At 46.7% G+C, this 68,582-nt stretch overlaps 5 protein-coding genes across 15 annotated transcripts; all 5 read right to left on the bottom strand.

Moving 5' to 3' along the window:
• Positions 1 to 336: 336 nt before the first annotated feature.
• WDR13 (WD repeat domain 13) lies at positions 337 to 7,133 on the bottom strand. 4 transcript variants are annotated; one of them, XM_019714307.3, is made up of 10 exons: positions 6,993 to 7,133; positions 6,585 to 6,664; positions 5,707 to 5,913; positions 4,979 to 5,088; positions 4,725 to 4,855; positions 3,698 to 4,005; positions 2,722 to 2,902; positions 2,482 to 2,623; positions 1,039 to 1,157; positions 337 to 609 (listed from the first exon to the last, which is right to left on the bottom strand). In XM_019714307.3, the coding sequence occupies exons 3-10, from the start codon at positions 5,710 to 5,712 to the stop codon at positions 425 to 427; spliced, it is 1,182 nt and encodes a 393-aa protein (XP_019569866.1). In that variant the 5' UTR covers positions 5,713 to 5,913; positions 6,585 to 6,664; positions 6,993 to 7,133; the 3' UTR covers positions 337 to 424. The 4 variants fall into 4 exon arrangements, with proteins under 4 accessions (XP_019569866.1, XP_019569863.1, XP_074180351.1 ...); XM_019714304.3 differs by having other exon boundaries at positions 5,707 to 5,947; positions 6,585 to 6,775; positions 6,993 to 7,130; XM_074324250.2 differs by having other exon boundaries at positions 6,585 to 6,775; positions 6,993 to 7,130.
• A 9,536-nt stretch (positions 7,134 to 16,669) lies between these two features.
• Positions 16,670 to 20,234, bottom strand: RBM3 (RNA binding motif protein 3). 4 transcript variants are annotated; one of them, XM_019714292.3, is made up of 7 exons: positions 20,092 to 20,234; positions 19,401 to 19,521; positions 19,028 to 19,134; positions 18,286 to 18,391; positions 18,098 to 18,191; positions 17,574 to 17,659; positions 16,670 to 17,256 (listed from the first exon to the last, which is right to left on the bottom strand). In XM_019714292.3, the coding sequence occupies exons 2-6, from the start codon at positions 19,501 to 19,503 to the stop codon at positions 17,599 to 17,601; spliced, it is 471 nt and encodes a 156-aa protein (XP_019569851.3). In that variant the 5' UTR covers positions 19,504 to 19,521; positions 20,092 to 20,234; the 3' UTR covers positions 16,670 to 17,256; positions 17,574 to 17,598. The 4 variants fall into 4 exon arrangements, with proteins under 4 accessions (XP_019569851.3, XP_019569853.3, XP_019569852.3 ...); XM_019714294.3 differs by having other exon boundaries at positions 17,574 to 17,656; positions 20,092 to 20,221; XM_019714293.3 differs by having other exon boundaries at positions 17,041 to 17,256; positions 17,578 to 17,659; positions 20,092 to 20,221.
• Positions 20,235 to 28,496: 8,262 nt separating this feature from the next.
• On the bottom strand, positions 28,497 to 39,547 carry TBC1D25 (TBC1 domain family member 25). Its single transcript, XM_019714290.2, has 6 exons — positions 39,261 to 39,547; positions 37,600 to 37,709; positions 36,494 to 36,648; positions 30,691 to 30,818; positions 30,364 to 30,552; positions 28,497 to 30,089 (listed from the first exon to the last, which is right to left on the bottom strand). The coding sequence occupies exons 1-6, from the start codon at positions 39,378 to 39,380 to the stop codon at positions 28,728 to 28,730; spliced, it is 2,064 nt and encodes a 687-aa protein (XP_019569849.1). The 5' UTR covers positions 39,381 to 39,547; the 3' UTR covers positions 28,497 to 28,727.
• Positions 39,548 to 42,221: 2,674 nt separating this feature from the next.
• On the bottom strand, positions 42,222 to 47,377 carry EBP (EBP cholestenol delta-isomerase). 2 transcript variants are annotated; one of them, XM_019714321.3, is made up of 5 exons: positions 46,423 to 47,377; positions 45,193 to 45,554; positions 43,575 to 43,611; positions 43,316 to 43,446; positions 42,222 to 42,691 (listed from the first exon to the last, which is right to left on the bottom strand). In XM_019714321.3, the coding sequence occupies exons 2-5, from the start codon at positions 45,491 to 45,493 to the stop codon at positions 42,468 to 42,470; spliced, it is 693 nt and encodes a 230-aa protein (XP_019569880.1). In that variant the 5' UTR covers positions 45,494 to 45,554; positions 46,423 to 47,377; the 3' UTR covers positions 42,222 to 42,467. The 2 variants fall into 2 exon arrangements, with proteins under 2 accessions (XP_019569880.1, XP_019569877.1); XM_019714318.3 differs by having other exon boundaries at positions 45,193 to 45,511.
• A 141-nt stretch (positions 47,378 to 47,518) lies between these two features.
• Positions 47,519 to 57,539, bottom strand: PORCN (porcupine O-acyltransferase). Of its 4 annotated transcripts, XM_088794736.1 has the most exons (15): positions 57,380 to 57,537; positions 56,565 to 56,725; positions 55,224 to 55,416; positions 54,962 to 55,005; positions 54,392 to 54,573; positions 54,181 to 54,311; positions 54,048 to 54,065; positions 52,767 to 52,781; positions 52,543 to 52,668; positions 52,296 to 52,396; positions 50,968 to 51,044; positions 50,817 to 50,880; positions 50,621 to 50,706; positions 49,511 to 49,621; positions 47,519 to 47,951 (listed from the first exon to the last, which is right to left on the bottom strand). In XM_088794736.1, the coding sequence occupies exons 2-15, from the start codon at positions 56,698 to 56,700 to the stop codon at positions 47,850 to 47,852; spliced, it is 1,386 nt and encodes a 461-aa protein (XP_088650862.1). In that variant the 5' UTR covers positions 56,701 to 56,725; positions 57,380 to 57,537; the 3' UTR covers positions 47,519 to 47,849. The 4 variants fall into 4 exon arrangements, with proteins under 4 accessions (XP_088650862.1, XP_088650865.1, XP_088650863.1 ...); XM_088794739.1 differs by lacking the exon at positions 56,565 to 56,725 and having other exon boundaries at positions 57,380 to 57,539; XM_088794737.1 differs by lacking the exon at positions 54,048 to 54,065 and having other exon boundaries at positions 57,380 to 57,538.
• Between the last annotated feature and the right edge of the window lie 11,043 nt (positions 57,540 to 68,582).

Genomic DNA, 68,582 nt, shown 5'->3' with positions numbered 1-68,582 from the left:
TGTCAGGAACATCTTAGCTGACCTATTGACCTGCTTCCCACTAGAATATGAGTCCCATAAACGCAGGGATTTCTGTCAGTTTAGGTTACAGCTGTACTCCCAGAGCCTAGAAGAGGTCCTGGCACAGAGTAGGTCCTCAGTAATGTCTGTCCAACGCAGGACTCTAAAACACTTAAAAGTGGTGCCTATGACATGGCAGACATTCAGAAAATGGTTATTGAGTGAGTGCATAAATCAATGCGTGCATGCATGCATCAGTATGTGAACCCCATCCCATTTGGGTCCTAGAGCTGCCTTCTCCCCCATCCCGCCCCCAGCAGCCGTGGGATCCAGCCATCAACACAACCACAGGAACTTTATTTACAAACACAAGGCTGGAGCGCGGGCCAGTTGGGAAGGTGGCCATGGCAGGGCTGGGGGGCTCCTACTTCTGCTCCCGCCTCCAGACGATGACCATGCCACTGGCGTCACTGGAAGCCAGAAGGCTCTCATCACAGTTGAAGCTGACGTCCAGCACAGGGGCGCTGTGGCCCTGCAGCTTGTTGACAGCAGCCTTGGCTGCCCGCTCCACGTCAAAGAAGTGCACGCACATGTCCTCACTGCCTGTCACTGCCCAAGTGAGAGAGAGAGGGGCCATCAGGAAGTGTCACAGGAGGCGGCAGTGGGGTGCCCCGGGTGTGAATTATCTGAGGTGACTCAGGTGTTGAGGGATTTATGTTCAAGGTGTGAGGTCCCAGTGTGCCTTGCGGGGGCCTGGAGGGACCATCCCTAGATGGGAAGTCACCCAGGTGTTTTGGTTCTGTGTCCAGAGTGTGAGGTCTCTGAGCTTTTTTGGGGGGAGGGTCTGTGTCTCATGTTGTAAGGCTTCCGCACTGGTTGGGGCTCAGTGTGTAAAGTGAGGGTCTGTCAGGGCACTGAGAGATCGCAAGGCCCAAGAAGTCAGGGCATCAAGGTGTCATGGCACCTGAGTGAGATCAGCACCAGCCCTGGGGCCCGCCCTCCCTGGAGGCTTGGACACCCCAACCCTATGGGACTCACCCACACAGGCCCCCTGGCGGAAGGACATGAGCGGGCAGAAGATGCTGCGCACCGGATGCGAACTCTGCTCAATGGGGAAGCTTCTCTTCAGCTGCAGGGTCCCCTCATTGTCCACCACCCTGAGGGGAGGATGAGAGGGGTCAGGGCGCAGCCTCAGCCCCGGACGGGGATGAACAGGTGCGTGAGTCGATGTCCCCACCCCTGCACCTGAGTTCTTTTCAAGGTTCATGAAATCCGGTTTTGCGACGACTGCATAAACCTGTAAAGCCTGGGCTGGGGTGGGGGTGGGGTTAGTGACAGTTCAGACACTGTGTTTGTTGATATGAAATGGGGAGCCTCTGCAGTGTAATTCACTAGTTTCACTTCCTAAGGGTTTCTGAGAGATCCTGGCATTCAGATGGGCGCAAAGAGAGGAAATGGCTGACCAAGCCACGGCACCCCTGTGCTGTGGGTAGCACACAGCCATTCAAAGGAATGAAGCAAAGCTGCTGCAGGTGACCTGCAGCATGTCCACAGGTATCATCTGGTGAGAAAAGTGAGATGTGGAAAAGGGTGTAGGAGGAGCCCACTTCTGTAAGACAATGACCCTCCCTCAGAAATGTGTGGGTGTGTGTGCGCGCCGAGGACTATGGGAGAGGGAACAAAGTATGGAACGGCACATACAAAGTTGTTAATATGCTTGACTGTGGCAGGGGGAAGCCAAGGTGGCAGGAGCAAGGAGAGAAGGGAGAGAATTGGGGAAACTGTCAGAAAACTTAGGAGTACACTTAAATTAAGAATTGTAAGTGTGTGTGTACATTTTTTCAAAGGAGAAGAAATATAAAATAGTAAAATGGCAAGCATCCTGTTGGGCAATCATTTTAAGGCTTGGCTGGCCATCACTTGGGGAACTTCTCAATATACCAATGCCCAGCCTGCCTTAGAGCTTCTGAAATCCATGGCCTGGAGTGCAGCCTGACCGTGACTTCTGAAGCCTTTCAGATCATTCCAGCATGTGGCCCAGGCTGAGAACTGCATTTGGGCAACATGACATTATGTGAGTGGGGACAGTAAACTCCCTACCTCAAAGAAAAAGAAAAGGGGGCAGGAAAACAGGCCACTGCTCTAAGGGGGTCCTAGTCTATCTTATGCCTCAGTTTGCTGATCTGTAAAATGTACACAATAACATTACCCACCTTACGGGTTGTTATGAGGAGTAAATGAGGTGATACGTATGAGGTCCTTTCAACAGGGACCGGTCCCAGCAACTGCTACCTAAGTGCTAACTACTGCTATTACTATTACTGCTACTATTGAGGTCATCATTATACGATGATGATGATGATGATGAGACCAGATCTCCCTATTCACTGGTTAACCTGATGGAGGAGACAGGGCTCCCACCCCAGTCTGATGGAGCCGGCAGGCCCTCCATCTGCAGGTGGCTGGACAGGGGAGACCCACCTGTAGAGCAGCAGCTTGTTGAGGCAAGCATTGATGAGCAGTGAGGGGTCCCGGGCCTCACGGCTGACCCAGGAGCGGGCGGAGATGCTGGTCACAGGGCTACCCTCATGTACCACCAGACGCTTGGCTTTGGTCAGCTTCCCTATGACAATGGAGCGAGGTGGCAGAAGGAACGGTGAGGGCTACACGTCAAGAGGGCGAGAGTGTGAGTACCCAGGTGCAGACCTGGGGCCTGCCTACCTGTGGCCATGTCGAAGAGGAAGGAGAAAACACTGCCATGGTCGTCGCCGGCCCAGAGCAGCCGGCCGGGGGCATCGAAAGACAGGGCGAGGACACGGCCTGTCAGCTTGCTGGAGCCGCCCTTCACTTTCTTGCCCGTGGAGATGTTCACGACATGCACGTTGTGCTTGGCATTCCCCACCTGTAGGCAACAGCCGCACACCGTCATCCTGCTCCCAGCCAGTCACCCCTGGAGTCTGACCACACTGGGCTGCCGCTGACGGGACCTGCTGCTCCCTACTGGAGTCTAATCACAGTGGGGCCATGGGAGGTAGACTAGGGGCGACCCAGGCTTATAATCCTCCCAAACCAGCCCCTCTTACAATCTGACCAGAGTAGACAGCTGCTCTGGGCACTAAAGGGGTTGCAGATGCATAGTGCTTCCCCTTGGCCACGCCCCGTGGTGGGCAAAGCTTCGGCTTGTCCCAGGCCCATGAGAACAGCTCGTCTGCTCTCTGACTGGTCTCTCCTGGAGCCCTGACTATACTGGGGCTGCTGCTGCTGCAACTATCCCAGAGCAGAGGCCCACCTGGCCAGTTCCCCCTACTTCCTGCTCAGGGCCAGGCCAGACTTTGCATTTCCTTCCCTCACTGCACCCCACCCTCTGACTCTTTATCCTTGGGTCAGACCACAGTAGAACTGCCACTGAGACCAGACGAGGTTTCCAACTAGTAATCCTGCTTCCCAACCAACAGCCACTGCAGTTGACAAATGGTAGGACTACTGCTGATGGGACCGAAGGGGCGCCGGACCTGTCACCCTACCCCCTGACCAGTCCCCCCTGGAGTCTTCTATGAGGCCATCCCAGACCAAGCACTGTGTTACCCCATTCTGACTCATTTCCCTCTGAGTCTGACCACGGAGGACTGTGGCAATGGACTAGAGGCCCCCCCCATGCTGATGCCCCAGGGCAGCCCTCCTGGCCTTGGAGCCTGACCACAGTGAGGTTGTTGTTGACGGGCTGGAAGGTGCAGCAGAGCAATTCAGAGCCATCGGGGTCAGGGATCTCCCGGATGCAGCGGCCGTCCTCAGAGGCCCAGATGCGCATGGTAGCATCAAGTGAGGTGGATACAAGGATGTCATTGGAGAGGGACCAGGCGAAGTCGGAGACACCACGGGTATGGCCCCGCAGCACACGCAGCACGGAGGGCGGGGCAGGCACCAGCTGGCACAGTGAGATGCTGCCATCGAGTGAGCAACAGGCCAGGCGGTGCCGGTCGTCATTGGCGAAGCGCACCCTTGGGACTGCAATGCCAAGAGTCACTTGTGGGAGTCAGCACACCTACCAGGTGCTTCCGTTTATAACAAGTTCTGACATGTGAGCTGGGGGTTGGGACCCACTGCACCAGGCACAGTGGCCTCAGCAAAGGGCTTTCCTTGACTGAGAAAGGGAGCTGGAACCCCAGAAAGCCCTCTGCCAAAAGCTCCCTGTATTGTTTTTTTTTAAGGAGGACACAGCTCACAGTGGCCAATGCGGGGATCGAACCGGCAACTTTGGTGTTATCAGCACCACGCTCTAACCAACTGAGCTAACCAGCCGCCCCACAAAGCTCCCTATATCTTAGCAAGTACTTTATAGATTGCAAAAGACTTCTGCAATGTGAAAAGGCCCCTACATCTCAGCAAGCACTTTACAATTACCAAGGTCTGGGCAATTTACAAAAGTTACTCTATCCTTTGCGAGGGAATTTCTCTGCAGCAAAGGCTTTCAATTCATCCAAGTGAGTGACAACCCCAGAAGTCTTTTAAAGGGCTCTTTTAAGCTGCTGAGACCCTTTGTGGTAAAAAAGTACCTGACATTATGCAGACCACTTTGCAGAGGGCTTTTAGGCTTGTGAAAGGTTTTATGGATGTCAATTCCTCCAGAGGTGGGCTGGACACTGCATTCCAGAAATGGTCGCACTGGGTGGCTGTCACAGTTTGGGCAAATGCATAGTGATGGGACCTGCCATCTACTGGCTCACCTGCCTCATCCACGTGCTGGTCAAAAACATGGTACATGCCCGCAAAGGCATAGTTCTCGCTCAGCGATGTGTCCCCAGCCATGGCTCGACTTGCTTCTGCCGCTGACGTGGGTACCACACTGCCGGGGGGCCTGGGCCCCAAGAGGAGTGGGGGGTGAGAGGAGGTAGGTACTAGTGTTTGGCCTGCCATTGCCCCGTAGCATGGCTCCTCTCCTCCTCACAAACCCCCAGCCCTCAGCTGCCCCTGGTACTACCTGTCCTCATAGACGGCGCGGTTCATCTGTGCCTGCAGCTGGTAGGAGCCTCGGCTGACGGAACGTCGGTGTCCACGGGCCCCCAGGGCCCGAGGATCATCCTCAAAGTCCTGCAAACAGAAATGGTCAGGGGTGGGAACATCGTGAAAACAGCCCTCAACCACCTGTGAGGTCTGGAGCCTTCAAAATATACCCAGAACCAGATTCCTTCTCACCTAGTCCAGTGCCACCACCATCAGCTGTACTGTGATGGCCTCGGCATTAGTTCTCCTGCTCCTGCCCTTGCCCTGCTCAGTAGATATTCAATAAATGTTCTCTGAACAAAAAATGAACACCCCCCTGAAAACTACTCAGTTCAGTCTCTTGCTTCATTCGTTTCAGCTTAATTTTTCCCTCCTCAGAGGACTTCCCTCATCATTCCCAACAGAAATAGCTTCCCTCTGTCCCCCATACCAATACTGTTTTAGCCCCCTCATCTGCTTTGTTTTTTCATCTTAGCACACCTCACTATAAGCCACGGTAATTTCTGACTTGTTTATCTGGTTTGCTGTTTATTGACCTATTTATCTTGTTTACTGTCTATTGACTTCTCTCATATATTTTTGCCCTCTGCTCATCCTAAGAGCCTGGAACAGAGCCTCGCACATAGCAGGGGCTTGACAAGTCTGTCGAGTGAATATACACGGAGGCAAGCAGTATGCATGGCAGGCGGCGTGGAGGGAACTCACCTCCATGCGGTCAAGGGTAGTGCGGCTGCTGCGGACGATGCTGTTGCTATAGGCACGAGCACTGCCTGGCTCGGAGAGAGGCCCGTAGCGCTGGCCCAACAGCTGCCCACGCAGCCTCAGGTACTGCCGACGCAGTGCTGGGGGGTGCCCAGCCTTGGCATTCTCCCGCAGTAGCTGGCTGCGCCGTCGGATATACTGTGTCCGAAACTGTGGAAACGTTGGTGTGCGATATGCGTTGTACCTGTGATGGCAGCAGGCAGGCGAGCGGCAGGCACAGGACAGAGGGAATCAATCAGCTCAGGGGATAGGGAAGCAGAATGAGGTGTGAGGGGTCAGGATGGCAAGTGATCAGCAGTGGTGATGGGGGGGGTGGTCCCTCTGGTACTGTGATGAGGGTGAATCTACTACAGTAATAACGGCATGGAGATGAGATCAGTGTGGGGACAATGGAGGCAGTCTGTAGCTTTCCTGAAGTTGGTAGGGGTCAGTCTGACATGGTGATGGGGGTTAATGTGGAGCAATGACAGGGTGGTGATGGGGTCAGACTGGAGAAATGATGGTGGTAGGGTAAGTCTGGTGGGCAATGGTAGAGAACAGACATGTCACCAGCCTGAGCTCCACCACCCTCTCTCAAAGGTTCTAGTAACACAGCCTCTTTGCGCATGCCCACATCGGACTGCATTTTCCCAGCATGCTGTTTAAGACCCTCTCCGGCCAGCCCTTTGCGGGTTAGCCCCCAAACCTTGCTACTGCGCATGCCCAACTTCGGCACGCCCACGCAGCAGCATAAGGCAAGTTCTCCGCCCACCCTCACTTAGCACCATTGCGCATGCACCACCGTAACTTCCGCTCCCATGGGCTTCGATCCCACGCCTCACCTCGCGTCTACTGCTAAGACCTGCTGCCACACCGCGGCCATTCCCCGGCCTCCTCTTCCGGCGTGTCCGCCCGCGGGCGCCTGCAGGACAGGGGCCTGGAATGTCAGGGTCTCAAGTGAAGGGGTCTAGTTCCGTCCCTTCTGCCTGGCGATCGTTGCCACAGACACTGAGTCTCTCCACGTCAGAATGTCCTGAAATCCCACCCGGCTGTTAGCATGCTCGTCACCTCAGCCCTGCCCTGGCAGCGCCCAGATGACTCACGGCAGCGATTCACACCTGACTCCGCCCCTCCCTGGTCGCCATAGCAACACCCCTCCCCCAGCCTAGCAATCCTTGGCCTTCCCCACCCATCTTGCCCCCCGCCTTCCCCTCTCGGGTCCAAGATCAGGGTCCGGGATCAGGGACCACCTCCGGGGCTGCCTCCGGCTCTTGAGGCCCCGAGGCGGCCCTGAGACCAGTGTCGCCCTTTCCTTCTGTCTCTCTTCTCCCTTTCTCAGGCTCCAAGCAAGATGGCCGCCTGCCACCAGGAAGCGCTGCCAAGCGCAGAGCAAATGGATAGGAATCTTCTCCAGAGCGTGGAAGAACCACGCAAGCGCACTAAGGGACAGTAGCTTCCCGCACAAGGCTGGAGGCTCCGCCCCTTAAGGTCTATCCACCCCGGTCCCTGACAGCACTTTTTGTATACACAAGAAAAATGTCGAAGGGCCACAGGATAGGGGCGAGTATGCGAATCACTCACTAAAAACCAGAAATACGACTTTCAAAAAAAAAAAAAGATTTTCTTTTAAAAGAGTGATATAAGTTGCTTTTTAGCAGTACAATGTTGGCCAAGCAAGTTTTGAAGTACAGAACAAAACAATCACACATGCAAAGGCCCCTAAGAAAGTTTTCCAATTCTTAGAGTGACTAATGGGCCCCCGGATACCCCCAAGAGAAGAGTACATTCTGTGGGGAGGATGCAGGCGTGTGGGCGGACGGTTTGGGCTTGGTGCTCCCAGAAAGCTTGGTCTGGGAATGAGTCTCTAAAGGCAGAAGACATAATTAGGCACAACAAGTTTTGGGGTTTGGATCCCAGGAGCCTATCTGAATCATCCTTATTTCAACTTCAACGGAAGCTGCTTATCTATTCATCTTAATGTGATCAGGATATACACTTACAAAGCTGAAGTACAAGGTTTAGTAGCTTATTGGATCTTAACATCAACTGACACAATCCTCAAATGTACTTTTCACACTAGTATATAACAAATACTATAATCTGAACAATGTTCTAAAGTCACCTGAAATGAGGAGACACATCCAAAAACGTATTGCTGTTTTTTTTGTGTCCTAGCAAAACTGGAATTGACTTGGCACCTCCCTTGTCTATGTAACTAAGCTATCTGCGTCTTTCCAGGATACTAAATACCCTTCCAGTCCATGATTGCTGAAGAATAAACTATTTCACTGCACAAATGTGTAACCACTAACATTTATTGGACAATATGCTGCACACTGTTCAAGGTGATTTACATGTATTAATCCATTTAATCCTAATAACTGAATGTTGTGGGTACTATTACTATCCCCATTTTAAAGATGATGAAATCTGAAGACCAAGGAGTTCAAGAGTGACATTTTATTGAACTGGTCCCCTATTTGTGACCAGCATTGGGTTTTTTCCCATGTTCATTTTGCCATAAAGGATGCTATGATCAATGTCTTTCCTCTTCACCTGGACCCTCTCTGGACAGAGCCCTGCCCTTTCATCCCACCACTCAGCTTCCAAAGAAATATGGTGGGAAGAAATCACAGGAGAGTCAGAGATGCCAGGGAGACTTACTATCTCATGGCTGGCATTGATTCTTTTGTTGTTGTTTTTATAATATTCATATATTAAAATTTTAAAAATTATTTTTAAACCCTCATTTCTATGAGGCTATAAGATACCAGTTAAAACAACCTAATGACAGGGTTGTTATAAGTATAAATGAATTAATGCATAGCAAGTGTTCACAACACCTGTTGCACGAACATTGGCTATTATTTTGAGAGATAGTATAGTACTTTTTAGAAGGCAGTCTAACTTGGCCACTGCCACAGGCTCTGCCAACTAGGAGCTATGTATTCTTGGGCAAGTCACTTAACCCTTTTATAACTCAGTTTCCTCATCTGAAAATACAGCCACATAGTGTTATTGTGAGGACTAAGTGATTTAATACTTGTAAAGTTTAGCATCTGGAACAGAGAAAATACCCACTAATTTTTTAGTACTATTAGTTGTTTTAAAAACTTTCCCCAATAACAGATTCATCTGCCAGAGGTAGATCTGGTACAGAAATAATGTGAATTAGAATGACCACAGCTGCCTCTTGCATTTGTTATGTGCTCTGCATTTTTTCAATTTTTGTTCTTAAGCATTTACACACCCTCACTGGATTAAAAATGAGTTTTGAACAACAAGCTGATGACAGAAGGCATTTTCAGTTTGTTGAAAGCATGGAGAGAAAGGGGCAGAGTTTATCAGCATGAATGAATAGCAGGTAAGTGGGTGGGGGAAAGGAGGGTCTCAAGCCCGTGGTATCAAGTCATGAGTGACCTTGATTACAATCATGACATCTAGAAAAGTAGCTCAAGCCCATAGCGTCCACAAGTCCCATTCACTCTAACAGGATCAGGGCTATTATACTATCAGAATGATGGTTGAGGGTCCTAGCCAAATGAACAAACAAAAACAGATGTGGACAGAAAAGACAGGTAAGCTAGAGCTGTTTGAAGATGACACATCACAATAGCAACTCAAATGGTGGCAGAAACAGGCAGGGCCATGTCTGTTCTGGATTCCTCCTTCCTTCATGTGCCTCCTGTCTATTTGGCTCCCAGAGTTTAAAAATGCAAAGGCGAGCACTGAACCACACTGGCTGTGTTCGCTTTTCATTACTAGCACAGGCTGAAATGAAACCCGGAGTGGGGCCCCATCTTTAAGGACAAATGATCTGAGGGAAAGCCTGGGTAGCCTGGGGTGACAAGGATATGCTGAAAATCCAGGCGAGAGACAGAAATGGAAGAAGACATGGAGCTCAGGTGTAACTGGACCGCAGACGTTGAGTCCTCATTCACTTATCTCACCCCTGAAGTTTCTTCCTAAATGGGACAAGTGGAGGTTGCGACATAGGTCATAACTTAAATTTTACCATTTCCGATGGGAAAATATTTGCCTCTGAAACCAAAGTTCTCACAATCTTCAAAGTCTTAATGGTGATAATTCTCCATGGTCTGAGTCAGAAACAAGATTCCTGCAGTGGGGAAAGACCTCACAGACCACTTGAGCACCCCCAGCAAGCTGCAACAGCGAGCCAGCCTTCCAACACGTATTGATCAAGCCCACATTAGGCGCCAGGCACTGGGGCAACAGCAGGAACTCAGACAAACGGTCCCGCACTGATGGAGCTGCCATTGTAGCGGGAAAGATAAACGATAAAGATCATTTAGAAACTGGCACCTACTATCATTAAAGTAGTAGTTTGTTTAGCATTGCTGAGCTGTGGGGGAAGGGGGAAGAAGGAGAAACAGATTTAAATTGGAACCTGAACAAAAAGGAGCCAGAGATACAAAGCTCTGGACGCTGAATGACCAGATAATGCCAGTGAGGCTAGGCAGTGATCAATTCCAAGACGGAGAAATCACTTCGCAGGCTAGAACTGGGGCTGCTCTGCCCTTAAGATCTCAATTCTTTGTTACCTAGGGAGGGCTTTAGGGCCAGAAAAGACTGGACCCTGGATTTGGTACCTCAGTCCCAAGCAAGCTAGTTAAATGGGCACAGCCTTTGGTTCTTCCCATTTCTTTTCTGCTAATACGCTAAACTACATCTCACTGCTTTTCAAATGTTAAGCTACCCTTGCTTTCCTGGGATAAGCCCGACCTGGTTTTGGTGACAGCCTGCATTTACTGAGCTCTTACTACATCCATCTTATGTAATAGTCATAACCACCCTTATGAGGTAAGTGCAACATTGAGTTCCACATTGAAGATGAGGAAAGTGAAACCTAAAGGGGTTTACTGCTCATGACCACAGAAGCAGAAAATACTAGAACTAGCATTTGGATCCAGGCAGGAAGAAGAACTGGACTAAGTTTCTTATCCTGGACACCAGAAACCACTTGGTAACCAGCCAGCAGTGTTGACAATAGTGCGCCATCCCTTTCTCTCCTCTCTCTGTGAGTCCCCCTGCAATAAATCCCAAATAAATCTCTGCTTTTGTCTCTCTTCCAAAGCCCTGCACTGGTAGATCCAGACTGAAATCCACAACAGCTCCCAGCTGCTGTGAGAAGCTGGTTTCTTAGGCCTCCTCTCCAACTTCAGTCCTTGTTGCTCTTCCTCGATCAGGGTATGTTCCAGCCACATCAACTTTCTTGCACATCCTTTGAAAATTGCACAAACTTTTCCTGGGATCTGAACACTCTCTCCTGTGCACTCATGTGGTGAATGTGCCAACTCACCCTACAGTACTATTACTAACACCAAGCACACTGGGCCAGGTACTGTTCCAATCATTTACAGGCATAGAAAACCTTTAATCCTCCTAACAACCCTGTGAAGCTGGTACAGTTATTATCCCATGTCACAAACGGGGAGATGGAGGCAAAGAGATGAAATGACAGTAAGTGATGAAGTTGGACTTGCACCCTGGCCACCTGGCTCCAGAATCCTTGCTTTTCACCACTACACTGTTTAACACCAACTGCGAAATTCCTCTGAGCTTCTCCAATACAGATTCATAAGAAATACTTTTCTGTTCTTCACCCTCCTCATTTGATCTGTCAGCAAATCTGTCAGTTTCACCTTCAGAATTTATCCAGAATCTGACCTCTCTTCTCCACATCCACTTCCGCCACTGCCTGGACCAATGCAGTGGTCTCCTCACTGTTTCTGCCCTTGCCCCCTGGTCTGTTCTCACAGCCGCCAGACGGTCCCGTTACAACGCAAGTCAGCTCAAGGCTCTCCTCTGCTCAGACCCCTGCTGTGGCTCCAGCTCTCCCAGGAAAAAAGCCTAAGTCCTCCCCATGGCCAGCGAGGCCCTATAGGACCAGGCTCCTGTCACCATTCTGACCTCACCTCCTGCCCCCCTGCCCCCTGGTTCTCTGCTCTTGCTGCACTGACCTTGCTATTCCTCACACACACCAAGCTAACTCCCACCTCAGGGCCTTTGTACTTGCTTGCTTTTCCTTCTGCCTGTAATTCTCCTTTCCCAGAGGCAAGGTGAACAGATTTGGCCAGTAAAGAAACAGCCCTTGTTAATACAGAATTGTACACCTGAAATCTATGTAATTTTACTAACAATTGTCACCCCAATAAATTAAAAAAAAAGAAAAAAGAAACAGCCCTCATTCGATTCAGGTATTTGCTACTTACATAGACAACAAGAATAGACACAGATGCCAGCTCATGTCCCTCGTGTGCATAACAGTGAAACAAAAAGGGCCAGAGGACTGCAGCGTGTAGGCCACCCTGCTGCAGAGGAGCTAATTCCACACTAAGTTCTGCATCCCTAAGATGGGGAGGGGAGGGACAGAAAGCCTCAGACCTCACCAAAACCTCTTAAGCTGTGTTCCCAGGATCACAGGTACCGTGTTTCCCTGAAAAGTAGCCCTAGTCAGCCCATCAGCTCTAATGTGTCTTTTGGAGCAAAAATTAATGTAAGACCCGGTCTTATTTTACTATAAGACCGGGTCTTACATAATATATAGTAAAATATAAGACCAGATCTTATATTAGTTTTTGCTGCAAGAGACGCATTAGAGCTGATTGGCTGGCTAGGGCTTCTTTCGGGGAAACACGGTAGTTCTGCCAATACTTAGATCAGCTTGCCTATGTGGCCTATGTGGAGACATGCAAGGCAGCCAGTGCCATGGTGGAACCACTCCCCAACACCAGATACCCTCCTCCTCACTTGCTTTCCCTCTATCTGCAGGTTTCCGTTATAGGGTTACCTCCTCCTAGCTGCCTTCCCTGACCATGCTGTGTAAAATAGCACATCCCATCACTTTTCCTTAACGCTTGCCACTTCCTAACATTACATTGTGCGTCAGTTTACTACTTTATTGTCCGTAGACCCCATCAATACATGATTCCTGAGGGAAAGAAGTTTGTCATATATATCCTTTGCTGTGTCCCTATTATTTGGCACACATGACAAATGCCAACATTTCTAACTGCTTCTGACTACCAGACACTGTTCTACGTGTTTCCCGTATCTTGACTCATTGAATAGGCATTATTCCAACATTGCAGGCGAAGAGACAGGTTTTGAGAGATTCTGGCTTTTGGAGGAGGAAGGCAGGACCTTTGGTGCTGGGTAGAGATGGTCCCTTTGTCTGTAGAAGCCAGAGGGTTCCTGAGGGGAGCAGCAGCAGGAAGGAGTTCTAGGGCCATTACCTGGGAAATATGAACTTAAGGAATGTCAGATATCAAGAAATAGAAGCTAGCATTTATAGAGCAGGGTGTCTTGAGGCCCTTGGAGCACAAATGCCCGCAGCTATGGAGAGGGCTTTGGGGTAGAGCAGGCCTGCAGAAAAGATGACAGCCCTCCACCTCCCACGTCAATTGGAGGTCCAACAAACCACACCTCTAACAGTCTTCACCTTTTTATTAGGTGAAACCTCAAACTTACTAGTATTGATAGAATGAACTTTCACGAACCTACCGCCCAAATTCAACAATAAACAAAGCATTCTTCAAACTGCAGGCTTCCTAAGCACTTGAGTGGTTTGGGGCCAGCTGACTTTGTTAACACGTTGCGTACAGATCACGAGGATCTTCACGAGGGATTTAAACCCCGCCATACGCAACGTGTTAAAATACAATAAACTAGGAAACATCAGGGAACTTTGCACATTCCATTCATTAAACCTTTCTTCCACTTACACAGAAATGGGTCGACTGGACCCCAATTAACACTTTGTAAGCGGGCATTTTCCCGCCAAATCGCGTCGTAACGCGGGGCTTTTTTGACATTTTCTCGCCAAAATTAGACTTTCCGTAAAATATTCCTATCTTTCCATCTATTTGATATTTTTCTATGAAACTTTCAGTGTTTTAGTTTAAAAAGAGGTCTCTATTTATTTACTTTGCAAAATTTTTGCCGGTTCCAACTACAGGCGATATGACGAGTTTACTCGTTTCCCGCAAAAAATGTGTTTAAGAAAAATGTACTTCTTACTGTTGGGTAAATCAAGTTTAAAAACCAACTGCAAATTCTGCCCCTGAACAACTACTAAGAACTAGACAGAGTAATGGAAACTTTGAGATGAGTTTTAAAGGAAGTTTAAAATTGAGTTAAAAAATTTGACTTGATAGCATAAAATGTTTATGCAGAACAATGCCACGGTTTATCTAGAAGCCTTAACTTTCTTTGTGCATTTGTTTGTTGAAGACCCTCCCCCAATAGTATCTAGGGAAGTTCTCCATAACCAAACATTCCTCCAATACATTGCATGCACATTCACACTGAGTGGGAAAAAAAATTACAAAAAGCTTCAGGTCAGGCCTTGTCACCAAATTTGAAGAAAACCTGGTTTATCAGATCTTGGTGCACTGTGAGTTGTAAAGGATCATGGCCCTTATGTTAGTCTGAGGGGTGGGAGGTGGAAGAGGAATGCAGCTGGGCAGGGATGTGACATGTTTTGTCTTGATAAACAGTAGTAACACTGGCTACTGATCCTTATCTGATGTTTTACATACCTGAAGTATTCACAGCAACTTACTTTAAAAATCTGTTTGGTTTTCTACACTCCAAAATCTAGAATGGGGGGGGCAAGAATGTGGTGATAGTATCAGGGAACTGCCCTGTTCTATACATGTCACATTCAACACCCTTAACCTGGCCATCAGGTGGGCACTATTATTCCCATTTTATACATGTTGAACCTGAGGCAATTAAGCTAGGAAGCAGGGTCTTAAAAACTGATTTATTTCAGCCCACATGGGGTGGGAGGTACCGGTCTTGGGATTTATCGTGGACCTTGAAGTGAGGGGGGGGGCTGTCTATGGGATGTTTCCATGGTTTTAGTGTAAGTGAGATTCAGGGCTTTAAAATGCAAGTTATTTGCAGGCCAGGGATCTGGCCTTGGGGTGCAGGTTCTCAAGGCACCTTTGAGTGTTTGGGAATTCCTGGTTTCGGTGGGACACATTGAGATCCTGGACAAACTGAATCAATCAGAGGACTAATACACACTTTTGCATGAAAAATTTTATTGATCAGTGGCTTCAGAGCCAGAAAAAACCAACTGCAAGTCCTCTAGGTCCCTTTCCATAGAGAAAATAAACAGCAAGAGACTGGGCCTCCCTGGGCTGGATTACAAGGTACCTCCTGAAACCAGGAGCAGAGCAGGTTAATCAAGTTGTTATCCAGGTCTGAGGCTACTTATGATCTTTACTGATGCCACTTAGGGGGTCATTTGGTTGCAAAAACCTTATGGTTATGGAATTCCATCTCAGGCCCCATTGGGGGTGAGACGGGCATTCCCGAGGAGCAGGGAGCAGAGATGCCCCTTTACTCACAAGGCAGTAATGGTGGTCCCTCCTGCCAGCTCCCCAAAGGCCCAGCACAGACTGCCCCCTCAGACCACGTACCCAACTGGCGGGGGTAGTAGCCACAATGCCTTTATCTGGGCTGAGCTCAGTGGGCCAGGAAGGACCACCTGGATGAGGACAGGTCCTTGGGGCTTGTTCCAACTAGCTGGGAGACATGGGAAACAAGCTGCCAATACTGGTACACAGTACAAGGATCCAGAGCCAGCTCAGGCTACTGTAACAGTACTGGGCGGCTCACATTAATTTCTCACTTCTGGAGGGTGGAAGTCGAAGATCAGGGTACCAGCATGGTTCAGCTCTGGTGAGGGCCCTCTTCCAGACTCCCACCTTCTTGTATCCTCACATGGCATAGAGACCAAAGGAGGAAAGCAAGCTGTGTCCAATCCCACGAGGGCCTCACCCCCTAATACCATTACATTGGGGAGGGTTCTAAAATGCATTTTGAGGGGACATACTCCATCCATTAACACATGCCCCAGGTACGAGGGAGTAAGGCAGTTTAGGATGTCTTGGAACTTGCAATCTGGTAGCACTGGCTCAAGACTAGCCAGGTGGAAGCTGTGGACACAACAGATCAGAAATTCCAAATGGTGGGCTAAAGCCCATGGGACTCCAATGCAGCCACCAAATCCTGGACTAAAAGAACTGAGGAATTCAGACCAGCTAGAGGCACAAAACCAGACAGGCCACTGCCACCAGCTTACCACTGAATCTCTGAAACTGAGGACTTGGCCAACCGTTCTCAATGTCTGTCCATGCCTAAGTGCACTTCACCCTCCACAAGTGTGAAATGCCCAGGAAGCTGAGGCACAGACTAAATGACTCATCCTAAATAGTTGGGAAGCAGCAGAATCGGTTTCACTCTTAGAAGCCTTTTCTCAAAAAAGGATTGACACTCACACTAAAATAGTGTAGTATATCTTTCCCACCCCATCACTGCAGGGGAAAGAACAGGAACCAGTGGGGCAGGGTTTGGCTCCCCCCAGATGCTTACATTCTCAGAACCACCCTGTGAGGATGGCACCCATCTGATGGCTTGGAAAAGCTAAGATTCAAACCCAAGCAGTATAATTCCTAAGCTGACACCCATCAAGACAACGGGGCCAACACACCATATCAGGAAACCCAATTAGAGCCGTTAGGGGATTTCACCTGTAGCCACCCCACCTCAAGGTTTAACATACAGGCATACCTCACTTTATTGCACTTCATAGACATGTTTTATAAATTGAAGGCAAAGACTTTCACCATCAAAAATATGGTGATTTGCTTTTTTGCAAAGACTTACTCTATCACTATTATGGTCTGGAACTGAACCCACAGTACCTGAAGTATACCTGTATACACACACACAAACCAGTCCCAAACTGACCAAACTTTAAACTCAAAGTCTCTATCCTTTTGGCAGTCTATGCCCAACCCCTAACTATTTTTTTCAAGAGTCTCCCTTCCACTCTTACTCTATTTCCAATTTATAAACTAGGTAGAATAAGAAAAAGCATTATCAGTATCGATTGTTTTCAGGTTTCATCTTTTTAATCTGCTCCATGAAGAACATCCTAAACGCTACGAGACACAACAGAATATTTTTTCTTCCAGTATTAAAAAAAATGGACATTCACAAATATTTTTAAGAAACTTCTACATAATCAGTGTGGTGATCCTCAGTAAAAAAACACCGCTAAGTTATCACATTGGTTTCTTGTAGTTACATTTGGAAATTGCTTCTTCCTAACTATGATAAACATTGTATATGGGTTTTTAATGCCCCTAGATACACGTAATTTCTGAAAATAAAAATCAGTCTGGCCATTTTTTTTGCCAGAACCAATCCTGAGAGCCCAAACTAAAAAACTGGTCAAAGGACAAATACCCAAACTCTATAAATGTTCCAGAATTTGTCTTTAAATGGGAGGAAAAAAAAACTTTTAAAAACACACGGAGCTTTCTAAAAGGTCTTTTAACAAGCTACCTTGGGAGCTCAATTCAAAAATAGAAGTCAATATACTAAAACAGATGTTTCAGTGCAGCTCCAAAAATCTTTATAAATACAGCCATTTGGAAGGACGATCCTGGATCAGAAGTTTTATTCCTTGTGTATCTGAGAACAATAAGAATGGGGAGAATTGTGATGTCAGGAAGAACAGGCTGACACGCTCACCTCCTGAAGTAAGGTTACTGAGGGCTTGACAAGGACAGCCCCTCATCTCCTCCATGGCCAGAAAATTACAGGGGAGACACGTTTTCAGACCCCCCCACTACCCGGCCAACCAGCCCTGACCCAGCACCAGAGAGCAAGAGAGGCCAAGGAATGGTGTCAGGTGGGCCAGGTGAGGTATGTGCAGGGCGATGGAAAGGTGAGAGAAATGACAGGGCTGGTGGACAGAGATCTGTTCAGTGGCAATATACAAGCCTCACCTACATTAGGTGCATGCCTCATATCTCAGTTGTCATAATTGTCTCTGTAATTTCCTCCTGAGTAGCGGTCATAACCACCCTGGCTTCTGGGAAAAAGCAAAGTCATGTTACAGAAATGCTATCAGACCCCCCCCCCCCGATATTAAAAACCATATATTTAAGTGTCATATCAAATTTTGTTATTAATTTAAACGTATAATATATTAAGCATATATCATGTAAAAATCACAATTATGTGGTATGTAATTTACACACAGCAAATCAAATCATATTAAATGTTAATAGAATAGACCTAAGAGTACAATAAATACATGTACTGTATACTGCAATTACACGATCTTTCAATTTATTAATGCATTACACATAACTCAAAATACTGTTTCCTACTTTTAGTTTTGTTTAAACTTGTAAAAGCAAACAATAGTAACACCATGGTAAGTAAGATATTTATGAACACCCAAGCAGTCCAACTCTTAAGGAGAAAAGCAGGACTGCCAGGGGATCCCAACACCTTGGATACCCACCTGCCGCCATAGTCTCTGGACCGTCCATATCCATATCCATATCCTCCAGGTCGATTGTCATACCTGCCACTCCCATAGCCCTGGTCCCCACCACCTACAGCAGATAAGAAACATTTCAATTGTCCACATAGGCTGCTAACAGGTGGCTCTCCTTCACACCCTGTGACCAAATTTACCACTGTATTTACCTCTAGAGTAGCTGCGGCCACGCCCATGCGCCCCAAAGGCACCCCCTCTGGTTCCCCGGGCAGATTTGCCTGCGTGGTCCACACGGATCTGGCGACCATCCAGAGACTAGGTGTGGGGAGACACAAAGAGGATGGGTTGGTAGTCACGCAGGGCAGTGGTGAGGGAAGAGTGGGTAGGGCAGGCGGGCAGAAGAGCCCAGAAACTCTTGCTGGGCACCAGGTTCTGGGTGCCATGTTCCAGAACAAGCTCCTTTGACCAGAATGGCCTTATCAGAGCTACAGAATCCCACAAAATGACCTGAATCCACCGTGTTCCCCTGCTACTACTTACATCTTGACTGAACTCAGGTGAGTTCTCCTCCCCACTCCTCTAAGCTGCCCGCCTATTAGGGCTAGATAGACACCTCTCTTGGTTTGAGGCTTCAGAGTCCATCCCAGAAGACTCACGAGGTCCTCTCCGGGCCAGGCCCACAGGTCTGCAGACTCTACTACCTAAGCCCAGGGCAGGTCAACCATCCACGGGTGGCTTCTCGGCCTCATGCAGGACCAGTCGTCGCCTCCCAGGCAGCCCGGCTGTCTGCCGCTGCCCTCCACCCCCTAGAATAGAAGGCAGTCAAGCTCCTGTGAGTGGGCACTGTGGGGTTTGGTGGCCGCGCTGCCTCTAGCATACAGAGGGAAAAACAGAAAGAATGGTGGAAGTGGCAGATGGGGGCAGGGCCCCTATGCAGGTAGAAGGCCTCACCTCTCCATTCATGGCTCTCATGGCATCTGAGGCATGTTCTGGATTGGTGAAGGTGATGAAGCCAAAACCCCGGGATCGCTGAGTCTCCCGGTCCTTGACCACGACCACTGGGGAAGGGAGAGAGAAAACAGGTAAGAGGTAAAGTAACAAGGAGTGTCAAGTACAGAACGAACCCCTTTCACCAATCCTCCCTTGAAAATTATCAGATTCTCCGATGCCTAAACCTATGCACCTCTAGCCTAGGAACAAGGCAAGGAAAGAAGTACGTGAAGGCCTGGGGCCCTGACCTTTCGCTCCGAGTTTGTTGAAATGCAAGAGCTCTGGAACTTCCTCTCACCCACCCCCCCCATGGATGGGTCTGGCCACGTCTCACCCTCAGAAATAGGGCCGAAGCTGCTGAAGTGATCTTCCAGAGCCTGCTCATCAGTGTTGAAATTGAGCCCTCCAACGAAGAGCTTCCCTTCTTCAGAGGACATGGCAGTGAATTGAGAGTCCTGTGGACAGAATATGGAGAAGAATGGGACAAAGAGATCGGATAAGAGAGAAAAGAGGAAGATTACAGAAAATAGACACGAAGAACAAAATAAGGAGTAACTAAGGGAAGACCGAGAAAGCAGGCCGAAAAGATGGAAATCTGCCGGGCCAGCTCAGCGAGGTAGCCATTTGGGGGCCGCCTTAGCGCATGCCCACAACATCCTCTGCCACCACGCCCGTCATTTTGTGCCGACGCGCAGGCCCGAAACACCCTTGCGTTCCCTCTGTGCCCGCAGAACAAGATGGCGGCGGTCACGTGGGAAAAGGGAGGCCGCAAGTCTCGGCCATAGCATGGTCACTCCCGCCGCCAATGCTGCCATCCCCTCCCGGCACTCTTCGCACATGGATATCGCGCGCCAGCCTCCCACCAACCCCAAAATTTGACCTCCGAGCACGGGACCCGCCCGCCCGGAGAAGCCCAAGCCTACGTGTCCGAACCGCTACTCGCCCCACTTGTGCGCCTCGCTCTGGGCCGGCGGGGCGCACACCAGTGAGGCGAGGAGCGGCCGCTCAAGACAAACGCCGCTTACCTGGAATTTAAGTAGAAGGACAGAAGGCACAGCAACCACCAAGGAGCAGAGCAACTGAGAAGGGTGCCGCGCGGGAAGACGCTTAATAAAGCATACGTAGCCTGTATACGTCACTGAACGTCCCCCGCGCGCGCCGGATTGCGTGCGCGCTCATTGGTGGGGAGAAGGGATGGCGGAGCAAAGGGAGCGAAGCGTTCAGCGCGCTTCCGGAAATGGGGGGAGCTTTGTGTGGTCGGTGCGCTCTGACGTCAGAGGGACTATTTTCTGTTCTCTATTTTCTCTTCTTTGCCTCCTCTGGCCCAAGCTGTTTTCATCCCTTATGCGCATGAACCTTTTCGCTCTCACACCACTTTCCGTCCTTGTCCTCACTTCCTTGACGTCATTTCCCCCATTGGTTCCGATGTGTTTCTCGCCATCTCAGTCATGTTCCTGTAGGGTCCGGACGACATAATTACCGCCCTCCGATAATGATAACCTCCTTCACTTTCGAGTCCTCTAACCTCTTATCCCTTTAGGGCCCTATGTTTTATACCCCTCCCCCCGTCCCCGATGTCATCACCCTTCACAGTCCCTAACATCGGGTCTACGTTTTCTCAGGGTCTGTTCCTGACCCCTAGTTTTTTGTTTTACTCTGTGTCGAACACCTAGCCGCCTGTCATGGGACCCTTTTCCCTGGCATTATTCTTTCTCATTTGTGACTTCAGACTTCAGTCTTATCTGACAACCTCCTGAAGAATCCAGCCTTTTGATTTCTCTGTCAGTACACTGCCTGAGGTGCCTTTTACAAAACAGGACGCTCCAATCTTTAGAGGAAGTAAATCCCAATCCACGCAATGATTTTTGCTGTTCCTCAGAGTTGCTAAGCCCTTGATCCACAAAAAGGACTTCCATAATACACAGTGCACTTATCCAAAGCAAGATGTGTCTGAGCCCACTACCCAAATTTGGTCTTGTCCAGCCTTCAGAGTGTCCGAGCTACCTTTGCAATGAATGGATTTAAATGGATTTAACCGACTTCATTTCTGAGCTCCCCATCCAGAACGAATGGCTTAGTTTGCCCTCAGGTACTCTAAATTTCTTATCCAGAGAATGGACTCGTCCAGCCGTCTAAGGGTCCGCCCTCCAAACACAGACTAGCTTTGTTAACTTTCTGAGTATAGTATCGTATGCATAATGAACTTGTCTGGCTTTTGCTGTATTCAGACCTCCTACGTATGCGCAAGATGGACGTGAACAGATTTCACATTGTCCACATACATACTGGTCTTAGATAGCCCTCGGAGAATCTGAATCCCATGCGAAAAAGAGGTAGTTGTTTGCCTCTCCAAGTGTCTGACCTCTGATCTCCACAGTTCGTAACACATCGTCATTGTTGGTCCATGCAAAGCCCCTCATTTTATTTATTCTTTTTTATTCCTGCACCCAACTATAATTCCCTTCCTCCCACAGTTAACTATTTTATTGGGTTTAATGTGTATCTTTTTGTGTGATTTCATATAAAAATCTACATTTTTGCCTATGCTGTTAAAGTAAATGGTAGTGTCGTTCTATTTTTTAGTCCCCCCCCCATCAGCATTGATTTTAAGATTCATCTGTATTGTTACGGGTACATCTCATCTGTCTGTTGCTTCTAATGGTTGCAATAAACTCCAATGTGTACATCCAATGTATTGCTTTACCCCTAGGTGCTCCCAGCAGGGAACACTGGGCTGCCTCCAACACCCCATTTCAATAAATGCCTTGTAAATGCTCCCTTATGGGCCAGTGTGAAAATTTCTATAGGATGTATACTCAGAGAAGAATTGCTGGGTAGGGGATGTACATACTTAATTTCTGTAAGCAGTGCCAGATTGTTATCTGGAATGGGTGGAGCAATGTGCCTACATGCCTGTCTCTGCCAACACTTAGCATTATCCAGCTTGCTAAAAATTTCCAGTCTAACTGGGGAAGTCATATTTCATTAGTTCTTTAATTTGTATTTTAAGTGATTAATGATGATTTTTGAGTACTTTTCATGTGCGTGTTCAATGTTGGGTTTTCTCATGTAAATTGCTTGTACAAATCCGTATTCCTATTAGGCCAATTCCCATATTCCTCTTCTTATTGATTTTCAGGGGCCCCTTACATAGTCTAATTATGAATCCCTTGGATGTTGCAAATTGCAGCTACCCTCTCCCATTCTGACATTTGTGTTATTAACTGTAAGTAATATTCATAGTGTAATAAAGATCCTTAATTTTCATATAATCAGTTTCCCACTTAAAGTCTGTACTTTTAAAGAAATCCCTCTCTATCCCAAGATCAAAAAGGTGTATGTATTCTTCTGTTAACTTTACAGTTTTGATCTCATATTTAGGTCTTTAATCTATTTAAAGTCCATCCTCGTTTGTGGTGTGAGATATGGATCCGGTTTTTTCTCCATATCTTGAGCCAGATGTCCCATCACTACTAAGCAATCCTTTTGCTTTTGTGCATGTGGTATCATTTCTATCACATATTAATTTCCACAAATATAAGGCTTTCTCTGAGCCCTTTTTTCTGTTCCATTGGTCTACTTAGGCCAATATCAGGGTTTTTTCTTTAGTTACTAAGTAAGGCCTTTAGTATGTCTTAATATCTAGTGGGGCAAGTTCCTATCATAACTTCTCTTTGAAGGCTATTTTAGCTATCCATAATCCTTTACTATTCTACATTCAAATGTAAGTTTATTGCAATTCTTAAAAAAGAAACGGAAATTTTGTTGGGATTGCATTAATAGATGTGGGCACAAATACCATCTTAATAATATTACTTGTGGAAGTTTTAATGCATGTTCACAAACTCTTTGGTACTGTGCCCTTCAAGAGTTGGAGTTTAACTCCCTTGCCCTTGATTGTGGGCCAGACTTAGTGATTCACTTGTAATGCACAGAATGAACATGTCACTTCCAAGACTAGGTTATCTGCTCTCTTTCACACAGATTGCTTCCTCTGTGGGATGATAGCTGGTATGTCACCAGCAGCCCTATGAAGGAAATGAGGCCTCCTGTCAATAGCTATGTGAGTGGGCCTTCTTGGAAGTAGAGATAAGCCTTCAAATAACTGCAGCCCCCATCCGCATCCTGACTAAAACCTCATGAGAGACTCTGAACCAGAACCACCCCGCTAAGTCACTTCTGGGATTCTGACCCTTGAAACTGTGTGAGATAGTAAATGTTTATTGTTTTAAGCCAACAAGTTTGGGGGTAATTTTGTTACCAATACATACACATCACCAAAATCTTCCCAGCAAAGAGCACGAAATGTCTTTCCTTTTATTCAGATCATCTACTTGTTATTAGAGTTTTGTTTTTTCCTGTTGAGGTCTTGTTTTGGTTAAATTATTTTCTAGATACCTTATTTTCTTGTTTGTTATTGCTGGTGTAGAGAAATGCTTTTGATTTTTATAGGTGATCTAGAAAATTCCTGAACTCCCTTATTAGTCCTAACAGTTTTTCTGGTCATTCTCTTGGTTCTTTAAGGTAGTCAATCATATCATTTGCAAATGGGTTTTATGAGTTCCTTCCCAAACTTACACCTCATTTCTCTTCTTTCTTTGCAGCATTGGCCAGTTGTGTGTTAAATAGTAATATTGAGAGTGAACATCCTTGCCTTGTTTCTGATCTTAAAGGGACAATGCATTTAAAACTACTAGGTGTTTTTGCCACATAACCTTTATCAAGTTAAGGACGTTCTCTTCTCTTATTGCTAAGAGTTCTTTTTTAAAAATATCAAAAACAGGTATTGAACCTTATCAAATTTGTTTTATGCTTTGAGATCATAGTATTTCCTCATTAATGTGGTAATTGACTCACTAATTTTCTAATTTTGATCATGTTTGCACATTCCTAGGATAAACCCTACCTGTGATTTAAAAAATACACGTTGAATTCAGGTAGCTAATATTTTATGAGAATTTTTGCATCTGTATTTGTAAGTGAAATAGGTCTATAACTTTATTGTCTTGTATCTTTCTTATCTGGTTTTAGAATCAAGACTATACTAGCCTCACAAAACGAACCAGGCAGCTTTTGGTCTTTTCCTATTTTCTGGAAAAATTTGTATATTTGTGAATTAACAGTTCCTTGAAAGTTTGATAGAACAACATCTGCAAAACCATTTGGGTCTGGGCCTGAAGCTTTTTGCTACAGTGAGATGGGGTGTCTTTGAATATCATTTCAATTTTTATTAAAACTTTTTATAATCAAGTTTTTATTTCTTTTGCATCAATTTGAGCACACATTAATTTTTCCAGAAACTTATGCATTTCATCTAGGTTTTCAAATTTATTAGCTTACAATATTTAGCCTCTTTTTGTGTGTACAATTTACCCTCTTTTTGGTCTGTATCTTGCATTATTTTAAAGCAGTCTTGGCAGAGGCCTATCATTAATATTTTCAAAGAACAAGCTTTTCATTGTTACTCTTTATCATTACTTCTTTAATTCTCTATTGCACTTATTTCCTTTCTTACATTGTTCCCTCCATGGCTCATGGGTTTGTTCCTCTGCATTTTCTAACTTCTTGAGTTGAATGCTTAGACCATTTATTTTTCAGCCTTTCTTCTTTCCTAATAAATGTATTTACAGCTATATATTTTCTTCTATTAACTGATTTTGCTGTGTCCCACAAATTTTACATGTAGTTATTACTTAGTTCTAAACATTTCTAAAGTTCCTTAATGATTTCTTCTTTTATCCAAAGGTTATTTAATAATTTCTTCCCCCAAATGGGGGCTTTCTAAAGCTTTTTATTAACTGCCAATTTTATTGCATTACGGTCAGAGAACATGCTTAATATTGATACTTTTGAATTCTTCAAGGCTTTCTTTGTGCCCTAGTATGGTCTTACTTTTGTAACTGTTAAGTGTAAGCATAAAAGAAATCTCCATTTGTTAAGTGCAGAGTTATATAGGAATGTGTGATATACAAGTATATGATTACATATCAAGCTTATAAATGTATTGTTCAGGGCTCCTTAGGAGTATATGTGTTTATGATAGACATAGCTCCCTGTCAGTGAGTATATGTCCTTCTTTGTCTTTTGTGATCTCAAATTTTATTTTGTTAGCTATTAGGATGGCTATCCCAGCTTTTTGGGGGCTGTTAATTAGTCTGCTGTATCTTTTCTTTTCTTCATCCTTTCATTTTTCAACATTTCTAAATCTTTGTATATGTGTGTATACTGTTGGACCTTTTAAAAAAATCCAATAAGGGTCTCTGTGTTCTATTTTTATAATTATTATTAAAACTTCTTACATCTCATTTCATATTCTCCATTTACAGTATTTTTCTGTTCTTTCTTTTCTACCATCATGTTCATACCTCATATTTTCTTTGGGTCTTTTCTATATATCTTATTCCTGTTTTGTCTTCTAATATGATCTCTTATTACACTTATTTAAAATTCTTCATCTGTTCCAATACTTCTGCTTCAGATATTATGTCACCCAGTGTGGTAGCCAGCCTCCAATATAGCCCCCAATGATCCCTGCCTCGTGGTATTTACATCCTGTGTCGTTCCCTCCCATGTTGTACTAGAATTGGTCTGTGTGACCAAGAAAATACAGCAACGATGGAATGTCATTTCTGAGGTTAAGTCATAATAGACACTGTGGTTTTGTCTTGGTGATAGTCTCTCACCTGCTTGCTGGGACCACGTGGTTAGGATCCCCATGGGGAGGCTCAGGTGGTTAAAACAAAAACAAAAACAAAAACTAAAGCCTCCTGCCAAAAGCCTCACAAGCGGGCCATGTTTGAAGCGGGCCCTTCAGTCGAGTGAGGCCTTCAGCCGACTGCAGTACTGGCTGACAATTTGACTGACACCTCAGAAGAGACCCTGAGTCAAAGCCACCCAGCTAAGCTGGACTTGCTATGGTGGTCACTTCGTTAGGTATATAAATGTTGAACAACTATGGTGTACCCCTGAAACGAATACAGAGGGTGCCCAAAAAATGTATACACATTTTAAGACAGGATAAAACTGTATTAAAATTGAATTACAATGAATGACGCTAGCATTCATTTGATTAACGCCATCTTTTGAGCGAACATCATAGGACGTATTGCTACTGTAATTCAATTCAACTTTGAAAAGTAATACATAGATAACATCTCTTAAAATGTGTACATTTGGGGGGCACCCCCAGTAATATTGCATATTAGCTATATTTTTAATAAAATCTTTAAAAACAAAACCCCAAAAGACAAAAACCACCTGGCTAAGCTGCTCCCATATTCCTGACCCTCAGAAATGGAGACAATTAAGATTTGTTTTAAGCTGCTAAGTCTGGGGGTAATTTGTAATACAGCAATAGATAACTAATACATGCAGTTTATTTTTCTCTGGAGGTAACTGTACTGTCCTGGTGTCTAGTTATTTCGGCGCTGAGCTCATATTCCCCTGACGTGAGCAGCTGTGAGGGCTGGTAAAATGTACTGAGGGAAGCTGAAGGCCGCTTCACTGCTGAATCCCCTGGACTTCTAGGGGTCTGGGGGGGTGTGGGGAGATGAGCCAGAGGGTTGACAGTCCCAGGCACCACAAAAGCAGAGCTCTCACTCCCATCTGCTATCACAGCACCTCACAATTCCTCTGGCAGGGGTTTCATCTTTAAACCCTCAGAGGAACCCATCTCCCCAGGTGTCACCACCAGCCCTGGTGTCTGGAGGGAGAGGTGGAGGAGTGGCTGCCTCTGAGTACACATTTCCTCCCCTCAGCAGGGTGCTTGGTGACCTGACGCTAGCCACCCAGACACCTGTCCCAGTGGTTGGGATGATTTCTGCAAGTGATGGGACAGACAAGAGTCTTCCCGGGGCAACATGGGGGAGAGGTAAGAGCCGTAACTTAAATCTCTAACCCGTCCTGTATTTGCTGCCACCAGCCATCCTCCACTCAAAACACTAGCCAGTTAAAGATTCCATTTCCCCATAGGTCTTCTTAGCTGTGCTGCAGTTTCTGGAACTCATGTTTCCCTCTGTGGTTTCTCCAGGGTTCCTTTTAGGCAAGGGAATTGGTGGCTTGTGCTGTTTGCCACCTTGGCAGGAACGTGAAGCCCCAGCCAAGCACCCGCGAGGACTAATACAGGTTTCTGCCTTTCAGGGTATCTCAGCCTCCTATTCACAGGAAGGACCCCTCTATCCCTCAGACACCCCAAGCCACCAATCACAGAATTGGCTTGTCTGGCCCCTTAACTACATGAGCTCATTAATCACAGAATGTGCCCAGAGGGTACCCAGTTGGTAACTGACAAAGTGGGTACATTTCAGGCCCTCAGAGGGCCATATACATCCATATGTTGGATGGCTCTTGGTATGGGCCATGCCTGAGCCCCTTATGCATAACTATTAGACCCATAGTCTTGAGGTACCCCCGACACAGAGTGGTCTTGTCCTGCTCTTCCTGTGACTGAGCCTTCATCTGAGGAATGGTCAGCTTCCCCAATACTGGGGGTGATTGGGAGCCTTTTAAGGGTTATATCCAGCTTTACATGGCAGTCCCCGGGGAGACAGATGAGAGGATGGCTGCCCTGGTGCCCCTCACATCTGTCAGCATTGCCTCATGTAGCAACTTCTGGCCAGAGCCTCGCATGGTGAGGCGACGACCTGTGGGACCTGCGTTAACTTCACCCATTGTCTGCCACGTCTTTGTGGAGGGCAGCACCTGGCCTGTGAGAGAATCTGCCTTCTGAGAACCTAAGTGGGAAAAGGGCTTTCTTTTGATCATTAACCTCCAAATAAATAGGGGACTTCTTTGAAGGCCTGAGCTTTATCACTGTTTGTTTGTTCACAGTAGTGGGATGGAGAAGGCAAATAAAAGGTGTCTACTGGTAAAATGGTTAAGACAGGTACCCACGAGCTAGAAACCCAGTTTACAGCTTAGAGCCCTCGGCACGGCAAGGCCATAGTCCCTCAAGCTGGCCCCAAAGCAAGTGACAAGAATAGGAGCCTCAGGCCCCTGCCCAGGACGGCCCGCATTAGTGCAGAGGCCTCACAGGGAAGGGTCTGGGGCCCAGAACAGGTGACAGGTGCAAGGCGAGAGGTGGATGGCCCAGTAGCCCATACTTCCAATCTTTGTAATGAATCTTGCCCTTGTTGAGTTAGGAACTCTCTCATCCCTTGGTCAGGGGCCTGTCCTGGAGGCATACATTCACAGCAATAATCCAAACCCTGAGAGGCAGACCACACAACAGCCTCAGGCCTTCCTCAAGCAGTCCTGGAGCTGTGCTCACCTTCCACAACCAATTCTCAGCATCCACTCTCCGGCCACTGGGGAAGCAGGAGCCACCCTACACCAAGTGAAGGAGATCAGCTGTCAGGTAAAGAGCCCCGGGGGACTCCATCTACAACAAAAACCAGGAAGAGGGCAGAGAAATGAACAGATCACAGTGACCTTCATGTGTGCAAAGTACAGTTGTTAAAAACAAAGCAACAAAAACAGAAAAGAGGCCATGGCCTCCAGGAGACAGTGCCAAAGCAGAGTCCCGTACTCTCAGACCCGCAGAGAGAGGGCCCCACGCTCCGACAGGGCGAGGGCTGGCAGGCAAGGACGTAGGGGCTCACGTGGAGGCCCTCGTGAAGAAGGGAGATCTGGAGGGGCTGAGGGTGGGCTGCAGAGCGCCTCATTAAGAGGGGGCTGTGGCCTCGGCCCCCTCCTCTGAATCCCACACCTCTGACTGCAGATAATCAGCAAAGAGAGCCTTGGCCCGGCGCAGGACGCGGCCCAGGTGATGTTTTCGCACGAGGCGGTCAAAGTGCATGGCCAGCTCGTTGTAATCCAGCCCGTTGCGCATGATGTGGTCACGGTGCTCCAGCAGGATGGCAAGGCAGAGGAAGAGCATGAACGGGTTTCCGCGGCCAAACTCCTGGGGCGGGGGCAGGCCCAGTGGGTGTGGGGGCGGCAGGGACTTCCCGGGGTCTTTCCGGGAGCCCACCTCTGGTATCAAGAGGGAGCCTGCAGCCACGTCACCAGCTGGAGAGGCCTCCTGGGAGGAGGGCGGGGACGAGGAGGACGGGGAATCTGGGTGGGAAGAGGAGGAGAGCAGGGGGTCTGAGGAGGTGAGCAAGGGCTCGGAGAGGGATTTGGAGCTGATGAGGGCAGCTGGATGGTGCACCTGGACCAGAGGGTCCCTCCTGGGGCCAGTGTTATCCCTGAGTTGCTGGAGTTCATCCAGACTGGCTTGTCTCAGGAGACGTCCCCCGCCACCAGGCCCCTGGCTGGTCATAGCCAAGTGGTCAACCGCATCTTCCAAAGCACTGCTTCCCCCACCTGCAGGCCTCAACATGTGCCTCTGGCGCATGGGCCGCCCTCTGTGACCACCGAAGCCAGTGTCTGCCACTTGGCTAGGGGGTCCGACGAGCTCTACCTCATGTTCAGGAGGATCGGGGGGCAGTGAACTCCAGGTGACCTCCAGCATGCGGAGGGCGTCGTCAAAGGCAAACTCGCGCTTGAGCTCGAGCAGCAGCCAGCGGTAACAGAAGAAGAGATCATCCGCCCCGGCTTCTTGCAGGTATTGGTAGAAGTCAGGGTCAGCGTGTCGCAGCAGCAGCTTGAGGTGGGCAAACTTGGTGGCCATGGCACGGCCATCAGGATGGAAGTTCGCAGCCAGGCGCTTCATGATGCCGCAAAAGCAGACGAAGGCATGGCCTTCGTGGTCCATCACGGCGAGAATGGGCGAGGCAAGGTCACTCATGCCCTGGCAGTAGGACACCTGCGGGTGGGTCACGGCATAGGTGGTGAGCAGGTCGTGCAGTGCCCGCAGGTGTGGGCCGTCCTCAGGCCCCGCGTAGTAGGGGTGGGCCCGGTCGGTACGCAGCACGTCCTTGAGGACCGTGCTGCGAATGAATTCCAGGTCCTCGGGACTCGCTCGCTGGGCCCACTCGCTCTTGAGCTGCTCATACTCACGACTCTTGCGTTTCATGTAGTCCATCCGCTCACAGCCTGTCAGCCCGTCAGGGTACACATTCAGCAGGTACCGCCACACCACCTGGCCGGGGCAAAGAGGATGAGGCTGAGGCTCTACAGGTGAGCCGCCCTGCCCCAGGGCATATCCGTCACCACCCACCCACCTGCCTGGGGCCTCTGTCCTCCTTCCGAATGTCTGCCTTCCCACTTTTGACTCCTAGCCCCTCATGAAGGAGAGCCCGCTGCCCTGGAATGTCTCCACGCCACCCCATGCCAGTGGGGTCTGCGGCACGTGTCTCATGAGCTATTCACGACAGCAGGAGCGATGGATCCAATGAAGGGCTGAGGAGGCTCACCTTTCGCAGGGAGGGCTCGACACCACCGTGATAGATTCGCAGGCGCAACTCCTCAGGCCGGGAGAGCTGGCCTTCGTGGTTCAGATACGTGTGGAACTCGGCATCGCTCAGGGGGGGCTTGAAGGGCTTGACATCCTCCCCATAGGACCAGCTCAGCACCTGCTGGACCTTAGACAAGGTGCGGCCCACCTGTGAAGGAAGGAAGGAGGGGGGCCACCGGTCAGTGGGCAGGCTCAGGGCAGGTGCCAACCAGCATGCTAAGAATTGGGGGAACCAGGCAGGCCCTGCCTTCCAACCACAGCTGGGCTGCAGGGTCCCTGAAACCACCTGAGAGAGGATGGACTGTGTGAAGGGTAGGGCAGCTGTTGTCAGCGATGACCGTTTCTCAGCCAGCAGCACGTCAGAGCCAATGACATCCTTGGGGCTGATTATGTCCCAGTCTTCCAGCAGCGGGCCTGGGCAAACAGAGTGAAGTGACATGAGCGCAGGGATGAGAACCCCAGACCTCAGGGCCAGGTTCTTCTCCTGTCAAAGCCAGGCCACCAAAGGGCAATGAGCGACTCCCACTCTCTCTTATCATGTCATCCCAGTCATGCAAAACATAGAGCCATGAACAATTCCTTTCTATTAGAATAACTGTCTTTTATACGGTAACTGTCTCACAAAATGGCTGGGCAGGCTCTAATAGCAATATTTTAACGACATAAAATAGTATTTATTGAGCACTTACTATGTGCCAGGCACTGTGACAAGGGCTTAACTTTAAGAAAAGTAATAAGAACTTAAGACAACATTTCCCTAGTGTGAAGTGCCAGGATGTGTCCTGAGCCCTTTGCAAATATTAGCTCATTTACTATTCACATCCATTCTATAAGTGAGGCACTATTATTAATGTCACTCTTTCTATGAGGAAACAGGCACATTCAGGATAAGATAGTTGCCCAAGGCCCAACAGCTAGTGAGTGAAACAACCAAAATCTGAAGCCCAGGCCCAAAGCTCTCAATCTTATATTCACACTAGTTCTCCTCCCACAATCAGTACAGATTACCATGACCGTTCTCATTTTACCGATGACGATGAAAAGGTTGGCACAATTCGTAAGTGGCCAAGATTCTACAGCTAGGAAATGGCAGGGCTGGGATCTGAACCTCCTTTGCCTCACTCCAGAGCCCAAATAGGTTTTAGAGAAAGTATGTGTGGAATAGGTATGTCACGTATGTTAGACAGAAGCAACAATGCTGTGCTTGACTCTCTCTAGTTCTGGCCCTTGGGACATCAGCAGAAGTCTGTCCCTCCTCTCTCTTCTTCACAGCCCCTCACACTCGTTCTTCCTGCCTCAAATGTGATGTGCTGCCTAAAGTAGTAGTGGCCACCTGAAGGTGAATTGGAGATTTAGGAGATGTCAGCCCTAGCGCCAAAGAGCTGCTAAATTGACAACAGCAATGTCCAGGGGCTTTCAAACTCGATTATATGAAACAAATCAACTTCAAGTTGTTTAAGCCATTGTCATCTGCAGGCAAGTACTGTCCCTCAGTGGAATTTCCATGGAGTTCATTGTCCTTTACCCCACAGAGCTGAGGGGGAAGCAAACCCCAGGCTGCATGTGGATGTCACTGCCTCTCCTTGGATGTGTCACAGTGCACAGCAAACTTCAGAGGCCCCAAAGGGGAGCCTGAGAGCCACTGGAGACACGACCTCCTCAGGTGCTTCAGCCAGAAACCTGAGAGATGTCCTTGCCACCTCCCACTCTCTCAGCTCCCGGGGCGAAACTGTGGCTAAGCCCCATGGCTTCTGCGTGCAGAATATACTTCAATTCCACCTCTTCTCTCATCTCCACCTTGTCACCCTGTCTGAGCCACCACGTTTCTCACCTGAAACTGCCTCCTAACCAGTCCCTGCTTCCTCTTTGCCCCTCTCTACTCTCACCCAACAGCTGCCAGACTGGTCTTTCTAAAACATTAATCAGAGTATTAAAACACTTAACTAGTAAAATGAAAAAGGTCAAAGTAATAGTGTAAAAGACCAAAGAGAAGAATACCTTCCAGGCACAGAGCTAAAGCTTGATAATTTGAGTGAAAAAGTACAGAGATCGGGAAGGCAAGTCCAGGAGACCTAATATGCAAATACTAGGAAATGTGGGGGGAGAAAAGGGATCAGGTGGAGACAGTATAATCACACAGACATGAAGGAGAATGTCCCTGAGATGAAATGGCTCGCCAAGTCTTAGATAGAATTACTTAACAAACAGTAGATACAACAGCCTTCCCCCCACTCTATTTAGATTCTGGTGAAATATCCAAATTCCAAGAAGGAAGCAAAACTCTTGCCAGCTTCCAAAGACAAGGGACAGACTGCTTACAACAAAAAGAAGGTCAGAACGGTGATGGACTTCTGTTCCACAACTCTGGAAGCAAGAAGACAGTGGCTTGTGGCACCTATGGAGCACTGAGAAGAAAGACCTAAGATTCAAGGGCTTCACACCCAGCCAAGACAGTACATATCTACAGCGGCCAAAGGAAGACGTTTTTGGTTATTAGAGTACATGCAACCCATACACCTATTGGAGATGAACAAGTAAGTTCTCTAAGCAAATGACTACTGAATGAAGGTGGGGATAGCAAAGGAAGGGTAAATGGTGATGGGCCACAGATTTCTAATACATAAAGTTAAACATAAAATGAAAAAGATACTGTGATTGAGAGTTTGTAATCTTAAGGCTTACTTTAGGATTCCTGAAACATAAGTGACTTACTATCAAGAAAAGATGATACTCTGGAATTTAAAAAGAAACACAAATTACCATCTCAGGAAAACCCAGAAATTAAGAGTTAGGGATCAAAGGAAGAATAAGAATTAGAAGTGTTCCAAAGCTTCCACCTCAAGGGCCGGGGAGTCTGGGAGACACTGGAGGGGAAAAGTGGTCTAAAGATTTCACTGTTAATTGTGTAAAAAAGCATAAATCCAGCAGTGGGATTTTTATGACGCATACCTAAAACTAGGTAACAAAGAAAGGATGAACATTAAAGAAACCTAAAGGTATGCTTAGCAAACACAAACCGAAAGCAAGAGCAGGGATGCGAATGTCAGGAAAAGCACTGCTCAAGGCCAAAAACATTACAAGAATAAAGAGACATTCTATATCGAGTTTAAAAGGAAAAAACCCATTAATAAAACGGGTAAAGGATTTCTACAAGCACAAACTCATCTAGTGCCAAAACCTGATCTGTACTGACATGAGACTATATATAGTCTTTATGTAACCCACTAAGTGTGAATATGCACACATTTCCCTGAAGAAACGCCCAAGTGTTCCATCATGGGGTGCTGTCCCAAGCCCTGCTTGTGATATTACATAATATATGCTACACATACTACATTTCCTCATCATAAAATTTATCAAAATCCCCAAATCCTAAATTAACATATAAATGCTGCGCAATGTCAATCAGAAATCTAATGGGGTTTTTCCTGGAACTGGAAAATTGTTGTAAGATTCATGTGAAAGAATTCACATTTAAGAATAGTTAAGAAAAAAAGAGCCAAGAAAAATAAATAGTGGGAAGATGCTAATGCTTGCCTTATTAAAATTTACCACAAAACCACTGTGATGAAAATATGGTGTTAACATAGCAATAGACAAATAGAGCCAATTGATGGAATGCAATAGGAAGCCCAGAAATAAATCCAAGTACACCTGGGAACTCAGTATATGACAAAAGTGGCATTTCTAATCAGTGTAGAGAAAGCAGTTATTTAAAAAATGATGCTCGTGTAATTGACTACTTATCTGGAATTTTTTTTTTTAAAAGCTAGGTCTACTTATCACAATGTTGACAGAGTAGATATTTATATATCAAAAAAATAATAAGCATATTAGAAGAGAATGTAGAATACGTGCATAAGCTTGTAGATGGAAAAATGTTCCAAAGTAAGAGGAGAAACTCAGAAATCATAAAGGAAAAGACAGATATATGTGTAAGACTGCATACAAATTTTTATTTGTAATAGGACAAAAAAGACACCATAAACAAAGCCATAAAACAAAAGATAAGTACAACATAGGGAATAGAGTCAATGGAATTGTAACACCTATTATAGATATGATGTCAGAGGGGTAGTAGATTGGGGATGGGGAAGGGGGTTATCCCTTTGTGAGGGGTGTAAATGTCTAACTATTATATTGTTTTGTACACCTGAAACTAATAAAAAAAAAGGTAAGCTGGGAAAAAATATTTGCAATACATCTGATAGAAAGAGGATTCATATCACAAATGTACAAATTGGTCAAAGGTCTAGGCTTAGTAATCTGATCGTAGAGGTGACAGAAACTGACTTCTTTCCAGAAAGAGGGACTGGGCCATCCAAGTGGTCACAACATGCCTGTTGCTTTCACAGTCATGAACACAATTACGAGAATGCCATTAACAATATTTATAGCAACAGCTCCATCTATTGGGTACTTATTAAGTATAGTATGATCCATTTATGTTAAATATATACCATTTGTGTATATATACAAATATGAATATACTTATGTATCTCTATATATGGATAACTTTGTGTGTATTTGTGTGTGTGAGTGTGTGTGTGTGTACATGCACGCGCGCGTGAATAGAGGACCTGCAAGGTTACATACTATACCGATCAAAGTGGTTCCTGCAGGGCAAAAGGGTAGGAGACTGAGATTAGACATAGTGGTTCCAGGAGACTTCAGCATTTTTTGAAATGCCTTCATTTTTAATAAGGAGAATGTATTTACTGGGTAATTAAAATTTTGTTTCTTTAAAAAACGCAACTCCAATCAAATTTCCCATCAGGATTTTAATGAAATGATAAGCTAATTCTATTAACTGAAAAGAACAGTAAGTGAACAAGAACATTCAATAACATTTTTAAAGAGGAAAACATTAAAACATATCATAAAGCTATGTGATTAAAACAACAAGGAACTGACTAAGCATTTAACAAAGATCAATGTTAAACACTTGTATGCAGGAATTCAGTAAGACAACAGGAAGAAAAGAAAGGGCTCCTTAATAACTGGAAAGTTGATTCTCTTTAAAAAGATAACTTTTAAATATCTTTCTGCCAAACTGATGGGTGTCTGTCTCCCTGCTTTATTTGCATGTCTCTCAGTTCTTATGCAATTGGGGTTTTCTCCATGTGTTTATTAGCTGAGCAGTTTTGATTTCTTTACTGAAATAGCGCTACTGTGTCTGTTTTACAGGTGAGGAAAGCGAGGCTTGGGGAATTAGTTAAGTGACTGGCTTAAGCACATAGGGCTACTCAGTGGCAGCGGTTCCTGTGTCTCTTGCTACCTGTCTTTTTCTATTTGCTTCTCTGCCCATCTGTCACCATTTTTCTCTCTAACTCTTGTTTCTCTCTCTCTACAATTACCATATCCAGGAAATTTAACACTAATACAATACTATTATGTAATATAATGTATAGTAATATATATAGTATATATAATGTACATTTTAATATAACAGTATAATACTACTACTATATTATATAATGTATGGTCCATAATCAAATTTTTGGGACCATGCCTTAATTTATCTGTGTGCTCCGAGGGACCAGCATAGGCAAGAGTGGGGTAACAAATATGAGAAGAGAAAAGTAGCTGAGAGATCAAGAGAACACATGAACAAGTGAGCCAAAGTGCAAACAAATGAGTATGAGTGCAGGAAAAGTGAATTAATAAATACAACTACCATTATTATAATCAGCATTGTTATATCCCGTATTATTATAATTGAAACATACAATACGATAGCTCTATTTTTATATTACATTATATAATTATATACTACTAGATTATACACTATAATAACAAATTTAACATGATAATTATTGTTATTACAGCTAGTACTTTTTGAGCATTCACTGCAGCCATGCACTGTTTCAGGCATTTTCCATGAATTTTCCTGTTTAATCCTCCCGATAGCACTAAGATACCATTATCTCTACAGGTGAATAACTGACGCCTAGTGGGCAAGCCAGGATTGAATTTAGGCTACCTAACTCTCTAGCTCACTGTGAGTAAGTGTACTGCAAGGGGTGGAATGATCCTATGGGGACAGGGTAGGACCCACAGCTGTGCTTCCCAAGGCACTGGGTACTCACTGTCCTCAGTGGGCCGGATATCTACACGCAGCTGCAGGTAAGGTTTGGAGGCAGTAACAAAGGCTGTGCTGAGGTCCCAGTCAGACAGGAGTGAGAGGTAAGCTTCCTGGCCCAGCCGATCTTGGCCCAGGTAGCTGATGCCAAAGTTCTTCTTCCTGGACAAAGAAGGTACAGACGCTCTCAGTGCCCCAGTGCCCTGGAGGCCTCAGGGGCAGTTGCAGGGGAAGATAGACAGTGTTGACAACAACTTCCTAATACGTGTTGGGTACTGTGCTAAGGATTGCGGTCAACCTGAGATCAGATCATTCATCTTTACTTTGTTACACAAACATAGAAACAGATACACACCTGCTTGCATCTCAAGGGCACATTGGAAACTGGTAAAATGTCGGTCCCCTCTAGGGAGGGTAACAGGGTAGTTGAGGGATAGAAGTGGAAAGAAAGCAGCCTTCTTACTGCATTAAAAAAAAGCAATCTGTATGACTGTCACTTTTTACAACAAAAGGTGCTTATGCAAAAAAGTCAAGTAACAACTAAGAATTTATTCTTCAGATACACTTGTGCAACTATGGAAAGAAATATGTTGTGTGATAACTATTATCACCATGGAAACATCCTAACTACCCATCACTTTTGTACTCTTTGTGTTTGTTACCATGTGTATGTATTCCTCAAAAATAACCACCACAACAAAATAACCATCATACCTGCCCCCAAGAGACATCATTTTTCATTTATCAGGTTGGCAAATTTTCCAATGTTTTCGAGTAACCAGTGCTCGTGAGGGTATGCGGGGAAACAGATATTTTATATGGTGCTGGTGAGATTGTAAATTGGTAAAACCTGTCTGGAGAGCATTTTGGAATCATCCATTGAAATTTTAAAAAGCATGTACCCTTTAACCCAGCAAAAGCACTCCTAGGAATTCATTCTACGCCTAGATTTTGCCAAATATTCCAAGAGACGCCGATGTGGCTGTTCACAGTGGGATTATTTATAATAGTAAAACAAACAAATACCCTACTGAACAAGAACAACGAAAAAGCCAAACAATTGCTGTTGCGGTGAGTGGATCACTGTTTGGTTGCCAGCGTCCCGTTACTCACCCGTTCAGGTCAAACGCTCGGATGAGGATGTGCTGCAACACATCAAGGGAGGTGATCTGGGGGTCAACAGCGAAAGAGCGGAACTCAGGTGGCAAGAAGCTCTCACATTTCTGGGGAGAGAAGTCATGGGGTAGGCCATGAGGGGCCACATCACCACGCTGAAGCAGAGGGAGCAGTAGGAGAAGAGGTCGGAGAAGTGGCGGGCATTCTGGACCATGGTGAGGACTTTGGTTTTTGCTGTGAGTGAGCAGGGAGCACGAGAAGGGTTCTGAGCAGAGGATGGATGTGGTCTGACTTATGTTTATAGGATCCTTCTGGCTGCTCTGCTTAGAACAGACTATGGGGGGTAAGGGAGAAAGCGGTGCTCTAGTGAGGAAGAGGCTACGCAATAGTCCAGGCACCCAATCCTCCTTCTATGTCCCCTCAATGATGGTTGCCGGGATCACCATGTCCAGTCTGGCCGCTATTAATAATCCATCCTCCATGCTGCAACCAGTCTAGCACACAGATCTACATACAACACTGTCCTACTTAACTCTCTTCAAAGGCAACGCCAGGGTCCCCAGCAGGTGAGCACAGACAGTCTCTCCAGTCAGTTTTTTTGAACTTTACACTCTGGTACTACCAAACTTCTGGAAGTTACTTTGAACACATCCTGCCTTCAGGCCTTCACTTATGCTGATCCCCGTCTGGAACGTCCTTTCTACTTTCTTCCACTGGCTCACTCATAGCTCAGGCATCATCTCTTTTCTGAACTCCCAAACCTCTACCTTAGAGCGTTCTCTAGTACACTGAAGTGACCCGTTTACTTCTCTCCAGAATCTATCCTCTTATCTCCACCAGTGCCACCATCCTGGTCCGAGTCACATCACTACTTGCCGGAACTAGTGCAACAGCTTTCTTACTCAGAGTACATACCAAAGGCCCTTCACAATCTGCCCCTCTCTCACTTTTCTGATTCATCTTCATTCACTCTTCCCCTCACTCTCTTGGCTCCAGAAATATGGAAACCTAAGGGCACGTGCCAAGCTCATCTCCCAGCCTTTGGCCTTGGTGTTCCCTCTGCCTAGAACACTCTTTCCCCCTGAGAGGCATATAGGTGACTCCTTTTAATTTGGGGCTCTGTTCCTTCAATACCTCTCTGGGGATTTTCCTGTACAACCTTGGCTAAAGTATCACCCTAGTTCAAAACTTTTGTGTTATTTCCTCGTGACATTCACCAGTGTCCAAAGCCTCTCATTTATTGAGCTGTTTGTCTCCCCGACAAGCATGTCAGCTCACCCAGGGTGGGGACTTGCACAAAAGTGCACTCTCAACACATGTTAACTGACTTCAGCGCCTCCTTTTCAGATAGCAGCAGGCTCCCCCATTTCTTAGGGCCCCACTTCTCAACTATTAAGGCCCCTCCTCTCTACCCACAATCTCCACCCATCCATTCCATAGGCCCCTACCCTTCCATTTTCATTCTTCATGCCCTTCTGCCATGCCCCCGCTTTCCCACGTCCAGCCTCCCTAAGCCCTTGCCACTATCACTCGGCCTTCAAGCCTCGCCCCTCACGTAACACCCCAAATCTCAGGTACCGCCCTCCATCCTAGGACAGCCCCCACCTTCTTTTCCCCTGGGAGCCTCGGGCGGGCTGGATGACAGCCGCCAACCTCACCTTGACTCGGACCCGTACCACCTCTCGCTCCTCCTCCTCAGCTGCGGCTGCCTGGACTTCCCCGCCAGGCGGGGGCGCTCCGGAGCCGGCCAAGTCCGAGGACCCAGAGGCAGTCGCCATCCCGCCGCCACCCGCCTCAGGGCGACGGGTGACGGTTGCCCCCTACCCCTTACGCGCACTCCAGAATGCGGGAACGCGCAGCCCCACCTTGCGCCCGGACGCAGGCGCAGAGGGCGCTGCACGACCCTGGCCTCCCCCCCGCCCCTCCCACCTGGCAGAGTGGAGTCGTCTTTGCGCATGCGCATAGAGTGCTGTCACCAGGAGCTCCGCCCCCCAAGCAGGGCATTATTGCCTCACTTCAGCCAGTGCGCAGGCGCCAACTGAGGCCCCGCCTCCCCTCGTCCGCGGTTTGGTTGTTTGGACAGTTTACTTCCGGATTCACCTAGTTAGTGTTAAAGTGATGACCTATTCCAGCGAGAGAAGTGGGCGGGGGAAAGGAAGCTGCTGCGCGATGACTTCAAGTGTCCACACCCCTCTCCAAGTCGCCTCGCGCCTCTGCTTACAGATTACGTCATCATCTATTTCAAATCCTTGTGGCCTCCAAATGAATCCACAAAACGGAAAAATAATCCTTCTTTCAGAATCTTTTAAAAATAGTTTACACGTTAAAATTCATGGAGCTGTACATTTTTGATTCTTCTAGTGTGTTCGGATGTTATACTTCAATAAATAATTTACCCCCAAAAAAGCCAGTTTTATGCTCTCCGGAGGTTTAAAGTTTGCCTTCGTTTTATTTAATCCTCACAACACGTTGAGGTCAGTCCTGTTATGAAACGGTGTGTGTCAACAAAACATGGGCTGAATGAACATCATCTTAGACTCTGTTGAGAAACTGTATGTATGGCAAAAGGCATTCTCCTTACTTCACTGCATAACATCCATGTGGTTTGGAGAAAATACAGACTGCCCTTACGAATGTAATTTCTAACAAAGGAATCCTGTAAGATTCCTGGACTCCAGCTGTTGTTGCAGTGTTGTATGGATCTTACTCTTAACATTAACTTTTTAGAGAAGTCTGAAATTCTATTTTGGTATCTATTAAAATAATTTGTTGTCTTGGTATTGATATTAAATTGACATCTGTTTTCTGGAAGGTATAAATAATGGGGACTTTTTTTGAAAGCTAGAAGAGGGTTACTGGCAAATTTCTCTTGTCCCATGGGCTGGAGTCAAAACACTTATGGTACTACTGGATTTTTTTGTTGGAAACAAACGAGTTTGAGAAGCTGCTTCTCATTAAAATTTTCATAGTGTGGGATGAGTAAAACATTAGCCTGGAGCTTGGAGTTTATCCTGAAGGCACTGGAGTACGTTTTAGATGGGGGTGTGATGTGGCCAGATGCCTGTCTTGGTTGGGGAGAGAGCCTTGGATGAAAGGATAATGGAAGCAAGGAGATAGAAAAGGTGGTCCTTACCATGGTCCTGGGGAGAACTATTTCTTTCATTTATTTATTCCTCCATTCAACAAATACAAATTGTATGCCAGAAAGTCTACATATACCGTGTTTCCCCGAAAATAAGACCTAGCTGGACAATCAGCTCTAATGCGTCTTTTAGAGCAAAAATTAATATAAGATGGTCTTAATTCATTTAATCTGCATAAAAAAACCTATGAGGTAGGTAATATTATTACTAGCATTTTACAGATGAGAGCACTGAAGGTCAGGGAGAAACATGCTCAAGGTCCAAGGGATAGTAAGTGGCACACAGAATAGACAGTGCAATGGATGGAAGGTGGGGCTGTGCCTGGTGTGTTTGAGGAAGAGTAAGGCCAGCACACCTTAAATGATGATGAGGTAAGTGATGGATATGAGGTGAGGAAGTGACTCACAGCTTTGGCCTTAACAGTGAGGCATTTCTCAAACGCTACACTGTAGGCTCAAGCACAACCAGGATTGGAACTGAAGTCCTGCTCTGTACAGGTCACCTGCAGCCAGCCTACAGGCACCTGCAGTTTTATTATTTGTTCTTTGTCACCTCAAAATTCCTCAAGTACCCATTTGTTTTATGACTGAAGGTCTCATCTGTAGAATGAGGGGTATCTGTGGGGTGATTGACGGGAATCTGTGGGGTGACAGGATGTGGGGGTGAGTGATGGAAGATGTGCAGGTTAACTGGAGATCTGTGGAGTGTAATAGGGATATGAGGTAAGTGATGAATTCTGCAGTTATAGGGAGTTTATAGGGTGAGTGATGGGGTATCTGTAGGGTGTGGCGAGTGGCCTATGGGGTAAATGATAGGGGGTCTGATACATGATGAGGGGTTTATGGGGTGAATTATGGGGTTGTTTGGTACGTGATGGCAGGTCCATTGGGGCAAGTGATGGAGGTGAGATGAGTGATGAGTGGTCTAAAGAGTAAATGAAAACTATGTGTAGGGTGATGGGTGTCTTAAGGGTTAATGATGGGGTATGTAGAGTGATGAGGTCTGTGGGGTGAATTTTGTGGGGTCTCGGGTGAGTGATGAGGATCTTTAGGGTAGTGATGGGTGAGTCTGTAGGGTCAGTGATGGGGGTCTTTGGAGAGAGTAATCAGGTGTCTATGAGGTATTTGATCAGGAGACAAGAGGCTGAGTCAATTGAAGAACTTGAAGATTTAGAAAATTCTCATCCTGTCCATATTGCAAAAAATGAGAAAGTATGTTCTGGAGAGAACACCAAGGGTGTGGGTGGAAGACTACTCCTCAAGAGATTATGGGTGTGTCTCATGAATCTAATCAGCCATCACTGGAATCTGTGGGGTTAGTGATGGGGGTTTGTGAGGTCATAGATTAAAGGTCTATATGATGAGGATGGGGTCTATGGCTGAGAGAATGGTGGTCTGTGGAATGAATGAGTGATGGAGGGGTCTGTGGGGTCAGTTATGGGGCATCTCTGGGGTCAGTAATTAAAGATTTCTGTGCTAGGGTCAAGACCTTTTATTTCCTGATTTTAAAAATTGCCACCCCCATGGACCTCCAAGGTTCTCTTGGCCCTTTGTTCCAATAGCTCCTTTCTTTCCCATTTCTAGCCCTTTCGGTGCCCACCCATCAGCTTGACTTTGACAGATCTATTCGCTTTGTCTCTCCAACCTGTGGGAGCAAAGATTGGACTCTTCTGGTAGATGGAGAGTTTGTCATCAGCCAGTGTTCAAGCCAGTCCATCACTCATTAGCTCTTCTTGCTCTTGGCTTTTGTAGCTTTGGTGTCCAGCAGGCTCTGAGCATGGGTGAGCTGCTTCACAGAATCGAGCACAAGGATTCCGGGCAGCACCAGCCATAGGGCGTTCATGAAGACAAAGTAAAACCAGAAGTAGAGTGGGTGGCCCAGCTCCCCATGCTGGAATCCATCTCGGTACTCCGTGAGGAAGTAGAGCACATCCCCGTAGATCTGACCTGTGGGAGGCAGAAGGGGAAGGGGGAAACCCTGTGAGGAGAAGGAGCTATTCCAAGGCATTCTCCAAGTTATCATTCAAGGTCTCAGTGCTGAGGATTCCCAAATTCAGAGAGCTAAGAATTGTGAAATTATACAGCTAAAAAATTGAGAAATCAGAAAAGTGAGAATTCCAGAAATCAGAAGCTGAGAATTTCGAAACCCAGGAGAATTCATATCTCCAGAATTTAAGGAAGATCAAAATCCTTTAATTTAAGATAGCTGAGGATTCCAGGACTAAAAAGAACTCACATTTCTAGAACTAAAGCAAGCTAACAATGTAAGAACACAGAAGGACTAAATCTCAGATGAAGGGGGCTCAAAATCCTGAGCATGGAGAACCCAGGGGCTTCCCAACATCATGTAACCTGCACTAGAGACTTTGTGATGGAGGAGGAGAAATGAACACTCCCTGTTTGAGAACACAGGCCGAGAGGGGTATGGCTGTTCCAGAACCTCAGGGAGTTTATCATTCAGTCTGACTCAGCCCTGGATGGGCACAATTGAGAGATCCCACCCACACAGATGCCCGTGTCTGTGGATCCCACATCATCCGCTTCAGCACCCAGTGTGGGCCTTTTTCTCACCCACAGAGACCACGAGCTGTAGGACAAAGCGGAGGGGCTGCTGGTAGAGAAAGGCGACCACCACCCAAATGCTGAGTGGTCCCCACAGGCAAGCAGTGATGGTCTCCATGCATATCGTGAAGTTGTCATTCCTGCGGGAGAAAGGATAGGGAGACACTGGCATCACTGTGCTCTACCCACAGGGCACCCCACTAGTGCTCCCTAACTCACCACCACCCCAAACCAATGCAGGTCTCCCGTGACAGTGGCAAACACTTACAGGATGTATCGGCTGTCTCCCTTGGCATACTCTTTCCCTGAAGAAGACAAGAGACACACATGAAAAGTAAAGGCAGGAAAAGGAACTCAGTCTTGTGAGAGCTGAGGGCGCATGTAATAAGGCAGGCTTTATAACCCCTCCATGCCTGTTTCCACATCTGAAATGGGTTAGCTGTTTGGATTCTAGAGTTAATACTGTGTTTTCCCGAAAATAAGACCTAACCGGAAAATAAGCCCTAGCATGATTTTTCAGGATGACATACCCTGAACATAAGCCCTAATGTGTGTTTTGGAGCAAACCTTAATATAAGATCCAGTCTTATTTTCGGGGAAACACGGTATATGTACACAAGATAATGTGTGCACACCTGACATAGAACAGTAAGTGTTGCTGGGCTTCTCTGGTACTCGAGAAATATTTGTAGAATAAATGGAGACAGGAGTAGATGATGGAGTGAGTGAAGTAGCTAATGAGAGAGGGAGAGAGAATGTGAACAGAAGAGTGAATGAAAGAGTGAGCAGAGAATCAATAAGAAAAAAGCAGATCACACAACGTGAAGATAGGTAGGGGATTGGAATTGATTCTTTATTAAAGAAAATTTCCAAATGATCAATATACACATGAAAGATGCTCAAACTTACATTAATCATTAAGGAAAAGCAAATTAAAACCCCATAATGAGATATCACTCACATCCACTAGAAGGACTAAAATTTAAGAAACACCTGACCATAGCAAGTTTCAGTGAGAATGTGGAAAAACTAGGCCTCTCATATACTGATGGTGGGAATATAAAAAATGGTGCAGCCATTTTTGAAAACAATTTGGCAGTTTTTGATAAAGTTAAACACACATCTACCATACGACCGTCATTCTACTCCTCTATATTTACCAAGAGAAATGAAAGCAGATCTCCACACAAAGACTTGTTTAACAATGTTCATAGCAGCTTTATTCATGAGGCCAAAAAGGAGTATTGCTTATAACAGCAAAAGACTGGGGGAAATGCCCATCAATACTGGACAAGTCAAATAATTCTGTAACATCTATGCTTTGAAAGCTCTTTATAAACTGATGAGTGACCTTGTTAAAAAAAAAGCAAAGTTAAGGAGTGTTTATAACATGTTACCATTTATTTACACAAAAGGGAAAAACAAAGACAATGATGATGATGATAAAGTTATATGGCATCTACTGTCTGCCAAATAATAATAATAATAATAATAATAATAATAATAATAAATAATTATATGGCATCTACTGTCTGCCAAACACTGTTCTAAGTGCCTTATATATATTTGGGTATTACTATTATCCTTCTTTTACAATTGAGTAAACTGAAGTTTATGTGTTTAAGTGTAAATAAACCCTGGAAGGAAACAAGCAATTATTAACAGTGGTTTAATAACTGGGGACACTTGATGGACAAAAGGTAGATTTTCACTGCATACCTCTTTAAATGGTTTGTTTTTTGACCCATGTGAATATATATGCAAGAAAAAAGTTAAATAAAATTTTAAAATAAATTAATAGAAGAGTTGGTGGGTGGGTAAACATCTAAGCCAATCCCCGCCTGGAAAATTCCCTCCCACAGCACATGAAAGAACTCAGGACTCACAGAGTTGGGATAAGAAAGCTTGGTCTCCAAGAAGGTCCTCGTGGTACAGGCTGAACCAACCCTCAATCACCAGGTGAATGAATCCACACACTGCAAACCAGCACAGGGATAGTCGACGCCAGGTCCCCAGTGGGATGACCGCAGCACGTCCTGACAACAGCCATGTGGTCACAACTAAGACCCCAGAGACAGAGAAGAGGCCAGCCAGGATATGCCAGGTAGGGCAGTCATTAGGCACAAAGTTGTCCAGTCTCAGGTGCCGAGGCCAGTATGGGTGCAAGGGGCGGGCGTCGGTGGCCATGTATTTGTAGGCAGATGGCTGTGTGTGGACAGGTACAAAGGAGGAAAAAGAAGAGAAAAACCTGAACAAATAGAAAATACAGAATGGCATCATAAAATCAAATCCAAATGGTTAGTTATCAGAAGAAATGCAAACGGACATCAGTTAACAGACTTGTAAAACTGGATTAAAAACAATTTAATTATATAGTTTTAAAAACATAACTGTAAGGCCACAGAAAGACTGAAAGCTTGCTTGTTCCAGCACTCTAAGAGCCATATAATGTGGTAGACACAGGAGCCAGACCAGGTCCTTGCCCTCAGGGGTCAGGGTCAGGTGAGAAAGACATAGGAACGATGCACGGTCCCTGCCCTCATTGGTCACCCTTTTGTGAGGGAGACAAGGGAACCAGGTCTCGTCCCCGCCCTCAGGGCTCACAGTCCGCTGGGGGAGACACTACGACTAGGTTGGGTTCCACTGCAGGGGTCAATGTCTTGCATCATTCAACGGAGAGCTATTCCCTCCCTGTAGTCCTGGAAACTTCAGGACAGAAGAGAGAAAACTAATGAGAACTACAACTCTCAGGTTCAGTGTGTGGAAAGCCAGACACTTCCCGCAATAGCGCAAACCCACATCCTAAATGCAAGAGGAAAAGAAAGTGGAATGCAAGGGTCTCGCGCGCGCGGCGCTTAAAGGGCAAAAGGAGGGTCAAATACAGAGACCACCAATCAAAACTAGAACTCTCTAGTCCAGCTGCCCAATGAGAAGGAGGATCTTTTGTTGTCTGGGCGACCACGCCGTAGCCGGGGGTCTGGCGCAGGCGCGTGGTGGGGAGGTGGAAGGGGTGGCGGGGTGCAGGGAGAAGGGTTTCGCGCAGGCGCGCAGAGGGCTGGCTGTTTAGCAGCGAAGAGCTAGGGGATGGAGTGGCAAGCCGGTCGGAGGGCACTCACCCAACGGCGCGGTCGCGGCGGCTTCTCCCACAGGCTCTTGACTTTCTTGAGGCTGGCCTGAAGCTCCGAAACTGCCCTAGTTCAGACCCATCCTCTCTGTTTCGTCGTCTTACGGAGTTGGCCAATGGAGGGGCTGGGAAGGCGGCCGGTGCCGCTCCCAACCAATAAGAGCTCTTTATGTGCCGCCGGCCTCGCCCTCGCGCGTGGTGCCATTTTCGCTGTTGGCTGAGCCTGAGTCAGGAGGTGCTTGAAGGCTGGGACTGCCAAAGTTGGTGGGCGTTTTCGGCCTGAAACCAACCTGTAGAGAGTCTTAGCTCACATCCCCTTATCAGTCAGTCATGTCGTAAATAGGATATATTTTCTGCTGTTGAAACAGCATTGCGTCGCGTCCTCTCATCTTTGCTCTAGTTTTCTAAGCAGAGCAATTAATGGGTTCCCAGACCAACCTTCAATTCTAATGCCTGAATGCACAAGGAAACTTAATACTAAGATCACACCTTGTATACTGTGCCTTCACCCTCTCTACCTCAGCACTCAGAACTTCTCAGTGATCATCCTCACCTCTCCTGACTTGAAGTCAGAAGAACCAATCAAAACCCAGGCCCCTTAGCCTTGCTGCCCAATTGGCATGGAGACTGTCTCCCTGTGCCAACTCTAAAGAACCAACCAATCAGAACTCCTTAACTCTAAGACACTGGGCACCCGGACCGCAAATTCAGAACACAGACCCATCCCAGACCTCATATCTAATTATTAGTATACAACTTACAACCTTCAGTCCTAAGGACCAGTGTGCATCAACTCTTGCTGTCCCTCCTCTCTGCCTCACTCAGAGCATCCAATCAGAACGGGGATCCCTCAGTTTCCCAGCCAGTTAGTACCAGGCCTTCTCCACATTCAACTATCCAATCTGTCCTGGCCCCACTCAAATTAAGCAGTGCCATCCTCGAGCTCATCTCCGATCATGAATAATAAATTAACATGACCCAACTACAACCTGCTCCCTCTTCATTGTTTCTAGCTTCCAATTCTTTATCCATGCTGTGTCCCCTTCCTCACTCACTTCTATTCCCCACTAAGCAGTGAAGAAAGAGCCTTTTGTATATTTCCTACTTTTATTTGGCAATAATAAACTGTATATAAAAAGGGAGAAAGAAGGCAGGGAGGCCCTGGATCTCCCCCTCTCTGCTTCCCCCAAGCATCCACCACCCCTAGGCCCCAGCAGGGACCATTCCTTCCTGCCTTGTGGTGGGGTGGGGATTGACAGGCATGGAAAATGGTGTGCGTGTGTGTGTGTGTGTGTGTGTAGGGGTGTTGGAACAAGGATGGAGAGGGGTCAAGAATTACAGGGCCTTCCCTCATCCTCCATCAGAGCCGGCACCCTGAAGAGGGGTCTTGAGGGAGCTGTGAGGGTCCACAGATGTGCCTCAGCCTATGAGACGGTAGAAGATCCAGCATCCAAAAGTGATCCAGTGACTGGCCCAGCTGAGCTCTGACCACTTGTGGACAGTGTATGCCATGCCATAGCCCTGTAGGAGAGAGAGAAGTGATGGTCCCACTCAGGAAGAACAAAGAAGTGCTCAGGAAAACTCATTTTTTTGCTCAAAGCCATTTCTGTGACTCCATGGTAACCCTAGGTAAAACCCCAGAGAAGAGACTGGGTACACATAAAAGGTAAGCAGATTTAGTTTTTTTTCTATTGTGTTTTCTTCTTTAAAAATCATTTAAAAAATAAGACAAGACAGTCCCACTCTCTGACCTGTACTCTGCCTTATAAATAAAGAGCTCCTAGAATCGATTTCTTAAAAAGACAAAAATTGGTAAAGGAAGCGAGTAGGCTATTCTCTGTAAAGAAAAACAAACAAACAAATAGCTCTTAAATGTATGGCCTCACTCATAATCTTCCGCCTCTCAAACTTGCAAACACATCCAGGAAGTCTGAGAGGCACTTGGTGGGGTGACAGGCACGTTCACACACTGCTGGTGAAAGGGCAAAAAAGGTAACTTCTCCATTTTGACTATCAAGAGTAGATCCTACAGTTCTGTTTGCACCTGTGTAAATCCACAGGGGGTGAGGGTATTACTTGCTGCAGCGTCATTTGCATATAGGAAAGGATAGGAAATCACCTGTATGTCCACCGATAAGGGACAAACTACACTGTGTCATATCCTCACAATCGAAAAAATGAGTGAAGACACTCTATATACTAATGTGGAAGATTTTCAAGGATTATTACGTGATAAAAGCAACGCGTGGAACAGTGTCATTCATGAGTTACCTGTAGGGTAAAAACCAGGAGGAGGGAAACTTTATATTCGCTCATTATGCTTAAATTTTAGAAGGATATTTTAATCAAATAAATGAAAGTGGTTACCTGTAAGAGGGCAGTGGGTAGATGGTAAATGGTAGGAGCAAGACTTTCCCCTGAGTATCTTCAATACAGTTTGTTTTTGAATCATGGCCTATACGTTAACTGTTTTTAAATGTTTTAATTAAGTAAGATAAAAAAAAATATTTAAAAAGTAGCAAAACCCAGAATCTGCACACTCAACCTGAATAAAAATTAAAAATTGTTTTTAATGATGAAAATAATATAAAGTTTTATTTTTAATTAAAAAATTTAAAAGAGAAGCAAAACCTAGATCCTGTAAGAGCCATATGAATAAACATTATTTTTAAAATTGTTTTTCACTTGAAAAGGAGTAAAATCTGGAATGTGCATATTTCACATAAATAAAAATAGTATATACATCTTAATATACATTTTAAAGTCGAATCCAGAATTTATACACTCAACCTGAATAAAAATATTTTTTACAAAATTAAATAAGAAAGAAACCTTGCAAATTCTACATAAACAAAAATATGAGATGATTAATTTAAAGCAAGTAAAACCTGGATTTTGTACCCCATCTCTATAAATTTTATAAGTAAAATATTTTGCACACTTCACCCAAATAAAAGACCCAACAATGTGAATCAACGAGAGGGACAAAGGGAAAGGCCAGGGGAGCACTGGCTGCACAAGCTACAGACATGGTTCCCATGAGCAGGTGGCACATCCCCCAGCCCAGGACCCCACCTCACCTGCTCCTCTGTGGTATCATCCACGTCGACATCGAACAGGGAGCCCAGGTAAGCCAGGTGGAAGACGGCCAGGGCCCCAAAGAGCAGGTTTAAGGCTCGCACCCTCAGGCCCTGAGGGGGACAAATGGATATACTTGCTAGCTGGACCTACTCACTGTTTCCCAGCCTAACCTGGGCAGGGGAGCCCAGGGAGACACTCTAAGTGCAGTGGGTCCCAGGAATGAGGTTGTGCAAGGCTCCCCTCGGGGTAGAAAAGAAATGGTTCAGATCCTCCTATGGAAGCTCCAGGGGTATCCAGGGATGAGGGCACTAGTAGCCTTGAGGGCATTCAGGTGGGGGAGATTTGAGTATTCAGGCAGAGGAGGAAGAATAGTGGGGCTCTGAGTTGGGGGTTTCTGGTGATAAACATCAGTTGTCAGATGGGAGGCAAATCAGGTTGTTCTTACTTCTTCTTGCAAACAAAATACAAACAAACAAAAGCGTGATCTACAGGGCCCACCACCCTCCCCCTTGCTCACTCGCTCAAGCCACACTGGCCTCCTCGCTGTTCCTCAAATATTCCAGGCCCTCTCCCATCTCAGGACCTTTACACTGGTTCTTCCCTTGGCTGGAAATGCTTCCGTCCCTTACCTTCTTCAGATAACTCCAAAGGTACCTCCCTGTTTAAAATGGAATCCACTCACCCCCTGATACTTCCCCTCCCCCTTCCCTTATGTATTCCTCCTTGGCACTAATCACAATCTAACAAACTATTATACTTCACTGGCTTAGTTTCATTTACTGTCTCCCCTGTTAAAATGTTTGTCCCAGAAGGCTGGGATTTTGGTCTGTTTTGTTCACCACTGTGTCTCCAGCACCTGAAACAGTGCCTGGTACCAGCAGGTGCTCAATAAATGTTTACTGGAAACATGAATGCCAGGTGTGTATACAACAGGTCCTTGATAAATGTTTGTCAGAGAGATGGATGCCAGTGAATAGAGGTGAGGTTACAGGGGTGGCTCAGGCACCACCAGAGGAAGCTGGGTACCATGAGACAGATAGAAGATGGAGACAGAATAATGTATTTGAGGGGGAGTGTAGGGTGCGAGGTTACCCAGGCTGAACCCTCACCAAGCGATGCTGGTGTGAACAGTCTGGTGGGCACCGTTTTGACAAGACGCAGGCACTGAGGATCCGAGCCAGGCGCTTCCGAAGGACTAGGGCAGATGGGGGGAGGTATGGGGGTCCGGTTAGCTTCAGGAGACAGTGGTTCCAGCCCCCACCACCAACCTTCCATCCAGTCTGCTGAGCTGGACTCTCCACTCACCGTGCTCCACGTAAGTGATAAATGCCAGGGACAGCAGCACTGCAGCCAGGTGGAAGCTGAAGCCCTGGGTAGGGGGGGAGGCAATGAGGTAAGTGGAGGCCCTGGCTCCACCCACCCAGCTTCTTCCCTGACCCCGCTCCGCCCTGCTCACATGCAGGAGAGCACTGGCTGCATAGGTGACCAGCACAGCTGAGAAGGTCCCCAGGCGGAGAGCATTCTTGAAAACATCTGGAGGGGGGAGATGTGAGTTAAGAGTCCTGAGATTCCCCTCTGCCCTTCCTGGGAGGCCACAGGGCAGGGTGAGGATACCCACAACCTGTTGGAACCCCCAGGATAAAGTCTTTTTTTTATTAGTTCCAGGTGTACAAAACAACATAGTGATTAGACATTTATACCCCTCACAAAGTGATAACCCCAACAAGTCTACTACCCATCTGATACCATACGTAGCTATGGATAAAGTGTTTATAATGGCCTCAAACTTCCTATGTCTAAAACTTAGCTCCTGAATTTCCCTTCCAACCTGGTCCTTCCACAGTCTCCCTAAGTTCAGTCAATGTCAACTCTACCCTTCCAGTTCCTCAGGGCAAAAACCTCAGAATCACCCTTGATCTGCCCTTCCCCCACTGCCACAGCCAAACTCAGCAAGTCCTGTCAGTTCCACCATCAGAATTTATCCAGAATCCACCTCTCCTTTCCACATCCACTGCCACTGTCACCATTGCTGGCCTGGACTATGCAATGGCCTCCTCACTGCTTCCGCCCATGCCCCCTCCCCGTCTCCTCACAGCAGCCAGAAGGTCCTGTTACAACCCAGGTCAGCCCAAGACCCTCTTCTGCTCAGACCCCTGCTGTGGCTCTAGCTTCCAGAGAAAAGGCCAAAGTCCTCCCAGTGGCAAATGTGGGCCTACAGGACAAGGCCCCTGATACCTCTCTGACCTCACCTCCTGCCACTGGCCCCCTCGCTCTCTCTGCTTTTGCAGAACTGGTCTCCTCAAACTTGCCAGGCATACTCCTGCCTCAGGGCCTTTGCATTGGCTGTTCCCTCCATGTGTTATACTCCTTCCCTACATATTCACATTGCTTTTTCTTTCACTTTCTTCAAGTCTGCTCAAAACGTCACCTCCATGGGACTTGCTCTGACTAATCTATTTAAAATTGCAACCTCCCACCCTCACTGCCAATACTCCCAGATCATCTTTTCCTCTATTATTATTATTATTATTATTGTTATTTTTACCATAGCACTTATCACCACCTAAACTATTGTGTATTTTTTCTCTTTTTATCTGTTCTTTTCTACAAAAATGCCAGCCCCACCAGGGCAGGGATTTGGTGTTGGTTTTTTTTTCCTTGCAGTATCTTCAGTGCCTAGCACATAGTAGGTTCTAGGTTCTCAGTAAATGTTTATTGTATGAATATATGAAAGGGCCTGGGGTGAGGACTCTCAACTCTTGGAGTGGTGACTTGGTGACTCACAGTTATTTAGCCAATAAGACATGGGCAGGTTCCAGCTTGTGACAACTTCCACCATGGACCGAGGCAGCTCCACGTACAGTGGCTTAGACACGGTCAGGTCCCTGTGGGCAAATTCATCTTAGATCTCTACCCATCTGACTGCCACAATTTTGTCTTAGCTGTTTCCTCCCCCGGGAGCAACCTCCCTCCTCCCCGCATCTCCTCTAAGCAGCACCCGGTGGGAGAGGGGGGCCCCAGCCCTCCCCACCATTCCACGTGATCCTTCTCCTCGGTGAAGCCGGCCCCCGCCAATGTGGCCGTGGCCTCGGACAGGAAGCCCACAAAATAGTTGCTGAAGTGGAAGGAGACAGCACTCTCATAGGCTCGCAGCCACCTGGTGAGAAAGGAGCAGGCAGGAGAGGCATCATACACAGGGGCCAGTACGACACCCCACCATGTGTCAGCATCCCTAGCCCCACTCTGTAGACTCACCTTACCATGGTGCCCCTAAGGCCCCCGGGGGTCAGGAAGGCAGCAGAGAAGAAAAGAAAGAGAGTCAGAGAGGCCCAGGAGGCTGGCCTGAGTTGTTCAGACAAGACAGAAACATGGTGGCAAAAAGGTGCAGTGTGATAGTCACACACATACATATACTGTCAGTAAGTTAGTTTCATGGGACTCAAATGGATGTGTGAGTTGCACTATAGTATGACACGGTCCTGCAGTTTTCCATGGCCAGCCATCCAGACCCAGCCACCGTCAGAGGCTGATCTCACAGCCCTACACCCTGACACAGCCATGAAGCCAGATACAAATACTGTCAGACTCCCAGCCTTGCAGCTCTCTAACCTGACTCAGTGACCATAAGATATAGAAAAGTCCTTTAGTTAGGCACAGAGACCATCAAGCACCCTGCTATGCCCTCATAAACAAGTCTACACTCAAGATAATCATCCTGTCAGTCATATAATAGACAGTCAAAAACAGGCAGAGTCCCACATTGGAAAAAGCGTTGGTTCTGGAATCAGGCCTGGGATTAATGCCTGGCTGCTTAGCTGGGTAACACTGGGCAAGTCACTCCACCATCCTGTGCCTCATTTAGCATCCGTCACAATCAGTGGCCACTGAGTGGGGGAGAGGGTCATACAATCAAGTAGCCAGAAGAAATCCTATAGTCACACGAGAGGCCAATGGTTGGTCCTGTAGACAGGCACAGGCACAGTTGGTCACGACCCCTCAGGTAGAGAACACCACACAACCAGAGAAGTCAGAGCCACAGGCAGAATCCATCACAGACAGGAATATAACACACTACAGTCAGACACATACTCAGCCAGAGTTACAGACAAGCCAGCCTTACCTTACCCAATGACAGTCACATACCCCATTGTTGACAATGGAGACAGCCAGAACTCCAGTCCCACACAGGGAGTCAGTGGCTGATAGGCAAACAACCCATACACATCCCTCGTCAGAGTCACAGACAGGTCAGCATCGCCAACCAACATATACTTGTCACTCTCTGTTGTAGTCACGTAACTTGCTTCTAATGGTGAAACAGCAGAACAGATGCACAGCTATACACAGATGTGTCAGAGTCTCAGCCACACACAGAGTCACAGAGCCAATCAATCTTGGCCAAACAACAGCCACAGACAGACACTCAGTCTCTGTCTAGTCATGGGCTAGATGGTCTCAGACTTAACAACCAATCAGTCAGACGGTACACCCATGCCCCAGTTAGCCCACTTGCCCTCACCACCTGCCTTCATTTACCTGGCTTTGCGTTTCTTGCTGTAGCAACAGAAGACAGACAGAAGCGTTAAGAGACAGGCTCAGAGCTGGGGAGGCCCCAGGTCCCTACCCAACCCCCTCACGGCTGGGCAGAGGCCTCGAAGGTCATGCTCACTTGCGAAGGAGGCGGTCACCATCAAGGGGGATGAAGTATGGGAAGAGGTAAGGACCCACACAGGTGGACAGCACAAGGCACAGCAGGGCCAGCGCCAGGCTCCGGGCCACCTTCTGCAGCCATCGGCGGCTCTGTGGGGATCAAGGCTCCATGAACACTGCCCTGTGGTGGCGCCCACAGTCCCTGCCCACTTGTTCACCCCAGACCTCACCAGCGGGCGGCCTTGGACAGTCTGTAGGTAGCTGTGGAAGGATATCCAGGGCCCAAAGACGATGGTGCCCACGAAGTAGAGGTAGCCCATGAACTCCACAGGCGAGGGCACCGCACCCACCTCGCCCCGGTCCAGGTCGAAGCCCAGAGACACCGCCTTCATGGCCACGATCATCTGGGCCCCTATGTGTGGTGCCCATGGTCAAGTGGATGGGCAGAGAGCAGGTCAGCATGCGGGGACAGGGAGCACTGGGTGAGGGGTGGTATGAAAAGAGGAGTACAAAGATGAACAGGTGGGCACGGAGTCAGACAGGCAGGCAAGCAGGTGGGCCCAGGACTGGCAGATGCCCTTATTCAAGAGTCAGGCAGGTACATGAGACGGGAAAGATAGGGCTGTGGGGGAAGGCATGGTAGAGAGAGACACCGACGTAAAGGGAATCTGAGGCCTGCTCGTCCAGTGGCGTGGGCAGAAGAGGGAGAAAAGTGGGGAAGGAAAGACAGGGTTGGGGGAGTTAGGAGACGTGGAGGGGGCAGGAGGGCTGAGGCAGGTCAGAGGGCCAGGGGTGCCTACCTCGCATCTTGTGCCATGTCACGGTGTCCACCATGTGCATCTCACTGAGGAAAAAAGGTGGCATAATTCTCCAGGACTCCCTCCTCCAGGGGGAGCCCAAGCTCAGCCTGTCCAGTATAGCCTTCAGAGAGAACAAGTTTCCCACATTCCCTCCTCCGGGAACACCTCCCACCTTCCCTGTCCTGGACGACCTCAGGCGGAGCAGCCCCGGGCCCTCCCGCCCTTCTGCTGACAGTGTGGGGATGAGAGCTCACACCCATACCCCATTAGCAGGTAGATGAGGATGGTGACGGAGAGGAAGACGCCTCGATGAGAGGAATGTCGGCAGAGGAACAGCACGAGGTAGCACAGGAGGCTGAGCAGCACGACCCAAACCATGTGCAGCTGGAAGAAGTGGTAGAGGCTGAAGAACCCGCCTGCAACGGTGCTTGCGTGCTTCAGGTAGGATGGCAACCCTTCAGGTGAGAGGAAGAGAGAACAAAGAGGGAAGTTGGGTGGGCTGGCAGGAAGGAAGGGCAACCTGGGCAGAGGGCATAGCCTAGGCAAAAGCTTAGAGGTTGAACTATGGTGGGATTGCAGGAGGTTCAAAGCAGGTGTCGGGGGCTGGACAGGTGGCAGGGCCTGGGTTTAAAGAAGAGAAACATCTATAAAGGAAATTTACAGAACCCTGGAGGAAACTTGAGTATCAACTATATTGTAAAATATTATTGCATCCAGATTAAGTTTCTTAAGTGGTGATGGTTGAAGCTGTGGCTGTTGGGGGAAGATATTCTTGGGGGTCACACACTGAAGGATTTGGAGTGAAGTGTCAGTAGGTTTTTCAAGTGATTCAGGAAGATAGATAGATAGATAGATAGATAGATAGATAGATAGATAGATAGAGCAGGCTAATGTGGGAAGATGTTAACAGTTGGAGAATCTGGTAATGCATATATGGGTGTTCATTGTACTATTCTTTAACCTTTTGGTAACTGAAATATTTCAAAATGATAAACCTAGGAAAAAATAAAACATCAATTTAAAATAAAATAAAAAAGAAAGTGTAGAACCTTTGAATTTGAGATTTCCAAAATTCTCAGCATCCTGTAGGGACCTTGGGAAATTGTAATCTTATCGTTTGGATATAGGCTTGCCATGATTGCAGAAACATTCCAGAATCCTAAAATCCAAAAATCTTATCATGCCCTGATTCTAGAAATCTGGAATGCCAGCATTTTAGAAGCCTAGAATGTGAGAATTTCAACTTGTCAGAATTCCTAAACTCTGTAATGTGGTACTTTGGGATTTCATAACCCTTTGATACCAACATTCCAGAAACTTATAACCTTGGGATGTAGACACTTCAGGATCCCAAGATCCAAGAACCTCAGCTTTCCAGAACCCAAGAATATTGAAAGGTATGGCTTGGCATGGCTGGACATAGTAGGACGTGCTGTAGTGGAATGGTGCTTGGACTGGTGGGATGTGGTGGGTTGACCATGTTGGCACCCGGCTTGGCATGGCAATATGCAAGTTGTGCAGGATAAAGTGTGGCTTGGTGTGGATGAATGTGGCAGGTGTAATATGGCCTGGTATGGTGGCACATAGTGTGGCAAGCACTTACCGAGCCTCCAGAGGAGGCGGCAGGCAAGGCAGATGGCAAGGAGCAGCCAGATCTGGTCAAGGCCCTGCTGGGCAGTAGGCAGGAGACATCCCTGCAGCAGCTGCTGGAAAAATTCCTGGCGGCTGAAGGTGGCCATTGCAGCCCCCCACAGATGGACAGACCTGCCAAAGTGGGGACACAGAGACGGGATGTCCATGGGGAAGACCATACTCAAGGAATGGACTCAAGCACTCAGATTTCGGTTTCGGACTGTCCAACCCATGTAGAGATATGGTACTGGGGGGCTGGGGGAGGGTGTGAGTGTCAGGTACATCAGACTGAGCCGCCAACTGTGTATATGGGATGTCCTGGGTGCACACACAGAGCCCACGACCTGTGGTAAATGAAGGAGCTGTGTCTCTTGTATGCTGTGACAAGTCGTGGTCCAATGGTGATTGAATGGTGTACATTCTAGTCCCGTATATCAATTGGGGGGCCTCTCTGGTTTCCAAGATAGAGTCACTCTGTGTGGATGGCAGAGAGGAAGATCCTATGACATTTGGGGGCCGTGTGCATCTCTCCATGTACGGATGTGGGGGGTGTCCTGTATCCCCTGCGTTCCCCATCTCACCCCTACCCGGCCTCTCCCGGCCACCAACAAAGCCCTGCCAAGGCCCCGGGGCTTCAGGGAGATGGTGGCGATGGTTGGGGGTAGAGTAGGAGGGGAGTCTGAAAGGTGATGGAGAGGAGACCCTAGGACACGCGCTGCAGACCCGTGCCGGGAGGCCGGCTCAGGATGGGAGTGGAGGAGCCGCGTGCGCACTCCTGCGACCTACCTGGCAGGAAGGAAGCCGCGGTCCCGGGGGCCGGGGACGTACCGCCGCCGCCACTGCCGCCGCCTCCTCCGGGCAGCCTCCCCCGCAGGCCGCAAGGCCGGGACCAGCTGCGGCTCCCAGGACAGCGCGGCGAGCGGGCCCTTTAAATCCCGGGGAGGCCCAGCCGGTCAACTCAGCCAATGAGAGGGCAGGAGCGGGGCGGGGCTGGTGGAGGAGGAGGGGAGCGGGAGGATCGAGGGAAGGAGGAGCGGGAGATTGAGAGGAGCGAGGCGCTGGGGGTGTGGGGGGGACGTCTGTGCGCACCACGCTCGCGCCCGCATCTTTCTGGCCCTGGGTGTTGCAGCTCCTAAATGTTCGCGTCCCGAGGTCTATGGCCATCCAAGATCAAACTTTCGAATCATCAGATTCCTAACCTTTGGAAGCTGAGATGGGAAAGATGGGGGAGGGCAGAGGGAAAGCGCGCGCCCCCCAACTGCTCACCCTCGCACGTCCTCCCAACACTGTTGTGCCCCCATTCCACAGATGGGAAAAATACTACCGAGGTCTCTCCTTCCCTATCCTTTGATGGAACTAAAGGAATTTCCAACCCTCCCCACCCCCAGGGACGGGCCAGAAATATTTGTAAGTATTGACTGTATCACCAAGGAGTACCAATGAGGTGCCTGTGCTTCCCCTAGAGACTCCTTCTGAGCACTTGGCTTGTCGTTGAGAACTGATTTGCCTGCTTAGTTACCCATCCCTTAATTACTCACCCTGCTTTGAGGGAGACCCCAACAAGTGAGTGTTCCCTGTGAACCAGGAGGCTAGTACGGAGCACGGATCAATCGGGAGCATTTATGAAGTTCTTAACAGCGTCCCCAACCGTGGTTTGTATTGGGCTCTATCTGCACCGTCACTGCGGATTTATACTACACTAGCTGTCTGCCTGCCCTAGGGCACTCCACTCTGTCCCTAGGCTGGTGAAGAGCCTATTTTTCCAAAGGAGCATTTATTGCGCTATGATGTGGAAGGGAGAAGGAAGCCTGGGTCAAGCTGGACCCCACCGTGACCTGAGGAGCCAAGGAAAACAGGTTCTAACCAGATTAGTGCCTGCCTGTGGAGCTGGGCAACTCATGCCCACTCACCCGGCTTCAGTGTCCCTTTCTGTTGAACAAAAGAATGGGATTAGTAGTTCTTAGCTTGGAAATACCAACGGCAATTGAAGAGAAATGTGTAAGTCTCCTCTATTAAAAAAACAATGTTAACATGAAGTTAAATGGAGTTTTCATTCATAAATTAACATTCATGTATTACAAACAAAAAATATCGAACCCAGTAAGAGTATATATAATGAATAAATTACATAGGCCAGATGCATAAATAATTCCTTTCGTTAACAGCAGAATACAGGCCATGCATTTTATGAATTAGACTTCATTCTAATTTTTTCTCTGTTTTCAAACTACTCAAGTAGAGTCAACAATGACCCACAGCACATGCCAGAAATATTTCCTTTAGTTGCAAGACCTGGCATTTAAAACTGAAAGATCCTCACTAAACGCCACACTCAGCTTCACAGACTTGATTGTTTACATCTAGTCTTTTGATGTGTGTGATAAGGAACTGGTATCTAGATTCTAGGACATATAAAGGGCATCTATAAATCAATAAGAAAAGGACAAACAATATGCCGGGAAATGGACAGTGGACATGAATAGGTAATTCACAGCAGAAGACACCTGAAATGGCCAGTATGTATAACCTATGAAAAGATACCCCAATCTCTTTAGTTATCAGGGGAAATGCAAAATTAAAACGACAATTAGATACATTTCACATCTACTAGGTGTTGTGTTTCATATTTTATCACTAGAGCTTAGTAGAGAGTGGGCACTCAATAAATATCTGTCAGATTTTATAGCCTTTGTGGTGATTCTGTGTTATTGTTTCTGGGGCATTTTAAATGGCCTCCCCATAATTAGAAATATGCAAATTCAAACAGATCACATTTTTCACTTATTAGATTGGCAAAAAAATGCCAAGCCTCACAATAACTTTTTATCTATCTATCTATCTATCTATCTATCTATCTATCTATCTATCTATCTATCCATCTATCTATATCTATTTTTTCTAAACTATTTGATAGTAATTACAGACATCATGCCCTTTCAACTAAATAGTTAAGTATGAATTTCCTAAGAAAAAGGACATTTTCTTACATTCCAACCTGCAGCGTGTGAGGCTTCCAATATCTCTGTATCCTCATCGACACTTGTTATCTTTTTGATTCTAGCCATCCTAGTGGGTGTGCCAATAATGTCCCTCTATAGGAAAAGGAAATCCTGGGTCATGAGATGCATTGTTATCAGATCTTTTCAAGTCTCCCTCTATCTGAACAGTGTCTCAGTCTTTCCTTAACTTTCATGATCTTGATGTTTTCGAAGAGCCACAGGCCAGTTATTTGGAAGAATGTTCTTCAATTTGGGTTTATCTGATATTTCCTCAGGGTTAGATCTGGATTCTGCCTTTTTGGCAGGAATTCCACAGAAGTGACCTGTGTTCTTCTTAGTGTACCCAGAGGCACAAGGTATTGGTTAATTCCTAAATTGTTATTAGCTTTGATCATGTGATTAAGGTGGCATCTTCCAGGTTTTTCCACTGTAAATGTACTATTTCCCTTTGTAATTAATAAGTATCTCATAGGGACTATGCAACTCTCTTATTTTTCTTCAAATTTCCACTCACTAATTTAGCACCCCTTGGTGATTCTTGCCTGAAGTAATTACTACTATGATGGTGGCCAAATGATTTTCTTTTACATGTATAGCTGGAATTTTACTGTAAGGAAGAGCTTTCCTCTTTTCCCCATGCATTTCTTTATTTATTTGCTTATTTGTATCAGTATGAGACTCATTGATTCTTCTTTTAATTCACAGGTTACAATCAGTTACTATATTTATTTATAAAAGTAGCCTAATTGAGATATCATTTACATACCATAAAGTTCACCTGTGTTAGTTGTACAGTGCAATTGTAATTAGTATATTTATAGACTTCAGTAAAAATCATGACAATCTAATTTTAGGACATTTTAATCACCCCCAAAAGAAACGTTGTGCTCATTAACAGTCACTCCCCATTTACCCCTGAGAGCCCTAGGCAATAACTAATCTCTGTCTCTATAGATTGGCTTATTCTGGACATTTCGTATGAATGAAATCATACAATATGTCATCTTTTGTGTCTTGTTTCTTTCACTGAGCATAATGTTTTCTAAACTGTGTTAAAATGCACATAGCAGTAAATTTACCATCTTAACCATTTTTAAGTGTACAGTTAGTTCAGTAGCGTTAAGTATATTTGCTTTGTCATGCAGCCAACACCACCATCCATCTCCAGAACTTTCTTCATCTTCCCAAACTTAAACTCCATACCCATTAAACACCAACTCCCCATTCCCCCCCTTCCCCAGCCCCAGACAACTATCATTCTACTTTGTTTCTATGAATTTGACTACTCTAAGAACCTCATATAAATGGAATCATACAGTATTTTCCCTTTTGTGACTGGCTTATTTCACTTACTAGTATATATATAATTTTTTTTAAAGAAATGTCTATTCAAGTCCTTTGCCCATTTTAAAATGAGATTGTTTTTTGTTGTTGTTGAGTTGTAGGGGTTCTTTATGTATTCTGGACATCAGCCCCTTATCAGATAAATGATTTGTAAATATTCTCTCTCATTTTGTGGATTGCCTTCTTGCTTTGTTGATTGTGTCCTTTGATGCTCAGAATTTTTAATTTTGACATAACCAACTTACCTATTTTTTCTTTCATTGCCTGTGCTTTTGATGTCATATCCAAGAAATCATTACCAAATCCAATGTGATGAAGATTTCCCCTATGTTTTCTTCTAAGAGTTTTATAGTTTTGGGCCTTAACATTTAGATATTTGATCCATTTTTAGCTAATTTTTGTATATGGTGTGAGGTAAGGGTCCAGCTTCATTTTTTAGCATTTGGATATCCAGTTTTCTTAGCATTATTTGTTGAAAAGAACTATCATTATTTAATGCTCAAAATATTCTAGGGGGTGGCCGGTTAGCTCAGTTGATTAGAGCGTGGTGCTGATAACACCAAGGTTGCCGGTTCAATCCCCACATGGGCCACTGTGAGCTGCGTTCTCCTTTAAAAAAGAAAATAAAAAAAAATCTAGATCTGGCCAGTGGGAGTCACCTCAAGCTGGTTCCTGTGAGATTTTGACATATCTCCATCATTTGTTGAGCACATCTTTCCTTTAGATTACATCAGGATGTTTCAGGCTCATCTTGTACTTTCCCAGTCCTGGTCCTGGAGTCAGTCATTTACCCTCAAGAAGCCTTGTTTTCTTTTAGTGGAGAATGGCATTTAGGAAACCAAGATCTGAGCACTAGAAGTACTCATTGATTCTGTAGTATGGCTGATTCTAGACCCTCTCAGTGGATAGAGTAAGGAATATATATATATATATATATATATATATATATATATATATATATATATGTATATATATTCCATATCCACATATGTATATAAATGCATATGCACATCTATCTTATTATATACCTACTTATATATTAAAATCCATGAGTTCCTATTGACATCTATAATATCATTCCCACACCAGAATGTTCATCCTAGCCTTTCCCTTTGCTATATTTGTAACCCCCTCCTTCAACAGTGAGAAGCCTGATTCTCATTATCCATTAGAAATTTACTTATTTGCTCAATACTACCTAGGATACACATTCAGTAGTTTCAGATTCACTAACTGATACTGTGTTTCTCCAAAAATAAGACAGGGTCTTATATTAAATTTTGCTCCAAAAGACGCATTAGGTCTTACGTTCAGGGGATGTCATCCTGAAAAATCATGCTAGGGCTTATTTTCCGGTTAGGTCTTATTTTCAGGGAAACAGGGTTTCACTGTGGAAGACAAGTCTACCAACTAGAGGTCAACATTTGTTACCATCCTTTTTGTCTTTAGCCTGATGGATACCACGCTCAAAAATTCCTTGGGTTAGTTCTTCCTACTCCTTTTCAGTGAGGCTGTGTTTGAAATACAATTAAGGTTCATCTGTTTCTGATTGTATTCTGTTTTAGGATTTCCCCCCATCCTTGTTCATTTTATTTATTTTTTTAAGTATGTGAAACATTAACATGGTTTCAAAAGTCAGAACTGTTCCAACAAGTACACTCAGAAAAGTGTCACTTCTCTATCCAGTCCTGCTAGTGTACTCCCATCCAGGCCCTCTAGGCAACCAGTCTCAATAGTGGCTGATTTATCCTGCATATGTTTCTTTTTGTAAAGATAAGGAAATATACATATGTTTTCTTATATCATCTTGTTTCTTACATGAAGGCTTGCATACTATAAATACTTTTGTGCACTTCTTTCATTTAACAGTATGTCCTGGAAACCACTCTTCATCAGTTCATAGCTTTCTTCCTCAGTCTTCTTAAAGCTGCATAGTACTCCATTGTGTGAATGTACCACAGTTTATCCAACCACTGTCTATGTGTAAGAACTGACATTATTGTCAATATTTTTAAAGTTATCAACCATGCTGCAATGAATAACCTTGTGCACACATGTTTTCACATTGTTGGTGGTGTATCGTTAGGACAAATTACTGGAAGTGGGATTACTGGGGCAAAAAAAAAACCACACATACATTTTTTAAAAAAGATTTTTATTGGGGAAGGGGAACAGGATTTTATTGGGGAACAGGACTTTTTTCCAAGTCAAGTTGTTGTCTTTTCAATCTTAGTTGTGGAGGGTGCCATTCAGCTTCAAGTTGTTGTCCTTTCAGTCTTAGTTGTGGAGGGCACAGCACAGCTCCAGGTCCCATTGCTAGTTGTAGGGGGCGCAGCCCACCATCCCTTCCGGGAGTCGAACTGGCAACCTTGTGGTTGAGAGGACGCGCTCCAACCAACTGAGCCATCCAGGAGCTCAGCGGCAGCTCAGCTCAAGGTGCTGTGTTCAATCTTAGTTGCAGGGGGCAGAGCCCACCATCCCTTGCGGGACTCAAGGAGTTGAACCGGCAACCTTGTGGTTGAGAGCCCACTGCGAATCAAACCAGCAGCCTTCGGAGTTAGGAGCACAGAGCTCCAACCGCATGAGCCACCGGGCTGGCCCAAAACACATACATTTTTGTTAGATGCCAAATTCCTCTCCATTGGGGTTGTATAAAGGACATTTAAAAAAACACAAAGAAGAAAAGCTGCTATTCACAAGAGAAACCAAACAGTCTTTCTTGCTGCCATTCAATAGTCCATGTTGGTTTTAAGATTGAGGGATTGAATTTCACAAAGACTGGTTTTACAGAGTGATTAAATGTCACCAACATTGTCAGAGCCCATGGCTCTGTGAGGGTGGTTATGCCCCACCCTCACAACCTGATGCTGCCACAGGAGTTGCCCATTTCACAGAGACAGCAACTGAGGTCACGTGATAATAAGCCACATGAAGGGCCATCTATGGACAGGTAGCGGTGATTCAAAGCCTGTCTGTCAGCTACAGGTGATTTCAGAGGTTAAGCATTTGTTTCTTTGTGGGATCCCAGGTGTGGGGACAGAGCCAGGAGTGCAGTTTCCAGGCTCTCGCCCTCACATAGCAAGGTGCTCACTCGGGTAGTAAAGGGCCATCAACTGTGATTGGATGGTCATCAGCTGTGGCTAGTTGGCTGTCAGCTGTAACCAGTGAGCCATTGGCCACTGATATAACTTCTGTGGCTCTGCTAGCAGCAGATGGTGGCTAGCAAGAAGATGATGGCTGAGCTAGCGAGCGCAGATTGCAGTTAGCACAGCGGATTGCAGTTAGCAAGTGGGGTTGGTTGGCAGAGAGAAGTGGATGGCAGGTTGCGGATCATGTGGCTCCTGCTTCCTGTGTCTCCAACCCAGCCGCCAGCAAGACTATAGTGGTATGACTCCCCTATCTATGGCTCCGTGGGTGTTCCTTTTTGGCCTCACCATGTCCTGCGTTCTTATGTGAGGAGTGGGACCAAAGACCCTGCGTGACACCCCTCATGACACCAGGTCTCCCAGAAAATCTGATCAAAGTCCTCTCCTTACTGAGAAAGAGAGAAGCAGCCCCCACCTGCAGGAGCTGGCCTTGCACTCACAGCCAGACCTTGGTGTCCTCCTGTTGAATGTGAACAATTTCACAGACCGTCAACTTCCGATCAGGCCACTCTGGCTGGGATAGATGGAGACCAAAACAAGCCCACTCCATAATATTGTCTGAACACAGGCAGAACATGAGCATCATCTAAGCCACGCGAATGACCAAAGACTCCCCTAACCTGGCTAATCTGCTGCTTCTTTACCAGTTACAAGTTTAGCCTCACTCTTGTCTTCCATCTTTCTAGATAAGATTTATTAAGATACCCAATCATAGAATCACCCTACTTCCAATCCAGAGCAAAGTCCCGCTTCCGTAAACCCTCCCCCAAATCACCTAACACCAGCCCAAGTCCTAGAAGTTCTCTCTAACACCTACTTACTAAGACACCCCATGGTGCCCCACAGTGTGCGCTCTCTCTTGTTGCCATTAGCAATCAACCTAACCTGTTCAATTATAGGTGTATTCCTGGAGGTCTGTGGCTCGAGGGCTTTGATAGCATTTACAAAGTTTGCTGCAAGTTCAAGGGCTCTTTGAAACCTCTAGTCCACAGACTCTTAATTAAGTGGCCTTGAACCTATAGCAGCAGTAACACCATTAAACAGATGGAGAAACTGAGGGCTAGACAGATGAAGTGCCTTCCTTAGAATTAAACTGTGAGCTGATAGCTGGAGGGAACTGGAAAACATGGTGGCTGACCCCAAAGTGAGGTATGTCTGACAGACACAGGACCTGTCCTCAAGCCCATTTCGACCCAGCCAAGCCTGTACACAAGGGAGACAATGTCCCCCCTGCAAAGGCCACAGAACTCCCCAGCAGGAGTCACACGTGCTTTTCGCTGAAGGATGGCTTCTTTCCCTCCCTGCCTTAGCTTTCTTTTGGTGGAACAGAGCAGTAAGATCCCACGTTGAGGTGAGGGATAAGGTAACCCTCACCCCTGGGTTGCCCTCAGTGAGGCTCAGGTGGTGAAGTCTCATCCCAAAGCTGCTCTGTTTCTGAGTCTGGTCCCTCAGACACCCTGTCATCAGGAGCATGCCTCATTCCCATCTCTGTTTCCTTTTGCATACCTCCCTGCCTTTGTCCATGCCGTGTCCTCTGCCTGGAATGCCCTTCCTTCATTTCTCATCCTTGAGCTCTTGTAATTTCTCTTCAAGATGCAGCTTGGAATCACCTGCAATGTGGGGAAAACCTTTCACCCTTCCTGCCTCTAGGACGCCACACCCTGGACAGACCCTCTCTGCATAAGCCTTATTAAACAAAAGTGCCTGTCTCCCCACTAGGCAGGGCCTGCACCTCCATCCTGTCTGGGCCCCCAGTGCCTGCACTGGGTTGGGCTGCACTTCTAGGCAATGTCCAGTAAGTGTTGACTACAGGACTCCATCAAGCAGCCGGATAGCATGGGTGAGGGAAGGGTGGGTGCTGCTGGCCTCTGCCTGCCTGGAAAGCACTTGGGATAGGGCCGCGAAGAAGACTCTCTGGATTTGGGGGGACATGGAGGCCCCTCCTCACTCTGCATGCTGCTGCACCCCCTTCCTTCCAGAGCCAGCTTGGGACTCTCCATAGCTCCTAACACTCCAGGGCCTCCTGACACTCTGTTCCCTGCCCCAGGTATCCTCTGGTGCCCCGAGATCTGACTGCACTGAGCTCGCGTGGAGCTGTTAAAGCTGTGGGCTTTTCCTGACTAGGCCTGACACCTGGAAGGCTGCAGCCTGGGGTTTGTTTAGCCACTGAGCCCCGTATCCTGCCAGGGATATCATCCCTAGGGCATACCCTCGACTGTCCTCCTGGTTCTTGCTTCCTGTGAAACATAGTGCCATCCTACAGAGCCAATGGCACCCAGTGGTCCTGATAAGAGGCCTAGGTTGGTTTCTTAGATAAAAATTCAGCTACATTCAGGAAAATTCAGAAGCTTCTTCCCTCAGAGAAATTCTTAGAGTCCCAGCTCACAGCGTCCTCCACTTTCCAGTTAGAGATGCTGAGCAGTACAACTGCCCCAACCATGGCCTTCCCTCATCTTCCCTTGGCAATGTGGCCATTATCCTGTGATCTCCTCAGCCCTTTAGAGCCTGGTACAAGGGATGCACATGCCTAACGCCCCTGACCACATTGGATCCCTGGCACGTGTCCCCACAGCATGTAGCATGGACCAGAGTTGATGGTTGCATCTGTACACTAACCAGCCATCTATGCATCCATTTGTCCATCTCAGGGACAGTTCCCATAAAGGCATCCTTCCTGAGATTTGGAATCTTTTTGTTTCTTTGAATTGCAGCCTGGGGTTGGCACACATGTCTTCTCAGGGTCTGGAGCAAGAGCAGGCTGGCTACACCCCTCCGGCCATACCTTCTAGGTGCTCATGGTCCCTGCTCAGCTTTCCAGTGGCAACTTCTGCCTTGGCCCTCCATCCACCTTAGGCTTCAACCACATTCATTTCTCTTACACCTCCCAGAATTCACCCACACTGTTCCCAATTCCAGGAATGCCCTTCCTTCTTCTTTCTCTTGGTAAACACCAACAGATCTGTCAACACTCAGCTAAAATGTCTCTCCTAATTAAATGCTCCTTGGGGTCTCCACAGCATTGATCACAGAATCATGCCATGAAGTATGCCTGTGGGTCTCTCCAGCTAGACTGGGAGGACCTTAAAGGGAATTCATCTCTGTACTCCCAATGCATGTCACACACTCATCCACAGTGGTCACCAGTTATGTGGGTGGGTGGATGGATGGATGGATGGATGGATGGATGGATGGATGGATGGTTGGGTAGGTGTGTGGATGGGTGGGTGGATAAATGAACAGATAAATGGATAGGTGGGTAGTTAGGTGACTGATGGGTGGATGAATGGACACAAGGCTCAGTGCGTGGTTGGGTGATGCGTATGTGGGTGGATGGATGAGGAGTGGGTGATGACTATTCCAATATTCTAACCTGTCTTCTCTGCTTCCTGGAGCCTCCCTCGGACCCTCCCACACAGAATTTATCTGTAATCATCCAGAAGAATAGACCTCCCTCTTTAGAAATATTCTTCCTCAGTGTTAGAAATTGATGCTTGAGGAATACACACCTACACAACAGCTTTGTAGCAGAGCTGCAGTTATAGGCTGACAGCTGGACAGACAGTTCCCAGAGGAAGGGAACAGAAGAGCCTGGAGCTCTGACATGCCTGGGAGGACCATCTGCCTTGAATGGAGACCTAAGATGGGAAGGAGATTTTTCTTTCCTCCTGGGCTGCCTTTGTGCTGCTAGGTCCCCTGCATATTTGGAAGTCTCCCCAGAGATCTCCCCCATCCTTTTGTCACACTACCCTAAATTGTACCATTAGATTAATTTCACCATTTCCAGTGAGGCTTTGCTTTCTTCCACAAACATGTTCAACCGCTTTGGGGAGACATTTACATTTTACTACCCTGTTTCCCCGAAAATAAGACCTAGCTGGACAATCAGCTCTAATGCATCTTTTGGAGCAAAAATCAATATAAGACCCAGTATGATATTATATTACATTACACCCGGTCTTATTTTACTATAATATAATACCGGGTCTTATATTAATTTTTGCTCCAAAAGACGCATTAGAGCTGATTGTCCAGCTAGGTCTTATTTTGGGGGAAACACGGTATAAGTAAACTACCTTTTAATCTGTCACAGGAGGTAGAATTTCTGATGGCTGAGAGAGATGAGGTAACTTTAGTGCATAAACCTGAGGACCTCCAAATGGCGGACAGAGAGGGACCAAGGCTGCCAGTGATTTCATTTAAGGATTCAGCAGTAGGCAGGCATTCCTTTTGTCAACTCAACACCCCTCCCTATTCTATTAAGCGCCACCCTCCATTTTTTTTTAACCACATACCTTACCCCACCCTAGTGCATGTGGTTCTTACTGGAGGTAACTCCCCCTGGCCCGGCCCATAGCTCCAGGAGTGGATTCATGACTAGCATGGCCGATCAGAGCAATCTGTCATCCTGTCCACAGGGTCAGGAGTGGGTATATGACGCACACCCGACCACACAACCTAAAGCTAGGACTATAGGGAAAGAGGTGTCTCTGTACCTTGGGG

The sequence above is a fragment of the Rhinolophus sinicus genome, chromosome 18, assembly GCF_057876585.1.
Source record: "Rhinolophus sinicus isolate RSI-liver-muscle chromosome 18, RSI-T2T, whole genome shotgun sequence".
NCBI classification, from domain to species: domain Eukaryota; kingdom Metazoa; phylum Chordata; class Mammalia; order Chiroptera; family Rhinolophidae; genus Rhinolophus; species Rhinolophus sinicus.
This window is presented reverse-complemented; position numbering and strand designations above follow the sequence as displayed.

Excerpts from the sequence above, each read along its gene's own strand:
- EBP (XM_019714321.3), bottom strand. The coding sequence starts at position 45,493 with ATGGCCACCGACGCCCGCCCCTTGCACCCATACTGGCCTCGGCACCTG. Across the intron at positions 43,612-45,192 it reads AGCTTTCTTATCCCAACTCT|GGAAAGAGTATGCCAAGGGA; the intron begins GTGAGTCCTGAG and ends TGTCTTCTTCAG. Across the intron at positions 42,692-43,315 it reads ACAGCTCGTGGTCTCTGTGG|GTCAGATCTACGGGGATGTG; the intron begins GTGAGAAAAAGG and ends TGCCTCCCACAG.
- PORCN (XM_088794736.1), bottom strand. The coding sequence starts at position 56,700 with ATGGCCACCTTCAGCCGCCAGGAATTTTTCCAGCAGCTGCTGCAGGGA. Across the intron at positions 50,881-50,967 it reads CAGCCAGTGCTCTCCTGCAT|GGCTTCAGCTTCCACCTGGC; the intron begins GTGAGCAGGGCG and ends CCCCCTACCCAG. Across the intron at positions 47,952-49,510 it reads ATGATACCACAGAGGAGCAG|GGCTATGGCATGGCATACAC; the intron begins GTGAGGTGGGGT and ends TCTCTCCTACAG.
- RBM3 (XM_019714292.3), bottom strand. The coding sequence starts at position 19,503 with ATGTCCTCTGAAGAAGGGAAGCTCTTCGTTGGAGGGCTCAATTTCAAC. Across the intron at positions 18,192-18,285 it reads TGGCCGCAGCTACTCTAGAG|GTGGTGGGGACCAGGGCTAT; the intron begins GTAAATACAGTG and ends TATCTGCTGTAG. Across the intron at positions 17,660-18,097 it reads TCCAGAGACTATGGCGGCAG|AAGCCAGGGTGGTTATGACC; the intron begins GTGGGTATCCAA and ends GCTTTTTCCCAG.
- TBC1D25 (XM_019714290.2), bottom strand. The coding sequence starts at position 39,380 with ATGGCGACTGCCTCTGGGTCCTCGGACTTGGCCGGCTCCGGAGCGCCC. Across the intron at positions 37,710-39,260 it reads TGGTACGGGTCCGAGTCAAG|AAATGTGAGAGCTTCTTGCC; the intron begins GTGAGGTTGGCG and ends TTCTCTCCCCAG. Across the intron at positions 30,090-30,363 it reads TCGAGCCCTCCCTGCGAAAG|GTGGTGTGGCGGTACCTGCT; the intron begins GTGAGCCTCCTC and ends TGCCCCGGCCAG.
- WDR13 (XM_019714304.3), bottom strand. The coding sequence starts at position 6,625 with ATGGCCGCGGTGTGGCAGCAGGTCTTAGCAGTAGACGCGAG. Across the intron at positions 2,903-3,697 it reads TCAACAACAACCTCACTGTG|GTGGGGAATGCCAAGCACAA; the intron begins GTCAGGCTCCAA and ends TGTTGCCTACAG. Across the intron at positions 1,158-2,481 it reads AACAAGCTGCTGCTCTACAG|GGTGGTGGACAATGAGGGGA; the intron begins GTGGGTCTCCCC and ends TCCTCCCCTCAG.